This window comes from Balaenoptera acutorostrata, chromosome 19, assembly GCF_949987535.1.
Source record: "Balaenoptera acutorostrata chromosome 19, mBalAcu1.1, whole genome shotgun sequence".
In the NCBI taxonomy this organism is placed as follows: domain Eukaryota; kingdom Metazoa; phylum Chordata; class Mammalia; order Artiodactyla; family Balaenopteridae; genus Balaenoptera; species Balaenoptera acutorostrata.
The window spans coordinates 15585167-15657255 of NC_080082.1; the positions used below are offsets into that span (position 1 = coordinate 15585167).

The 72089-nt window shown below is 37.0% G+C and overlaps 1 long non-coding RNA gene across 1 annotated transcript; it reads right to left on the reverse strand.

The window, feature by feature from the left end:
• Window positions 1–9208: 9208 nt before the first annotated feature.
• Window positions 9209–59980, reverse strand: LOC103007562 (uncharacterized). The gene is made up of 4 exons (XR_452551.2): window positions 59821–59980; window positions 58986–59038; window positions 28977–29065; window positions 9209–9709 (listed from the first exon to the last, which is right to left on the reverse strand). It is a non-coding gene; the product is annotated as an uncharacterized LOC103007562 (long non-coding RNA).
• Window positions 59981–72089: the final 12109 nt, after the last annotated feature.

Consider the following 72089-nt stretch of genomic DNA (forward strand, 5'->3'; position numbering starts at 1 on the left):
TAGAAAGAGTTAACCCTCTTGGGGAAAAAATCAAATGGAACAGAACAAAATATACTTCAGTCTCTATCCTTTTTCTATGCACAATGTCTGGCATATAAAAAAATATTATGAGACATGTAAAGAAGCAGGAAAATATGATGCACAATCAAGAGAAAAAACAATAAGAAGGGAAAAAACCAATAAGAAGTAGATCCACAGATGCTTCAGACAGTGTAATTAGCAGACCAGGACTTTAAAAACTGATATAAACATGTTCAAACATTTAGAGAAATGATCCAAACAGAGACAAAAAGAAAAAAAGATTAAAAAAAAAAACTGAACAGAGTGTCAGTGATTTATGCAATAAGGTTAAGCAGTCTAATACATATGTAATTGAAGTCCCAGAAGGAAAACAATGATAAGAATTATGGCTGACTTTTCATAAGAAACAATGGAAACTAAGAAAAATGAAGTGACTCTTTTAAGTGCTGAAAAAAGAAAATTATCAATCTAGACTTCTACAGCCAGTGAAAACATCCTTCAAAATGCAGGCAAAATAAAGATATTTTCTGATTTAAAAAACCCAAAAACTGAGAATCTGTCAATAGCAAACCTACACTATAAGAAATACTAAAGAAAGTTCTTCAGGTCAAAAGAAAATGATAGTGTGGAGTCCTAACCACTGGACCACTAACCACTGGACCACCAGGGAATTTCTTTTAAATTAAAAAAATTTTTTTTGGTTCAATATTTTAAAATCCATTAATGACATACACCATATTAATAAATCTAAGGAAAAGGTCATATGATTACCTGTATAGATGCTGATGAAGTCTTTCACAAAATTCAACACCAATTCCTGATGAAAATGCTCAAGAAAACAGGAACAGTAGAATACTTTGTTACCGTGATAAAATTTATATACCTCATTTTAAAGTTAGTATCATATAATGGGGAAACACTAAAGACATTTCCACTAAGATCAGGAACAAAGTAAGAGGCCACTACCTTCAATACTATTCAATACTGTACTAGAGAGGAGCTTCAAGATGGCGGAAGAGTAAGACGCGGAGATCACCTTCCTCCCCACAAATACATCAGAAATACATCTACGTGTGGAACAACTCCTACAGAACACCTACTGAAGGCTGGCAGAAGACCTCAGACCTCCCAAAAGGCAAGAAACTCTTCACGTACCTGGGTAGGGCAAAAGAAAAAACAGAGACAAAAGAATAGGGATGGGACCTGCACCAGTGGGAGGGAGCTGTGAAGGAGGAAAAGTTTCCACACACTCTCCACTCGACAACCAGAAAGCTACAGTGCTGGACACCCTACGCCAAACAACTACCAAGACAAGAACACAGCCCCATCCACTAGCAGAGAGGCTGCCTAAAATCAAAACAACGCCACAGGCACCTCAAAACACACCACCAGACGTGGACCTGCCCACCAGAAAGACAAGATCCAGCCTCATCCACCAGAACACAGGCACCAGTCCCCTCCACCAGGAAGCCTACACAAGGCACTGAACCAACCTTAGCCACTGGAGACAGACACCAAAAACAATGGAAACTCTGAACCTGCAGCCTGTGAAAAGGAGACCCCAAACACAGTAAGTAAAGCAAAATGAGAAGACAGAGAAACACACAGCATATGAAGGAGCAAGGCAAAAACCCACCAGACCTAACAAATGAAGAGGAAATAGGCAGTCTACCTGAAAAAGAATTCAGAATAATGATAGTAAAGATGATAAAAAATCTTGGAAATAGAATGGAGAAAATACAAGAAACGTTTAACAAGGACTTAGAAGAACTAAAGAGCAAACAAACAGTGAAAACAGCACAATAAATGAAATTTAAAATTCTCTAGAAGGGATCAATAGCAGAATAACTGAGGCAGAAGAACGGATAAGTGACCTGGAAGATAAAATAGTGGAAATAATTACTGCACCTGCAGAGCAGAATAAAGAAAAAAGAATGAAAAGAATTGAGGACAGTCTCAGAGAACTCTGGGACAACATTAAACGCACCAACATTCGAATTACAGGGGTCCCAGAAGAAGAAGAGAAAAAGAAAGGGACTGACAAAATATTGGAAGAGATTATAGTTGAAAACTTCCCTAATATGGGAAAGGAAATAGTTAATCAAGTCCAGGAAGAACACAGAGTCCCATACAGGATAAATCCAAGGATAAACAGGCGTAGACACATATTAATCAAACTAACAAAAATTAAATACAAAGAACAAATATTAAAAGCAGCAAGGGAAAAACAACAAATGACACATAAGGGAATCCCCATAAGGTAAACAGCTGATCTTTCAGCAGAAACTCTGCAAGCCAGAAGGGAGTGGCAGGACATATTTAAAGTGATGAGGGAGAAAAACCTACAACCAAGATTACTCTACCCAGCGAGGATCTCATTCAGATTTGACAGAGAAATTAAAACCTTTACAGACAAGCAAAAGCTAAGAGAATTCAGCCTCACCAAACCAGCTTTACAAAAATGCTAAAGGAATTTTTCTAGGCAGGAAACACAAGAGAAGGAAGAGACCTACAACAATAATCCCAAAACAATTAAGAAAATGGTAATAGGAACATACATATCGATAATTACCTTAAATGTAAATGGATTAAATGCTCCAACCAAAAGACATAGATTGGCTGAATGGATACAAAAACAAGACCTGTATATATGCTGTCTACAACAGACCCACTTCAGACCTAGGGACACATACAGACAGACTGAAAGTGAGGGGATGGAAAAAGATATTCCATGCAAATGGAAATCAAAAGAAAGCTGGAGTAGCAATTCTCATATCAGACAAAATAGACTTTAAAGAAAAGACTATTACAAGAGACAAAGAAGGACACTACATAATGATCAAGGGATCAATCCAAGGAGAAGATATAACAATTTTAAATATTTATGCAGCCAACATAGGAGCACCTCAATACATAAGGCAAATACTAACAGCCATAAAAGGGGAAATCAACAGTAACACAATCATAGTAGGGGACTTTAACACCCCACTTTCACCAATGAACAGATCATCCAAAATGAAAATAAATAAGGAAACACAAGCTTTAAATGATACATTAAACAAGATGGACTTAATTGATATTTATAGGACATTCCATACAAAAACAACAGAATACACATTATTCTCAAATACTCATGGAACATTCTCCAGGATAGATCATATTTTGGGTCACAAATGAAGCCTTGATAAATTTAAGAAAATTGAAATCATATCAAGTATCTTTTCCGACCACAACGCCATGAGACTAGATACCAATTACAGGAAAACATCTGTAAGAAATACAAACACATGGAGGCTAAACAACACACTACTTAATAACCAAGAGATCACTGAAGAAATCAAAGAGGAAATCAAAAAATACCTAGAAACAAATGACAATGAAAACACAATGACCCAAAACCTATGGGATGCAGCAAAAGCCGTTCTAAGAGGGAAGTTTATAGCAATACAATCCTACCTCAAGAAACAAGAAACATCTCAAATAAACAACCTAACCTTACACCTAAAGCAATTAGAGAAAGAAGAACATAAAAACCCCAAAGTTAGCAGAAGGAAAGAAATCATAAAGATCAGATCAGAAATAAATGAAAAAAATATGAAGGAAATGATAGCAAAGATCAATAAAACTAAAAGCTGGTTCTTTGAGAAGATAAACAAAATTGATAAACCATTAGCCAGACTCATGAAGAAAAAAAGGGGGAAGATTCAAATCAATAGAACTAGAAATGAAAGAGGAGAAGTAACAACTGACACTGCAGAAATACAAAGGATCATGAGAGATTACTACAAGCAACTCTATGCCAATAAAATGGACAACCTGGAAGAAATGGACCAATTCTTAGAAATGCACAACCTTTTGAGACTGAACCAGGAAGAAATAGAAAATATGAACAGACCAATCACAAGCACTGAAATTGAAACTGTGATTAAAAATCTTCCAACACACAAAAGCCCAGGACCAGATGGCTTCACAGGCGAATTCTATCAAACATTTAGAGAAGCGCTAACACCTATCCTTCTCAAACTCTTCCAAAATATAGCAGAGGGAGGAACACTCCCAAACTCATTCTACGAGGCCACCATCACTCTGATACCAAAACCAGACAATGATGTCACAAAGAAAGAAAACTACAGGCTAATATCACTGATGAACATAGATGCACAAATCCTCAACAAAATACTAGCAAACAGAATCCAACAGCACATTAAAAGGATCATACACCATGATCAAGTGGGGTTTATCCCAGGAATGCAAGGCTTCTTCAATATACGCAAATCAATCAACGTGATACACCATATTAACAAATTGAAGGAGAAAAACCATATGATCATCTCAATAGATGCAGAGAAAGCTTTTGACAAAATTCAACACCCATTTATGATAAAAACCCTCCAGAAAGTAGGCATAGAGGGAACTTTCCTCAACATAATAAAGGCCATATATGACAAACCCACAGCCAACATCGTCCTCAATGGTGAAAAACTGAAACCATTTCCACTAAGGTCAGGAACAAGACAACGTTGCCCACTCTCACTGCTATTATTCAACATAGTTTTGGAAGTTTTAGCCACAGCAATCAGAGAAGAAAAAGAAATAAAAGGAATCCAAATCAGAAAAGAAGAAGTAAAGCTGTCACTGTTTGCAGATGACATGATACTATACGTAGAGAATCCTAAAGATGCTACCAGAAAACTACTAGAGCTAATCAATGAATGTGGTAAAGAAGCAGGGTACAAAATTAATGCACAGAAATGTCTTGCACTACTATACAGTAATGATGAAAAATCTGAAAGTGAAATTAAGAAAACACTCCCATTTACCATTGCAACAAAAAGAATAAAATACCTAGGAATAAACCTACCTAAGGAGACAAAAGAACTGTATGCAGAAAATTATGACACTGATGAAAGAAATTAAAGATGATACAAATAGATGGAGAGATATACCATGTTCTTGGATGGGAAGAATCAACATTGTGAAAATGACCCTACTACCCAAAGCAATCTACAGATTCAATGCAATTCCTATCAAACTACCACTGGCATTTTTCACAGAACTAGAACAACAAATTTCACAATTTGTATGGAAACACAAAAGACCCCGAATAGCCAAAGCAATCTTGAGAGAGAAAAGCGGAGCTGGAGGAATCAGGCTCCCTGACTTCAGACTATACTACAAAGCTACAGTAATCATGACAGTATGTTACTGGCACAGAAACAGAAATATAGATCAATGGAACAGGATAGAAAGCCCAGAGGTAAACCCACGCACATATGGTCACCTTATCATTGATAAAGGAGGCAAGAATATATAGTGGAGAAAAGACAGCCTCTTCAATAAGTGGTGCTGGGAAAACTGGACAGCTACATGTAAAAGAATGGAATTAGAACACCCTAACACCATACACAAAAATAAACTCAAATGGATGAAAGACCCAAATGTAAGGCCAGATACCATCAAAGTCTTAGAGGAAAACATAGGCAGAACACTGTATGACATAAATCACAGCAAGATCCTTTTTGACCCACCTCCTAGAGGAATGGTAATAAAAACCAAAATTAACAAATGGGACCTAATGAAACTTAAAAGCTTTTGCACAGCAAAGGAAACCATAAACAAGATGAAAAGACAACCCTCAGAATGGGAGAAAATATCTGCAAATGAAGCAACGGACAAAGGATTAATCTCCAAAATTTACAAGCAGCTTATGCAGCTCAATATCAAAAAAACAAACAACCCAATCCAAAAATGGGCAGAAGACCTAAATAGACATTTCTCCAAAGAAGATATACAGATTGCAAACAGACACATGAAAGAATGCTCAACATCATTAATCATTAGAGAAATGCAAATCAAAACTACAATGAGACAGCATCTCACACTGGTCAGAATGGTCATCATCAAAAAATCTACAAACAATAAATGCTGGAGAGGGTGTGGAGAAAAGGGAACCCTCTTGCACTATTGGTGGGAATGTAAATTGATACAGCCACTATGGAGAACAGTATGGAGGTTCCTTAAAAAACTAAAAATAGAACTACCATATGACCCAGCAATCCCACTACTGGGCATATACCCTGAGCAAACCATAATTCAAAATGTGTCATGTACCACAATGTTCATTGCAGCTCTATTTACAATAGCCTGGACATGGAAGCAACCTAAGTGTCCATCAACAGATGAATGGATAAAGAAGATGTGGCACATATATACAATGGAATGTTACTCAGCCATAAAAAGGAATGAAACTGAGTTATTTGTAGTGAGGTGGATGGACCTAGAGACTCTCATACAGAGTGAAGTAAGTCAGAAAGAGAAAAACAAATACTGTATGCTAACACATACATATGGAATCTAAAAAAAAAAAAAAAAAAGGTCATGAAGAACCTAGGGGCAAGACGGGAATAAAGATGCAGACCTACCTGAGAATGGACTTGAGGATACGGGGAGGGGGAAGGGTAAGCTGGGACAAAGTCAGAGAGTGGCATGGACATATATACACTACCAAACGTAAAATAGATAGCTAGTGGGAAGCAGCCGCATAGCACAGGGAGATCAGGTCGGTGCTTTGTGACCCCCTAGAGGGGTGGGATAGGGAGGGTGAGAGGGAGGGAGATGCAAGAGGGAAGAGATATGGGGATATATGTATATGTATAACTGATTCACTTTGTTATAAAGCAGAAACTAACACACCATTGTAAAGCAATTATAGTCCAATAAATATGTTAAAAAATATTCTAAAAACATTCAAATATCTAAATATTAATATATTAAAATATTTATAAAATTATTCTAAAATATGAAAAAAAAACTGTACTAGAGGTATTAGCCAATACAGTTAGATAAGAAAAATCAGTTAGAGGCATAGGTATAGACAAAGAAGTAAAACTATGTTTATTTGCAAATGATATGATAGCATACTTGGACAATCCCAGAAAAATAAATGTAAAACTAACTAAAACAATAATTCAGCAAGATAGCAAGATTTTAAATTAGCATACAAAAATCATAAGCCCGTTATGCATAGACAGTAAGTAGAGGACATAATAGTAGAGAAACCCCACTTATAGTATCAATAAAGAATATAAGCACTCATAAATAAGTTTAACAATAAATGTGTAAAAGTTTATGGGAAAAATGTTACAAACATTCAGAAGACCCCAAAATAGACTTTATTAATGGGAAGACCTCACCTGTTCTTGGACAGCACAACTCAACATTACAGAGCTGTTAGTTCTCCTGAAATTGATTTATAAATTATATACAATTATAGTAAAGTATCAAGAAGGTATTTTATGGAGTTAGACAAGTTGATACTAAATTTCATATAGAGAAACAAACTTGCAACGATAGCTCTGAAAACGGTGAAAGTAAAAAATTATGAGGGAGCACTAAGCTTACAGGTATTAAAACCTGCTACAATGATGTTTCTCAACTTTCATATTTTGGGTTTTTATTTGAATTGCATTGAATTTATAGGTTAATTTGTGGAGAATTTAAATCTTTACAATATTAAGCCTTTCTAATACACAAACGTGGTGTATATTTATGCATTATCTTATTAAAATTGTTTTTTTCAGTAAGGTTTTATAATATTCTCCCTGAAGTTTCTCTAAATATTTTGTTAGACTTATTCCTAGGTGACTGTAATTTCTGTTATTGTAAATTGATATTTTTTTCCTAAAATTACATTTTATAATGCTTTGTTGCTGATACATGGAAATGTGATTGACATTTTGCTTATAGTAATATTACTTTTTATGGTAATATTATAAGCCTTTCAGAGGAAAGTCTACATAACTTTATAGGTAGAAATTACAGACTTTCACCTTTTTTTAAAATTGTGGAACCAATAAAAACATCTGAGAAAGAGAAAAGCTAAATAAAAATGCAATGTAAAGTTATGTTGTGATGTGATGTCTCCTTAGATTACTGATATGCTAGCAATTTTACATTATGTAGAGATCCCTTCTAAGAGTTTTTCATCCTTGTAAAACTTAAAACCTGTAAATTACCAATCACTGCATTTATTTTATTGGAAATTTCTTACATTTTTTATAAGATTTGCCATAGATGGTAACATTCTTGATAGGTGAACTAATTTAATCTTCTAAAATGAGGATTCTTGAATTCAAAGAAAAGTTGTGTTGTCCCCATAGCACTAGAACATTCCCACTTTTGTGTAATCCACACTGAGATCTGCAGGTGGACTCATTCCTAGGGGATTAATCAGCTTTGGAACAGCCAGTGCTCGTGCCAGATACAGACTGGCAGGAAACTGATGAGGCAGCACAATGAATGATCTACCATAAAGGCCATGGGCAAGAGGTGGCCATTAGTCTAGATCTCAGTAATGCACTCTTCAAGTACATTACTCACCAATCCATCAGGCAACCTGCTATAGGACTGAGAGATTCCAGCACTTTTAAATCTGTAATGCAATGGTTGCCAGCCTGCTCTACATGCCCTAGGTTACAAGGGCACAGTAGTGTGGGAGGAAGGCAATTCATTTGGTGTCATAGCCAGTATTTTTTCTATTCTTTCTTCTGTGTGTACGTAAGAAATGGGCCTTCCATTATCCACAGATTAATAGTGGAGAGAATGCTCTGGTGTCTCTATTAGCATTAACTACTGACAGATACTTTGCCACTGCATAATCGGCAGAATTTTCATTAGCTAAAATGAGAGAAAATTGTATAGGAAAATATATGTTATTTTTCATTCAAAAGTACAGCTACATAAATTTTCTACTGAAATAGACTATCAAAACAAATCCAACTTAGAGTCTGTCATACAGAGTGAAGTACGTCAGAAAGAGAAAAACAAATACCATATGCTAACAAATATATATGGACTCTTAAAAAAAAATGGTTCTGAAGAACCTAGGGGCAGGACAGGAATAAAGACACAGACGTAGAGAATGGACTTGAGGACACGGGGAGGGGGAAGGGTGACCTGGGATGAAGTGAGAGAGTGGCATGGACATATACACCCTATGAAATGTAAAATAGATTGCTAGTGGGAAGCAGCCGCATAGCACAGGGAGATCAGCTCGGTGCTTTGTGACCACCTAGAGGGGTGGGATAGGGAGGGTGGGAGGGAGGCTCAAGAGGGAGGGGATATGGGGATATATGTATATGTATAGCTGATTCACTTTGTTATAAAGCAGAAACATAAATATGCCAAAACTTAGCCGTAAATCAAGAGTAGCATTTTTTTAAAATTCAGGCATTTTTAGAGTCTCTCTATGCATATGCTATAATTATGATTGCAAGTGAGGATTCAAAGAAAGTGATGTTTACTAATGATAAAATTTCCCCATTTGTAACTAACAGAAATATGCAATTAAACAATCTACAGTCACAGACAGAGAGATCATAGATTTAACTTAATTATGGTAGCTTTATTATTTATCCTAATATTACAACTTTCTACTCTTTAGTGTTTCAATGTTTTTTCTTTTATGATGATAGCAGATGTGATTTAATTTTTGAATGCTCTTGCTTGGTAATGTGAAAGCTTGGCAAATCTATGTTCCCACTTTTTAAAGTAGCTCATAAGATATAAAGGTGTGAGAAGCATTGATCCAGAGAATTCAGGGGGAAGGGAGAGGTGATGTCTCAGTAGCAGTTGTGTCCTGATGACTACCTAAGAACTGAAGTCTCTGTGGGGTCACCATGGTGATAACCTGATGGGAAAGGAGAGAATTAGAAATTAAGAATTCTTGCTTGAGAAAGGCAGAAGGATCATCTGCTATCTGCCCCTCCTGACAGAGAGGACTATCATGTCAGACCATGTCCTGTACCAGTGCTTTCTCAACCTGTGCATGAAAACCAGCAGCAGAGATTTAAATACACCTAGATCATAACAACAGACAATATTCACTTAGCACATAGTCAGTAGGAATAACTGTTCTATGTTCTTTACTTATAGTAACTCATTTAATCCTCACAACAGCCCTTTGAGGTCATTATACCTTTATAGAGGTGAGAAAGTAGAGATTTAAGCAATTACAAAATTACGAGTCTGGATTTCAATCTAGGCAGTCTTGCTCCAGAGATGCCTTCTTGACCACATACTGCCTCTTATATCCTTTTCAAAGGTCCCACATCTAGGTTGTTATATTCAGTAGGTCTGGAATGGAGCTCAGGCATCTTTGTTTTTATACACCTCTGCAGGCATTTCTGATGCACAGCCAGGGTTAAGAACCACAGGACTAGTTTGGTTATCTATCCTGTCCTTCCTATAGTATGGGTCCCTAGGACTGGGCTTTTACTCTTGTTTTATACCACAGGAAATGCATTGTGTATTACACTGTCATATGCATCCTGCTGTCAAATTTTGTCCTAAATGGGGTTGAAGGATGGGATAGTCCTGCTCTCTTCTGTTCTGGTCATATCCCACTCAGAATGCAGGGCTCAGTTCTGGGCATCATCGGTAGACAAAAATAGTAAAAACAAACAAACAAACAAACAAACAAACCGCCTCAAACCAAAAAAACCCTACAATTATGGGGGAATATGAACCATGTAAAATGCAACTGGTTTAAGAAACCAAGGATACTTTACCTTTAGAAGAAACAACTTGAGGGCAGATACGATGCCCATATTCAAATATCTGAAGAGCTGTCATCTAGGAGAGGAATAAGCCTTTAAGGATATAATTAGGCTCTATGGATGGAAATTAAAGGAAGATAGACTGTAGTGTCTAATGAAGAAAGAATTTTCTAGGGATGAGAAGTGCTCAAAGATTGAACTGGTGACCACAGAAAGTTCTTAGTTCCCTGTCACAAATTGAAGTGATATTTCGTGGCACTGTTATAGAGAAGGTTTAAGCATTGAATATGGTTGGCTAGAACCCCATTTTGGGGTTCACTACAACCCAAAAGTCTTATTCTTGTATGTATCCTTGGTATAGGCTGGGCTGATATGCAGCTGATAGAATGGGTGCAGTTTTAGCAGTTGTTTAAGGCCAGTATATGTTCTGACTAGTTGATGTCCATGCAGTAGATGTCAATGATTAATATTTTTTTAATATTGCCTGGCATATGGACACTCATTTAATCCAACAGTCATATTTTGAGCATATGCCCAGGCACTAAACTAAAGAAACAAAAGTAAATAACTCATGGTTTCTACCCCTAAGTCTAGTGGGGTATACATATACCCCACTAAAAAAATTAGGTTGAACCATATGATCTTGCTGACATTCAACCATTCTTGACCTATGAAAATAATTTAATATGGTTCAGGGACTTCCCTAGTGGCACAATGGTTAAGAATCTGCCTGCCAATGCAGGGGACATGGGTTTGAGCTCTGGTCCGGGAAGATCCCACATGCTGTGGAGCAACTAAGCCAATGCGCCACAACTACTGAGCCTGTGAGCCACGACTACTGAGCCCACATGCCACAACTACTGAAGCCCATGTGCATAGAGCCCATGCTCCGCAACAAAAGAAGTGACCACAATGAGAAGCCCGCACACCGCAACAAAGAGTAGCCCCTGCTCGCTGCAACTAGAGGAAGCCCGTGCGCAGCAGTGAAGACCCAATGCAGACAAAAATGAATAAGTGAATGAATGAATAAATAAAACAGAAATAAAACACAAAAATAATACAGTTAATAAGTGTTATTATAAAGGTATGTAAAAATACTATGATAGCACAGATGAATGAATCATTAATTCTGTCTGACCAAGGCGGTGGGGAGGATGGGATTCATGGGAGATTGTTTTTTAATGGAGATAATATTTGAGTTGCATTCAAAAGATAAGCAAGAAATGTTCACATAACAAACAGGAAAGAGCCTTCCAGGGAGATAGAACAGAATAAGAAAAGGGATGAAGATATGGGAAGCATTTATGATTTAGGTTTAAAAGGCTGGTATTTCCCCGTAGTACTTATAATCTATAACAAGACTGGCATTCTTTTTCTTTTTTCCTATCCTTTTGTATCCTTTATATCTCGAGTGGAGTTTGGATATTTTTCAGCTCCCAAAATACAAGGAAGCTATAACAGGTATCAATGTAGCAGTACTTTCCCCCATGAGCATTCATTTTATGATGATGAGATAGAAGAAAGCATGATTGTGCAAAGGAGCATAAGAGGTAGTGGCTAAGGTCATAAGTATTACAGACAGACTAACTGCGGCTTCCAATATCAGCTCCATCACTTACTAATAGTGGGCCATGGATAAGTTACTTAGCCTCTCTTTGCCTCGTGTTCTTCATCTATAAGATGCAAATAATATTATCTTCTATCTTCCATGCTAGAACTTGTCTGTTTCCTTTGTTAGAAAAACAAAAGTGATTTTATCCTCTCAGTTCGTATCTGTAGAATATAAAACATTAAGAGATACATTTTTTTGGGACATTTTTTTCCTTCAAGTAAAATGTCCTCCTATTTTCAACAGAGTGGGACAAGTTAGAGCTCTCAAATAGGAAACCTGCTCTTTGAAACTTCTGGGCTACCTCAACACTAGAAAAATTGGCTCTTCCAATACCACATGCAGTTAAGTCAGTATTTATGATGAGCCCAGGGATTTTGTTCTAGGGGAAAAAAAATGTCCTGCAACCAAACAACTAAATATTCTGGATAAAAGATTTACAACATCTTTTTAAATATATAGCTGAGCTCACAATAAAGTAAGAAACATCCTTAGAAGCAAAGAACTAAGCAAAAGCATGAATCCAAAGAGGTAAACATGCTAAAGCCAGCGGCTGCCCTGAGGGCATGTGCCAATCCCCAGAAACCTAGAGCTTTTTATTTGATAAGTTGGAATGGAAACCCCAAAGTGTAAAATCAGGATTCTGGGAGATACACCTTCAGTGAAAGAGTGAACTAGAAATTCTTCTATGCAAAGGAGAAATAATAAAACCTCTGTTTTGCCTTGGCTATGGTTGGAAGGGGTAAAAATTCTCTCCTCTTAGTATTCTTAGTAGAGTGACATATAATTTATAATCCAAACAGGGAATCTTCTGGGAGTAGAAGAAAGTATTGTTAATAATTACATCAAGACAAAGGACATTTTAACTGGGACTGTTTTGGGCAAACCAGAATGTATGAGCACCCTAATTATAACCACAGGTTAGTTGTCACGTCGGTATGGGGATTGAAATCACACTATCTATATGGGGTGAAAAATAACCAAACTGATCAGTTAAAGTAATTCTTGGTTGATAGGTCTTTCCAGGCACCCAGCAGGAAAAAATGCATATCCATTCTAGGAAAATGTATCCTCGACCCTGGCCTCATAGAATTTGCTCAAAGTCCCAGTTTACATGATCTCATTATGGAAAAGAAAAAGAAAAATTACAAAACCCATGAGGAAACAAGACACTTTGAGCAAGAGGCAACATAAATAACAAAGAGGGAAATCTGACGAACAAACACTGTATTTCAAATACTGAAATTATATAATTCAGAATATAAAATAAATATATATAATATTTGTAAAGAAATAAAGGAGGGAATAGAAATATAAGCCAGATATAAGAGAATACAAACTATGACCAGAGTTTTTAAAGATTCAACTAGATTGTTTATGGAAAAAAATAACTAAAATTTAAAATGCAATGAACAAGTAAACCATCAGATTTGACACAGATAAAGGGAGAATTAGTGAACTAGAAGATAAAACTAAAGAAATTAGCCAGAATAAAGTATAGAGAGACACAGAGATGGAAAATATGAAAAAGAAATTATGATATGTGGAGGAGAATAAGAAGGCCTAATAACCATCAATTCACAGTTTTAAGTGTGATAATAAATAAAATAAGAAAGGTAGTCAAACAGATAATTACTGAGAATTTTCCAGGAATGATGAAATACACAAATCTTTAGAATAAGGAAGTACAGTGATCCTGAGAAGAATAAATATAAAGAAATCCATACATACATTTTACCTCACCAGAGCGAATCTGCAAGGCACCAAATTTGAAGAGAAGATCTTAAGAGCAAACAAAGAGAATGACAATTTATGATGAAAGAGTCAACACTGATATCTGACTTTTCAACTGCAACTATGGAAACTAGAAACCAGGGACAGAAGATGTTTAAATTACTCAGAGAAAATAATTTGTAACCCAAAATTGTATTGAGGAAATTACCTTTAAAGGATGAAGCTAAAATGAAGAGATTTCAGACAAAAATGGAGGGCTTATAAGCTGACACTCACAGGGCTATACCTGAAGAAGAAAATAAAATGATCCCAGAAAGAAAGTATATGGTGCAATAGGAAATGGCAAGTAAAAACAGATGAACAATCAAAAAAGGGATATATTAGATACAGGTATGTCTAAATCAACACTGCTGTATAAAATGATAAAATTAGGTCTCTACTTCAGGCAGTAGTGGAATAAATGATATCAGGCAAACCTCTCTACAGATAACAATTATAAATTCTGGAAGACAGATAGATAGAAAGGTAGATAGATAGGCAGACAGACGGATTGATTTATAGAAATAAATCTAAAAGTGAAATTTATCAAGTGGAAAAAAACTCATCAAATTGTATACATAAGACATGCACATTTCACTGTATGTGAATTTTAGCTTAAAAAAAAAGAGCTATAAAATATTAAATTCCAGTTAGTGGGCTTTCTTTTTGCAATGAGTTAGCAATTTGAAACTAACTTCTGTGAATTCTAGGCTAGAGCAAATAAGTAAACATAATGAGGATAACACAAGCCAGATTTCTCACTGTTAAAGAAGGGAGCTACAAATACGGAAAGGTGGAAGACTAAAATATACCATATAGTATTAAATTGGAATTAAAGATATCAGGATAAATACATTTTTGATAGTTAGAAAAATAAATATAGATATAGGTGTATACATATATGTATATAAAATATATGTGTTTTAGAAATATTAAAATATATTGGATTGACCAAAAGGTTCGTTCGTTTTTTTCTGTAAGATGGAGCTAGTAGCACTTAGTTCTCTTTAACTTCATTCGAAAAAATTTTGTTAGATTGTATGTGACAGCTGTCATATCAGTGTGCGTTTTAAGAAAGACTTATCAAAATCGGTGAATTTTTGTGTAGCCATTTTAATATTGAAGATGGAAGAAAAAAAGCAACATTTTTGGCATATTATGCTTTATTATTTCAAGAAAGGTAAAAACACAACTGAAATGCAAAGAAAGATTTGTGCAGTGTATGGAGAAGGTGCTGTGACTGACTGAGCATGTCAAAAGTGATTTGCTAAATTTCATGCTGGAGATTTCTTGCTGGACAATGCTCCACGGTCAGGTAGACCAGTTGAAGTTGATAGCGATCAATCGAGACATTAATTGAGAACAATCAACGTTATACCACATAGGAGACAGCCGACATACTCAAAATATCCGAATCAAGCGTTGAAAATCATTTGCACCAGCTTGGTTATGTTCATCGCTTTGATGTTTGGGCTCCATATAAGTAAGGCAAAAAAACCTTCTTGACCGTATTTCCACACATGATTCTCTACTGAAGCGTAATGAAAACGTAATTAAAACAAATTGTGACGGGTGATGAAAAGTGGATGCTGTACAATAATGTGGAATGGAAGAGATCATGGGGCAAGCAAAATGCACCACCACCAACCACACCAAAGGCTGGTCTTCAACCAAAGAAGGCGATATTGTGTATATGGTGGGATTGGAAGGGACTCCTTTATTATGAGCTCCTTCTGGAAAACCAAACGATTAATTCTAACAAGTACTGTTCCCAATTAGACCAACTGAAAGCAGCACTCGATGAAAAGGGTCCAGAATTAGCCAACAGAAAACACATAATTTTCCATCAGGATACGGCAAGACCGCATGTTTCTTTGATGACCAGGCAAAAACTGTTACAGCTTGGTTGGGAAGTTCTGATTTATCTGCTGTATTCACCAGATATTGCACCTTCGAATTCCCATTTACTTTGGTCTTTACAAAATTCTCTTAATGGAAAAAATTTCAATTCCCTGGAAGACTGTAAAAGGCACCTGGAACAGCTCTTTGCTTAAAAAGATAAAAAGTTTTGGGACGATGGAATTATGAAGTTGCCTAAAAAATGGCAGAAGGTAGTGTAACAAAATGGTGAATACATTGTTCAATAAAGTTCTTGGTGAAAATGAAAAATGTGTCCTTTATTTTTACTTAAAAACCGAAGGCACTTTTTGGCCAACCCAATACTTCCTAGCTCTATCAGTTGAGAGAGCCTAGGTGCAATGATAGACCAGTATCAGTGAACACACGTAGTGTACAGATCTTGGTTTCCAAATTATACTGTCCACTGAAAGTAATTAGGATCCATGGGGACAAGGCTAATATTAGACTGGAGTAGGCAAGTACAAGATAAGCCTGGAACATTTTGCTCCAGCAAGTAAGGAAATGTTCATAGAATAGTGGGAACATATCAAAGATACAGGAATATTTAAAAGGCTCCTGCTTGACAAATCTGGGAAAATTTATATATCAAAATAAATAATGGAGAGACCTTCAAAATGGCAGAGAAGTAAGACGTGGAGATCACCTTCCTCCCTACAGACATATCAGAAATACATCTACATGTGGAACAACTCCTACAGGACACCTACTGAACGCTGGCAGAAGACCTCAGACTTCCCAAAAGCCGAGTGGCTGACAGGGTCTTGGTGCCCGGGCCGGGTTTCAGGCCTGTGCCTCTGAAGTGTGAGAGCCAAGTTCAGGACATTGGTACACCAGAGACCTCCTGGCTCCACGTATTATCAAATGGCAAAAGCTCTCCCAGAGATCTCCATCTCAACGCTAAGACCCAGCTCCACTCAACGACCAGCAAGCTACAGTGCTGGATACCCTATGCCAAACAACTACCAAGACAGGAACACAACCCCAACCATTAGCAGAGAGGCTGCCTAAAGTCATAATAAGGTCACAGGCACCCCAAAAAACATCACCGGAAGCGGTCCTGCCCACAAGAAAGACAAGATGCAGCCTTATCCAGCAGAACACAGGCAACAGTCCCCTCCACAAGGAAGCCTACACAACCACCGAACCAACCTTAGCCACTGGGGGCAGACACCAAAAACAATGGGAACTATGAACCTGCAGCCTGTGAAAAGGAGACTCCAAACACAGTAAGTTAAGCAGAAAGAGAAGACAGAGAAACACACAGCAGATGAAGGAGCAACGTAAAAACCCACCAGACCAAACAAGTGAAGATGAAATAGGCAATGGACCTGAAAAAGAATTCAGAGAAATGATAGTAAAGATATCCAAAATCATGGAAATAGAATGGAGAAAATATAAGAAACATTTAACAAGGACCTAGAAGAACTAAAGAGCAAACAAACAATGATGAACAGCACAATAAATGAAATTAAAAATTCTCTAGAAGGAATCAATAGCAGAATAACTGAGGCATAACTGACCTGGAAGATAAAACAGTGGAAATAACTACTGCAGAGCCAAATAAATTAAAAGAATGAAAAGAATTGAGGACAGTCTCAGAGACCTCTGGGACAACATTAAACGCACCAACATTCGAATTACAGGGGTCCCAGAAGAAGAAGAGAAAAGAAAGGGACTGAGAAAATATTTGAAGATAATAGTTGAAAACTTCCCTAATATGGGAAAGGAAATAGTCAATCAAGTCCAGGAAGCACAGAAGAGTCCCATACAGGATAAATCCAAGGATAAACATGCCAAGACACATATTAATCAAACTATCAAAAATTAAATACAAAGAACAAATATTAAAAGCAGCAAGGGAAAAGCAACAAATAACATACAAGGGAATCTCCATAGGTTAACAGCTGATCTTTCAGGAGAAACTCTGCAAGCCAGAAGGGAGCGGCAGGACATATTTAAAGTGATGAAAGAGAAAAACGTACCACCAAGATTACTGTACCCAGTGAGGATCTCATTCAGATTTGACAGAGAAATTAAAACCTTTACAGACAAGCAAAAACTAAGAGAATTCAGCACCACCAAACCAGCTTTACAACAAATACTAAAGGAACTTCTCTAGGCAGGAAACACAAGAGAAAGAAAAGACCTACAATAACAAACCCCAAACAATTAAGAAAATGGAAAGAGGAACACACATATCGATAATGTCCTTAAACGTGAATGGATTAAATGCTCCAACAAAAAGACATAGATTGGCTGAATGGATATAAAAACAACACCTGTATATATGCTGTGTACAAGAGACCCACTTCAGACCTAGGGACACATATAGACTGAAAGTGAGGGGATGGAAAACGATATTCCATGCAAATGGAAATCAAAAGAAAGCTGGTGCAGCAATTCTCATATCAGACAAAATAGACTTTAAAATAAAGACTATTACAAGAGACAAAGAAGGACACTACATGATGATCAAGGGATCAATCCAAGAAGAAGATATAACAATTGTAAATATTTATGCACGCAACATAGGAGCACCTCAGTACATAAGGCAAACACTAACAGCCATAAAAGGGGAAATCAACAGTAACATAATCATAGTAGGGGACTTTAACTCCCCACTTTCACCAATGGACAGATCATCCAAAATGAAAATAAATAAGGAAACACAAGCTTTAAATGATACATTAAACAAGATGGACTTAATTGATATTTATAGGATATTCCATCCAAAAACAACAGAATACACTTTCTTCTCCAGTGCTCATGGGATATTCTCCAGGATAGATCATATCTTGGGACACAAATCAAGCCTTGGTAAGTTTAAGAAAACGGAAATTGTATCAAGTATCTTTTCTGACCACAACTTTATGAGACTAAGTATCAATTACAGGAAAAAATCTATAAAATATACAAACACATGGAGGCTAAACAATACACAACTCAATAACCAAGAGATCACTGAAGAAATCAAAGAGGAAATCAAAAAATACCTAGAAACAAATGACAATGAAAACACGATGACCCTAAACCTATGGGATGCAGCAAAAGCAGTTCTAAGAGGGAAGTTTATAGCAATACAATCCTACCTCAAGAAACAAGAAACATCTCAAATAAACAACCTAACCTTACACTTAAAGCAATTAGAGAAAGAAGAACAAAAAAACCCCCACAATTAGCAGAAGGAAAGAAATCATAAAGATCAGATCAGAAATAAATGAAAAAGAAATGAAGGACACAGTAGCAAAGATCAATAAAACTAAAAGCTGGTTCTTTGAGAAGATAAACAAAATTGATAAACCATTAGCCAGACTCATGAAGAAAAAAAGGGAGAAGACTCAAATCAATAAAATTGGAAATGAAAAAGAAGTAACAACTGACAGTGCAGAAACACAAAGGACCATGAGAGATTATTACAAGCAACTATATGCCAATAAAATGGATAACCTGGAAGAAATGGACAAATTCTTAGAAAAGCACAACCTTCCAAGACTGAAACAGGAAGAAATAGAAAATACAAACAGACCAGCCACAAGCACTGATATTGAAACTGTGATTAAAAATCTTCCAACCAAAGTTGGAAATTAAAGATGATACAAACAGATGGAGAGATATACCATGATCTTGGATTGGAAGAATCAACATTGTGAAAATGACTATATTACCTAAAGCAATCTACAGATTCAACGCAATCCCTATCAAACTACCAATGGCATTTTTCTCAGAACTAGAACAAAAAATTTCACAATTTGTATGGAAACACCAAAGACCCCAAAAAGCCAAAGCAATCTTGAGAAAGAAAAACGGAGCTGGAGGAATCAGGATCCCAGACTTTAGACTGTACTAGAAAGCTACAGTAATCCAGATAGTACGGTACTGTCACAAAAACAGAAATATAGATCAATGGAACAGGATAGAAAGACCAGAGATAAACCCACGCATGTATGGTCACCTTATTTTTGATAAAGGAGGCAAGAATATACAATGGAGGAAAGACAGTCTCTTCAAGAAGTGGTGATGGGAAAACTGGACAGCTACATGCAAAAGAATGAAATTAGAACACTCCCTAACACCATACACAAAAATAAACTCAAAATGGATTAAAGACCTAAATGTAAAGCCAGACACTATTAAATTCTTAGAGGAAACCATAGGCACAACACTCCATGACATAAATCCTAGCAAGATCCTTTTTGACCCACTTCCTAGAGAAATGGAAATAAAAACAAAAATAAACAAATGGGACCTAATGAAACTTAAAAGCTTTTGCACAGCAAAGGAAACCATAAACAAGATGAAAAGACAACCCTCAGAATGGGAGAAAATATTTGCAAATGAAGCAACTGACAAAGGATTAATCTCCAAAATTTACAAGCAGTTCATGCAGCTCAATATCAAAAAAACAAACAACCCATCCAAAAATGGGCAGAAGACATAAATAGAAATTTCTCTAAAGAAGATATACAGATTGTCAACAAACACATGAAAGGATGCTCAACATCACTAATCATTAGAGAAATGCAAATCAAAACTAACAATGAGGAATCACCTCACACCAGTCAGAATGACCATCATCAAAAAATCTAGAAACAATAGGGCTTCCCTGGTGGTGCAGTGGTTAAGAATCCACCTGCTAATGCAGGGGACACGGGTTCGAGCCCTGGTCCAGGAAGATCCCACATGCCATGGAGCAACTAAGTCTGTGCGCCACAACTACTGAGCCTGCGCTCTAGAGCCCGTGAGCCACAACCACTGAGCCTGAGTGCCACAACCACTGAAGCCCGTGTGCCTAGAGCCTGTGCTCTACAAGAAAAGACACTACAATGAGTAGCCCGTGCACTACAACGAAGCATAGCCCCTGCTCGCTGAACCTAGAGAAAGCCTGTGTGCAGCAACAAAGACCCAACACAGCCAAAAATAAAAATAATAATAAAATAAATTTTAAAAAAATCTACAAACAATAAATGCTGGAGAGGGTGTGGAGAAAAGGGAACCCTCTTGCACTGTTAGTGGGAATGTAAATTGATAAAGCCACTATGGAGAACAGTATGGAGGTTCCTTACAAAACTAAAAATAGAACTACCATATGACCCAGCATCCCACTACTGGGCATATACCCTGAGAAAACCATAATTCAAAAAGAGTCATGTACCACAATGTTCATTGTGGCTCTATTTACAATAGCCAGGACATGGAAGCAACCTAAGTGTCCATTGACAGATGATTGGATAAAGAAGATGTGACACATATATACAATGGAATATTACTCAGCCATGAAAAGAAACGAAATTGAGTTATTTGTAGTGAGGTGGATGGACCTAGGTCTGTCATACAGAGTGAAGTAAGTCAGAAAGAGATAAACAAATACTGTATGCTAACACATATATATGTAATCTAAAAAAAAAAAAACGTTCTGAAGAACCTAGGGGCAGGACAGGAATAAAGTTGCAGATGTACATAATGGACTTGAGGACACGGGGAGGGGGAAGGGTAAGCTGGGATGAAGTGAGAAAGTGGCATGGACATATATACACTACCAAATGTAAAATAGGTAGCTAGTGGGAAGCAGCCTCATAGCACAGGGAGATCAGCTCGGTGCTTTGTGACCACCTAGAGGGGTGGGATAGGGAGGGTGGGAGGGAGATGCAAGAGGGAGGAGATATGGGGATATATGTATATGTATAGCTGATTCACTTTGTTATAAAGCAGAAACTAACACACCATTGTAAAGCAGTTATACTCCAATAAAGATGTTAATAAATAAATAAATAATGATAGTACTGGATTATAACCTATAGAATAAAGTAAGTGCCCCTGAATCCATGTTTGTCTTATTTATTTTGTGCTGCTATAATAAATTATCATAGACCTCATTTTCTAGTCACTCCTGTAGCTTGGTGTGACTATAGGATTAAGGTCTGGCTAATAGGGTATAAGATATAGATGGCCCAAATTAGAGGAGATGTTTTTATAAATGACAGGGATGGGAGGCATGAAGTTTTTCCCCTCTTCCTTCTCTGAGGGCTTGAATTCAAACGTGCTGGCAAGAGATCAAGGAGTCCCCTTGTACCATGAGGTGAGAACCACAGGTTGAGAACGGTGGCGCAACAAGTTGGGAGAGTGAACCCTAATGATCCTGGAGCCACCACACTGCACTGAAGTGCTTATCCCTGAACCTTATCTACATGAAGAGAAATAAACTTTTGTTTGTTTAATCCACTATTATTCATATTTGTTTGTTTTCATCAATCACAACTAAACCTAATTTGATATAATACATGAAGAAGTGAGAATTGCTAATGGGAGTGTGCATTAGTATAGCCACTTTGGAAAACAATTTGACATTATCCAGTAAAATTGAAGATGGAAATATCCTATGACTCGGGAATTATACTCCTGTGTATAAATTCTAGAGAAATTTGCACCTGAACCATAGGAGACACAAACGAGAATTTCAGAGCAGCACTGGTTTTAATGACAAAGAAACTGGAAAAAACTATCCATGCATGTGAAAGTTGATAAAGCATATTCATACTATGAAATATCCAACAGTAAAACAAATGACCAAAAGCTACATAAATCAATGACTGAATTTTAAAAACATAACATTGAATAAAAAAGGCCTATCACTCATGACCTGGGAGAAGCCCTGGCCCACAGCAAACTCTGGCTCTTGCCTTTCTGGCTCCACCCTGTCCCCTCCACGGTGGCAGGTTCCAACTCTCCCCAGGAGAAGCCCTGACTTCTTCCCACCATGATCAAGTGAGATTTATTCCAGGGGTGCAAGGATAGTTGAATATTTGCAAATCAATCAACATGATGCACCACATTAACAAAATGAGGATAAAAACCACATGATCATCTCAATAGATGCAGAAAAGCTTTTGATAAAATTCAACATCCATTCATGATAAACTTAACTAAGTAGGTACAGAGGGAACATACCGCAACATGATAATGGCCATTTATGACAAACTCACATTTTGAGTGAGTGAAGAAAAGAAAAAAGCTTTTCTTTCAGTGGAGAAAAGATAAAAGCTTTTCCTCTAAGATCAGGAACAAGACAGAAATGTTCACTCTCATCACTTTTATTCAACATAGTATTGGAAGTCCTAGCTACAGCAATCAGACAAGAGAAAGAAATAAAAGGCATGTAAACTGGAAGGGAAAAGTAACACTGTCTCTATTTGCAGATGACATGACACTATACATAGAAAACCCAAAAGATTCCACAAAAAGACTGTTAGAACTAATAAATGAATTCAGTAAAGTTGCAGGATACAGAATCAATATACAGAAAATGGTTGCATTTCTATACACTAATAATGAATTATCAAAAACAGAAATCAAAAAAATAATCCCATTTACAACTGCATCAAAAAGATTACTTAGGAATAAATTTAACCAAGGAGGTGAAAGACCTGTACTCTGATGACAATGATGAAAGAAATTGAAGATGAAAGAAAATTATGCAAAGATAGCCCATGTTCATGGATTGGAAGAATTAATAAAGTTAAAATGTCCATACTAGCCAAAGTAATCCCTATCAAAATACTCATGGCATTTTTCACATAACTAGGACAATAATCCTAAAATTCATATGGAACAATAAAAGACCCCAAATAGCCGAACGATCTTAAGAAAGAACAAAGTCGGAGGTAGCATGCTTCCTGACTTCAAACTATACTACAGTATGGTACTGGCACAAAAACAGATATTTAGGTCAATGGAACAGAATAGAGGGCCCAGAAATAAACCCACACACTTATGGTCAATTAATCTATGACAAAGGAGGCAAGATTATACAATGGGGGAAAAGACAGTCTCTTTAGTAAGTGGTGCTGGGAAAAACTGGGTATGTAATAGAATGAAACTAGACCATTTTTTCACACTATATACAAAAATAAACTCAAAATGGATTAAAGGCTTAAATCTAAGACCTGAAAGCATAAAACTCCTACAAGACATAGGCAGTATGCTCTTTGACATAGGTCTTAGCAATATGTTTTTGCATATGTCTCCACAGTCAAGGAAAACAAAAAAATAAACAAATGAGACCTAAGCAAACTTAAGAACTTTTGCACAGTGAAGGAAACCAACAACAAAATGAAAAGGCAGCTTACCAAATGGGAGAAGATATTTATTTTTAAATGATATGTCTGATAAGGGGTTAATGTGCAAAACATATAAAGTAGTCTTATGACTCAATATTAAAAAATCTAATTAAATAAGGGCAGAGAAACCGAATAAGCATTTTTCCAAAGAAGACATACAGATGGCCATGACCAACAGACATAAGAAGATGTTCAACATTGCTAATCATCAGGGAAATGTAAATCAAAACCATGAGATATCACCTCACACCTGTCAGAATGGCTATCATCAAAAAGGCAAGAAATGACAAGTGTTGGTGAGGATGTGGAGAAAAAGGAACCTTTGTGCACTGTTGGTGGGAATGTAAACTGGTACAGCCACTGTGGAAAACAGTATGGAGGTTCCTCAAAAAATTAAAAATAGAAGTTCCATATGATCCAGCAATTCCACTCCTGGGTATTTTATCTGAAGAAAACAAAAACACTAATTCAAAAAGATATATGCAGCCAATGTTCATTGCAGCATTATTCACAAAAGCAAAGATATGGAAACAACCCAAGTGTCCACTGACAGATAAAGAAGATGTGGTATATATACACAAAGGAATATTATTCAGCCATAAAAAGAATGACATTTTGCCATTTGTAACAACATGGATGGACTTGGAGGGTATTATGCTAAGTGAAATAAGTCAGACAGAGAAAGACACACACGGTATATTTTCACTTAATGTGGAATCTACAAAACGTAACAAACGAACAAATATGACAGACTAACAGATACAGAGAACAAACTAGTGGTTGCCCGAGTTGGGGTGCGGTTGCAGGATGGGCGAAATAGGTGAAGGGGATTAAGAGGTACAAACTACCAGTTATAAAATAAATAAGTCACAAGGATGTAATGTATAGCACAGGAAACACAGCCAATAATATTACAATAACTTTTTATGGTGTGTAATCTATAAAAATATTGATCACTATATTGTACACCTGAAACTAATATAATATTGTAAGTCAACTGAAGTAATATTGTGCTTCGATTTTTAAGATAAGGATTTCATTTAAGATTAAATGTGATGTGTATAATGTATACACAGGTATTGATACATAATAAACATTTGATATGCATTAAAAAGGAGACAAATTAATAAAAATACATTAGTATGATAACATGTATATTAAAATAAATATCTATGCTGCATTTACCCTGGGGTGGAAAAACCTCTGGGGTACCAAAAACAGAAATTATTTAAAATATTGGTGTAAGTGTTGAGAAAGAGGATGGCTTAAATGTCTGGACCAGCACTATCCCACAGAAATTTCTGCAATGATGGAAATGTTCTATAGGACAGTGCTGGTCTAGACATCTGCACTGCCTAATACAGTAGCCACTAGTTACATGGCTTTTGAGCACGTGAAATATAGTTAGTACAACTGAGGAACTGAAATTTAAATTTCATTTAATTTTAATTAATTGAAATTTAAATAGCCATGTGGCTAATGCCTACTGGTCAATACAGGTCTAGACAACAAATTTTTCTACAAGTCTGGTAGTTTTCCAATTCCTTGCTTACATATTTGGTATATAACTCAAAAGGAGTTCAAAGCATAAGGACATTGCTATAATAAATCTCCTCCTATTTCCATCTATTTACTTATGTAAACAAGTTTTCTCAGGGCTTACAACAAAACAAAAATATAAATAAAAATTGATTCAGTAAAGTCAGTAAAATTCATATATAGACACATGAAAAATTGGGGGGAAAATGTCCCATGCATCTTATTAACAGATGGGTTTTGATAAAAATGTACTTTTTTGTTTAATAACTATAAAAATTTGGGTAATGTATTTAAGTTGTTTTGATCAACTGTATACAAAAATAATTGTAATCCTAATTTAATACAAAAGAAATCTTAATGCCTAGAGAAGAGATTGCCAAACTTTCTCAGTTTATGGGGCCCTTAGTGTTGGAATTGTTTTTTTCATGATTGGTGTAGGCTAGAAAACAAGTCCCAACAATTTAACAGTGGTAGTTCAGGTCATGCCCAACAGATGTCGCTGTGTTTCTCTCAAAAATTCAAAATATCCTGCAGTGCACCTGTGAGTTGTCTGCAGTGCCCAGGGGTGCCTTGGTGCACAGTTTGTGATCCATGGATCTAGAGCTTTTGGGGTATAAAAACTAAACAACTGGCCAATCTGCATAAAGGATATATGGGAGTATTTTATATTCCCAATGTTAGCAGTAGTTTTCAAGAGTCACTTAACTAATGGAAAACATAGAGGACACCAAGAAAAAGGCAGATTTTAAGAATTTACAAAGATTACAGATAATTTTGGGTCAGGCTAGTAGTGAATAGTATGACTGTATAGAAGTCCACAAATATATTTTGAAGCTTAGATTAAATATACCACAATAGAAATAGGTGAATATGCACATATTTAAATATGTCAGTACATATAACACGGAAAATATTTTTAATTGTTAGGTTTGTAAAAAGCTGTGTTTAACTTAGAAAGTAAGCCTCTCTCAGCTCACATCCCATCTTCCAATTTTGAAGGCTGCTTGTGCTTACATACTGGGGTGATTGTCTGAGTAGTCATTCCTTGTAGATTGAGTAGACCATGGTAAGAAAACATCCACCCTGAGGAAGGTTTAAATGAGTGAGAGAGAGAGAGAGAGAGAGAGAGAGAGAGAGAGAGAGAGGGAGGGAAGGAGAGAGAGGGAACAGAAAAATACTACAAAGTGGGAAAGAGAAGTACAATGAATTGAAGACAGTGTTAAGGAGAGTTTAGAAGGAAGAGGAGGGGTTAAGGGTTGCATGTGCTTCTTTGAATCCACAATAAATGAGGGTAGTTGTATTTTCCCTATTATACTTATAAATTTTCTCTCTGGCATTTTCTATAAACAGTCCCTATCTATAGTTAAAATCAGTAGTTTGTGGAAAAACAGAGACATTCCTCAAGAATAGAAGGCATAGAAATAGGAAGTCGTATCAAAATGAAATATCTCTAACTAAACAGATACATTTATTTTTAATAAAATATTAAGACAGTTTATTCACCACTTTGAATGGAGTAGATGCCTTGATTTGCTTATTACTCTGCTGCATTATGAGAGATTGTTCCATGACAAACTAAAGAAAGTTTTCCAACATCAGCAAGGATTTTTAAAAGAGCAAAAGTTCCCATCTTTAAAAGGCCTATGTGGAAATAATTTTTTCCAATCACGAAAATTTGAAAAACTCAATGTTCTCTCAAATGACTTCCTTGTCCAAATTCATTTTTTCCCCCACTCTGTTTTCATTTTTAAAGAAATTTATACAATTAGCCCTTCTTTCAGTTTCTCATCAGCACACGGCGGACAATAACAGTCATTTCAGTGAGTTGTTGCAGAAATAAAGATACTGTCTAGGCAAGCCCTGTACAATCTGCAATGTCATAAAATGTAAACTATCAAAGTTATTATTTCTCCACTCTCTCTCTCTCTTGCTTTCGCTTAAATGAAACAATGTGTCTTTAGGTTCTTAACAGCAGACTGGAGGTCTACTTTTGTAGATTTTTAGAGGTGAATTCATGGCATTATGGATTATGTGAGTCTTTGGAGGTTAAACAATTCCTTCCAGCACTCTCTGATGTGTCCATCACTAGTTCATTTCCTATAATTCTGGGCATTTCCCAAGGTTAAATTCTAAATTTTTCACTCCTTTGACACTCACCTTCTGAAGGTTCTAGATGAGTCTTATGGCTTCAGATATTACCAAGTTTGGGCTACCATACACCCATTTACAAATACACTTACCTTCTTTCTAGTTCTCTATACACCACTGTCCATCAAACATTTTAATTTAAATGCCACAACTCCTGAAACATATTGAAAAACAAGTCCATCTCCCTCCAAGAGCTGTCTTTACAAATTTTCCCATAATTATCAACAACCCCTTCAGTGTTTCAAGGCTTATAACCTTGGTATCATGACTTTTTTCTTTCTTCCTTTTTTTTTTTTAGTTCTATTTTGACCTACAGTTACAAATTCTGCTAATGCTTTCTTTGTAATAACTTTGAGATTCACTTTTCCATCAACATCATTGACCCACCACACCCCCACTCCCCAATTTTGCCACTTCCTAGCTCTTGGGCCTAAACTATCTCATGTGTAGATGACTACAATGGCCTGTTAGGAATTCTCCTCATCATTTAACTTTTCCCATACTAACCAAACTTTGAGAATATTTGTACAATATTTATGCTTCAGCCCAAGTATTCATAGTGGCTGCCTATTCCTTATTTTATAAAATCTTAATTAGTAAGTCCATCACTCAAGGTTCTTCATCCTTGGAACTACGATTTTGCTAACCACAATTTTACTTCCATAAAAATATTTCACTTCAACTGCTCTACTACACTTGCTATTCTCAAGTTTGACTTTTCTTGCCTTCCATGCTTTCGGGTCCGCCATAAGCATAACGTTGCCGAAAGGACACCTTAATTACCATAGTAAGAGTGGGATATCAAAAAGAAGGGAAAAACCGCAGAGGATCATTTGTTCTGTAATCAAAAAAGGAAATTCTCCTGGATTTTTTTTGGGAGGGTGCTTGGTAGCCTAGAATTTAACTTTATACCACTGCCCTCTTTTACTTTAAAGATTCATAAGCTTCATCCTCTTCAACATCTAGTTCAGAATGTAACTTCAGGAATATTTCCTATACTGACTGCCGACGGTTAAAATATGCCCTCTAATCCATATCTGTGCTCCTTATTTAGATTTTTTTTGTACACAATTGTTGATACTGTATTGTATCAAGTACTTTTCAGTACATATGTTTCAGTACATACATGTTTGTTATATGTGTCTATACACATTTCTTATCATCAGACTAGAATACAAAATAATGTCACATTCCTTTTAATTTTCAAATTAAATGCCTCTATCCCTTTCTTCTCTCCTCAGGATGCTCACTTTGTTAAAAACTCTAAGAACTCTAGGGGTGCTTATTCAGACTTACAGGTCAGTTCTGGTAACCATCCTCTGCTTCGTCAACCAAGGAGATGAATTCTTTTCAGCTGTTACTAATGTCACTGGCACAAGATACACCTGTTGAAACAAAGACAACTAGGCAGCCCCGGCACAGTCTTTGTTGTTAACTATTAAAATATTCTAGCGCCATACCCCTTGATCAGTACTGGATGAGGCACAATAAATTGGACATGACTCTGGTGAAAACCTGGCCACTCTGCCCAGTGCAAGCCTGCCTAACTTATGACCCTATGAGTACTCCCAGTGTGTGGAAAGAGCTCAAGCTGCACTTACCCACCTCGCTTCTGTGACTTTGGCTCACAGCCAGGTCTTCATGTATTAATAGACTAGGCTTCAGATCTTTGAGGTCAGTACTCAAATATAGACAGAAATATTTTCTTTAAGGCTGCCAGCAGTATCAGAGTAGATAAATTTGAAGAGATTTCCAGATTCAGCTACTACTGGACTAATATAAATTTATCTTCTGTTGGTTTTTGCATATCTGCTCCAAGAACAAAAGATATGTCCCCTCTTGGTTCCAAAGATCACTTCCATTTTCTATTCCAGGATAAATAACAATGCTTTCAAGGGAAAAATGTTGCCTTGTTACATATATACCCAGCTAGTGTTAGGGACCAGGCAATCAATTTCTTCTCTCTTTTTTGCAGTTTTTACCATGATAGGTACGCATAGAGACACTGTTGTTTGGTTGACCAAGTCTTTAATCTCAACATCGTTACCCAGCTCCACTAAAAGGGCTAGAAGAAACAAATACTGGCATTTCTAGCCTTTCATTAGTTCTGACTACTTACACCTATGTGGAAATATGCTAGAGAAAAGTATGTGGCAATTAAAAGAAGATGTGCATCAAATCTCAGACAAATAAAACTTCTTTTCTAGTTTAATAGTAGTCTCTAAAGCTATAATTTGAAAACAGTATTATTAACAAATCCATTCCTGTTCGGCTTGCCTTTAAAGATCATTAATTATTCAGCCCCATCACACTTTGCCTTATTTTACCAGATCCCCTATGTATAATAGAACTAGTTACTTGCTGTTCCTAGAACATAGCTTACACTTTCTGACTCTAAGCATTTTTTCAGTTCATGTCATTCTTTGCATCTGGAATTCTGCACCTCATTACAGATGACAAAGTATTTTTTTCCAGCTTTATTGAGGTATAATTGACAAATAAAACTATATATATTTAAGGTGTATAACATGATGGTTTGATATAAATATACATTGTGAAATAATTACCACAATCAAATTATTAACACATCTATCATCTCATATAGTTATCATTTTTTTGTTGCAGTGAGATTGCTTAACATCTATTCTCTAGCATATTTCAAATATAGAATACAGTATTATTAACTATAGTCACCATACTATACATTAGAACCCCAGAACCTATTTATCTTATAACTGAAAGTTTGTACCCCATGACCAATATCTCCCCATTTCTCCCACTCCCCAGTCCCTGGCAATCACCACAGTACTCTTTGTTTCTATGAGCTCAACTTTTTTGTTCTTGTATATTCCACATATGAGGGAGACAAAAGGTATTTTTCTTTCTCTGCCTGGTTTATTTCACTTAATATACTGTCCTTCGTGTTCACCCCTGTTGTTATAAATGGCAGCATTTCCTTCTTTTATATGGGTGAATAATATTCAATTTTGTGTGTTTTCTTGACACAAGTTATTTCCATATCTTGGCTATTGTGAATAATGCTGCAATGAAACAGGAGCATAGATATCTCTTAAAGATAATGATTTTGTTTCCTTTGGATTTATATATATGTAAGTGGGACTGCTGGATCATGTGAAAGTTCGACTTTTAATTTTTCGAGGAAACTCCATACTGTTTTCCATAATGGCTATATGAATTTACATTCCCACCAACAGTGTACAAGTGTTCCCTTTCCTCCACATCCTCATCAACACTTAACCCTAACCTTAACCCTTTTTGATAACTGTCATTCTAATAGGTTGTGAGGTGACATTTCATTGTGGTGTTGATTTGCATTTCTTTGGTGATTAGCAATGTTGAGCATCTTTTCCTGTACCCGTTGGCCATTTGTATGTCTTCTTTTCTTGTACCTGTTAGCCATTTTTATGTCTTCTTCGGAAATTAGACCTAATGTCTCATTAGGTCATTTACCTATTATTTAATTAGGTAATTTGTTTGCTATTGAGTTGTATGAGTTTGTTATAAATTTTAGATATTAACCCCTTATCAGATATACACAAATATTTTCTCCATTTTCACAGGTTGCCTTTTCCTTTTGTTAACTGTTTTCTTTGCTGTGAAGCTTTTTAGTTTGATGTAGTCCCATTTGCTTATTTTTGCTTCTGTTGCCTGTGCTTTTGGTATTATAGCCAAAAGAATCATTGTCAAAACCAATGTCAAGGAGCCTTTTCTCTATGTTTTATGCTTTCAGGTCTTAAGTTGAAGTCTTTAATCTATCTCCAGTTAATTTCTGTGTATGGTGTAAGTAAGGGTTAAATTTCCTTCTTTTGCATGGGGATATCTAGTTTTCCCAACACCATTTATTGAAGAGACTATGCTTTCCCCTGTGTGTTCTTTGCATTCTAGTCAGAGATTAGTTGACCATATATGTGTGGGTTTATTTTTGGGTTCTCTATTCTGTTCCATTGATTCATGTGTCTGTTTTTAAGCCAGTGCCATACTTTTAATATTACTATAGTTTTGTAACATATTTTGAAATCAGGAAGTGTGATGCCTCCAGCTTTATTCTTTCTCAAGATTTCTTTGGCTATTTGGGATCCTCTGTGGTTCCACACAAACTTTAGGATTGTTTTTTATACTTCTGTGAAAAATGTCATTGGAATTTTGATAGGGATTGCACTGAATCTGCAGATCACTTTGGGTAGTGTGGGCATCCTAACAAAATTAATTCTTCCAATCCATGAACATGGGTTATCTTTCCATTTATTTGCATCTTCTTCAATTTCTTTTATCAATGTCTTATAGTTTTCACTGTATAGGTCTTTCTCCTCCTTGGTTAAATTAATCCCTAAGTGTTTTATTCTTTTTGATGCTATTTTAAGCAACTTCTTTTTTTTTTTTTTTTTAAGATTTCTTTATTGATTGATTGATTGCTATGTTGGGTCTTCGTTTTTGTGCTATGGCTTTCTCCAGTTGTGGCAAGTGGGGGCCACTCTTCATCGCGGTGCGCGGGCCTCTCACTATTGTGGCCTCTCTTGTTGCGGAGCACAGGCTCCAGACGCGCAGGCTCAGTAGTTGTAGCTCACGGGCCTAGTTGCTCCGCGGCATGTGGGATCTTCCCAGACCAGGGCTCGAACCCGTGTTTCCTGCATTAGCAGGCAGATTCTCAACCACTGCGCCACCAGGGAAGCCCTGATGCTATTTTAAATGGGACTGTTTTCTTATTTTTTTTTCAGTTTTCTTTCACACTTGCTAGTGTAGAGAAACACAGCTGATTTTTTATGCTGATTTTGCATCCTGCAACGTTACTGAATTTGTTTATTAGTTTTAACAGTTTTTGTTGTTGTTGTTATCTTTAGGGTTTTCTATTTCTAAGATCATTTAAGATGCAAACAGAGACAATTTTACTTCCTCCTTTCCAATTTGGAAGACTTTTATTTCTTCTTCTTACCTAATTGCTCTGGCTAGGACTTCCACTGCTGTGCTGGATAGAAGAAGTAAGAGTGGGTATCCTTGTCTTGTTCCTAATCATACAGGAAAACTCTCAGCTTTTCACTTTTAAGTATAATGTTAGCTGTGGGCTTGTCATATATGGCCTTTATTATGTTGAGGTACATTCCTTATATAATTTGTTGAGTTTTTATCATGAAAGGATGTTGAATTTTTTAAAATGCTTTTTCTGCATCTATTGAGATGATCATATGACTTTTATAGTTCATTCTGTTAAGTGCTGTATCATATTTACTGATTTGTGTATGCAGAAGCATCCTTATATCCCAGAGATAAATCCCACTTGAACATGGTATATGATTATTTTAATGTGCTCTTGAATTGAGTTTGCTAGTATTTTGCTGAGGATGTTTACATCTATGTTCATCAGGGATATTGGTCTGTAATTTTCTTTTCTTGTAGTGTCCTTGTCTAGCTTTAGTATTAGAGTAATGCTGGCCTCATAAAATGAGTTTGGAAGTATTCCCTCCTCTTCACTTTTTCTAAAGAGTTTGAGAAGGATTGCCATAAATTCTTCTTTAAAATGTATGGTAGAATTCTCCAGTGAAGCCATCTGGTCCTAGGCTTTTCTTTTTGGGGGAGGTTTTTGATTACTAATTCAATTGCCTAAACCAGTCCGTTTAGATTTCCTACTGCTTCATGTTTCAGTCTTGGACAGTTGTAGGTTTCTAGGAATTTATCCACTTCTTCTAGGTTATTCAGTTTGTTGACATATCGTTCTTAGCAGTTTCTTATGATACTTTTTATTTATGTGGCATCAGTTTAATGTCTCCTCTTTCATTTTGTTTCATTTCATGTCATTTATGACTTCATTTATTTGAGCCTTCTCTCTTTTCTCGTGGTTTAGCTAAAGGTTTTTCAATTTTGTTTATCTTTTCAAAAAGCCAGCTCTTAGTTTTATTGATCTTTTCTATTGTTTTCCTCTTCTCTATTTCATTTATTTATGCTCTGAGCTTTATTTCCTTCCTTCTGCTAACTTTGGGCTAGGTTTTGTTTTCTTTCTCTAGTTCCTTGAGGTGTAAAGGGGTTTTTTTTTTTTTTTTGAGATATTTCTTTTTTCTTAATGTAGGCATTTATTGCTATAAACCTGCCTTGTAGAACTGGTTTGCTGTATCCCCTTGGTTTGTGTATGTTGTTTTTCTATTTTCATTGTTTTAAGATATTTTAACTTCCCTTTTATTTTCTCACTTAACTCATTGATTGTTTAGAAGAGTGTTGTTTATTTCCACATATTTATGAATTTTCCAGCTTTCCTCCTGTTATTCACTTCTAGTTTCATACTATTGTAGGCAGAAAAGATACTTGGTATGATTTCAATCTTCCTAAATTTATTAAGACTTGTTTTGTAACCTAATAATCTCCCTAAATTTCTTAAGATTTGTTTTGTGGAAGAAACTGTTGGCTAAGGGGGTGTCTCTTGGCACTGAGCTGTGTTGCCTTGGGGGGTCAGGTGTCACATAAAGGGAAACTATTCTTACCCTCTTCAATGCATCTATCCTCTGACTTTTTTGCTTCAACGGTGGGCTGAAACTTCCCCACTGGACTCCTGGACTCCCACAAAGGTACTCTCATTTGTGGATTACTGTCAAAATTGATGACCTGTCGGGGGATGACAGTATAAAACACTTATTCTCCAATGCTGCTGACTAATGACAAAGAATTTATAGTTACAGACCACAAAAACTACAGTAAGCCAAGGAGAACTATTTATACCTAATAAGGGCAGTGCCCTTTCCAAAATGAATTAAGATTTTTTAAGTCTGGGTCTTTGCCCACTAGAAATTTAAAATAAAACTAGAAGAAGTTGGGGGAAGGTAAATATCAAAATGAATTGGAGGAAGGAGAATAATGACAAGTAGATTAGATAGTTATCATAATAGTCCCAAGCAACAGATGAAGACCAACTTACAGTTAAAAATAGTGGCTTGAACGTAAAAACTTACACCTTTCCCTTTGAAAACTGCACAAAAATGACAGTAGAATGATCAAAAAGGAATAGACCCACAGGCCAAAGATAACAGAAAAGGAGAAAAAAATATTAAAATTTTAGAAGCCAGAAAGCAGATGGATTAAGTCAAAACTGATTCAACAAATGTCTGAAAACAGAAAGATAAGCCAGGAAGGGGAGACAGCTCAGAAGCAAGTCAATTCACACTCCAGAATCTCATAAAGACACATAAATTGTAGGTCCTAGATACTTCTGAATGTGGGGTTATAGCTAAGGTAGGAAGCAATGAGGACTGGGTAAAAGTCTGTATTAGAAAGACTTAAACCTACATATAGCCTTTGCCAATCATGTAGCTGAGCAAACTGTCTTTCATTTGTCCATGGAGAAGACTAGAGATTTACTCTTTGAAGAAGCACAACCAGTGAGACTGTGAAGTGGAACACCAGATTGGGCTGAAGACTGTATCTTCATCTTGAAAACAGGTGAATTATTTGAAACTCTGTGCATTAAATGCTGACAATACTAGTTTCTTTCCCAAACTTGGTCCCAACAATGCTGGAAGCCAAGCTCATACTCACAAAAGAGGAGCTTAGAAAAACCTTCTCTGAAAAATCCATCATAAGATAAAATATTTAGAAATACTAACATTTGGAGGTTCGTAATAAAATGACCAGTTATTTTGCCTAACCTGACACCAACAGATAACAATCCACATTCATGCAGAGAGAGTTTTCAAAGATCTTTTTAGTACCTCACACTCAAATACAAATTGAAAGTCAAGGAATAGATACTTGAGTAAAGGTCTTCTCTTGATACATCGAAAAGCCAATTAAGAAAAAAAAGGAGCTTTGAGGAAATAAAAGAACAAGAAGGAGAAAATAACCTCATAAGACCTATAATGAATATTCTCAGAGAATTAAGAAAACATCTTGATTGCATTTATGAGATAAGAACAAGAGACTATAAAAAAAGGAATGTTCTCTAGGTAGTTATTCTTCCAGTTAAAAAATATAATACATAAGTTATATTTTTGGTGTTGGGGGAGTGGCTTTTATTAGGTTAACCATCATAAAGGTAACAATAAACCTTATAGATAACAATAAACCTTGGGGAAAAATATACAAACAATTGTTTGAAGGTACTTGAGAGAAACTTAAAGTGGCTGTTGGGAGTTGACACTTGAAAGAAGGAAACTGCACTAATTCTGCATTAACGTGGCTTTTCACCTAAAGGCACCTCCCAGTCTGCACTGCATGAAGTAGCTGGAACTCAAGCAGAAAAATGCAGTTTTGACTGATTTGAAGGTTCAGAGGGAAGAGTTCTGGACTGCTGGAATGGCTAGAAAATAAAGGAAAATCTCAGAAAGGAGGAAGCTAAGGAACTGGGGGGAGCAAAATCTACATATATACTCCTTCAAATTCTTGGCTGACCTTGATTAATGTATGTGCCGAGGACCTGGAAGAAAGCAACAACTGGAAGGCTGAAAAAAATAAGTGACAATTTTAGCTCAGGGGAGAGTTTGGAGTTTGAGCTCAGCTACTTGAATTGCTTGGTAGAACAAAATAAATCGTACACAGATGAAGCTATCTATAGTCTCTACAAGGGTACAACTAAAAATTACTAAATATGTGAAGAAACAGAAAAATGTGACCCATATTCAAGAGAAAAAACACTCAACAGAAACCAATCCTAAAATTAGCCAGATGTTAGAATTTGAAGATAAAAATTTTTAAACAGCTTACACAAATATGTTCAAGGAATTAAAAATGTGGTCAAAATTCACAAACAGTTGGCAAATTTCAGAAGGAAAATACATACTATCAAAAAGAAGAACCAAATAAAAATTTTAGAAATGAAATATACAACTTCTGAAATGAAAAATTTACTGGATGGGAACAACAGTAGGTTAGAGATAGCCAAATAAAGGAAACAGTGAACCTGAGGCAGATTAATAGAAAATTTTAAATCTGAAGACAAGAAAGAAAAAATTCTGAAAAAAATAGAACAAAGACTCAGTCACGTGTGGGACCATATTTAAATGATCTAAGTTATATTTAACTGTATTCTCAGAGAGGAGACAGAAAATTGGGCAGAAAAAATATTTGTGGAAATAATGGCCAAATTTTTCTGAAGCTGATGAAAAAACAAACTTACAGATCCAAGAAGATCAATGAATCCCAATTTACATAAATATAAAGAAAACCACACTTAGGCAAATTCTCATTAATTGGCTGAAAACATAGATAAAGAGAAAAGCAGCCAGTGGGAAAAAGCCCCATTACAAATGGGAAAAATGATACAAATGACAACTGATTTCTCATTAGAAACTATGGAGGGCAGGAGAGAATAGGACAACATCTTTAAAATACTGGGGGAGTGGGAAATGTTAAATTAAAATTCTATATCCAGCTACAGAACAACTACTGAACGCTGGCAGAAAACCTCAGACTTCCCAAAAGACAAGAAACTCCCCACATACCTGGGTAGGGCAAAAGAAAAAAGAAAAAACAGAGACAAAAGAATAGGGACGGGACCTGCACCACTGGGACGGAGCTGTGGAGGAGGAAAAGTTTCCACACACTAAGAAGCCCCTTCACTGGCAGAGACGGGGGGTGGCAGGGAGGGGAAGCTTTGGAGCCATGGAGGAGAGCGCAGCAACAGAGGTGCAGAGGGCAAAGCGGAGAGATTCCGCACAGAGCATCGGTGCCTACCAGCACTCACGAGCCCGAGAAGCTTGTCTGCTCAGCCGCCAGGGCGGGTGGGGGCTGGGAACTGAGGCTCAGGCTTCGGAGGTCAGATCCCAGGGAGAAGACTGGGGTTGGCTGCGTGAACAAAGGCTGAAGGGGACTAGTGCGCCACAGCTAGTTGGGAGGGAGTCCAGGAAAAAGCCTGGAACTGTCTAAGAGGCAAGAGACCATTGTTTCAGGGTGCGCGAGGAGAGGGGATTCAGAGCACTGCCTAAATGAGCTCCAGAGACGGGTGCGAGCCACGGCTATCAGCACGGACACCAGAGACAGGCATGAGACGCTAAGGCTGCTGCTGCAGTCACCAAGAAGCCTGTGTGCAAGCACAGGTCACTACCCATACGCTGCCTCCCGGGAGCCTGTGCAGCCCGCCACTGCCAGGGTCCTGTGATCCAGGGACAACTTCCCCAGGAGAATACACGGTGTGCCTCAGGCAGTTGCAATGTCACATTGGCCTCCGCCGCCGTAGGCTCGCCCCGCATTCTGTACTCCTCCCTCCCCCCGGCCTGAGTGAGCCAGAGCCCCCGAATCAGCTGCTACTTTAACCCCATCCTGTCTGGGTGGGAACAGACGCCCTCAGGCGACCTACACACTGAGGCAGGGCCAAATCCAAAGCGGAATCCCAGGAGCTGTGGGAACAAAGAAGAGAAAGGGAAATCTCTCCCAGCAGCCTCAGGAGCAGTGGATTAAATCTCCACAATCAACTTGATGTACCCTGCATCTGTGGAATACCTGAATAGACAACAAATCATCCCAAAATTCAGGTGGTGGACTTTGGGAGCAATGATATCTATATATATTTTTCCTTTTTCTTTTTGTGAGTGTGTATGTGTATGCTTCTTTGTGTGATTTTTGTCTGTATAGCTTTGCTTTATCATTTGTCCTAGGGTTCTGTCTGTCCTTTTTTTTTTTTTTTAATATAGTTTTTAGCGCTTGTTATTGTTGGTGGATTTGCTTTTTTGGTTTGGTTGCTTCCTTCTTTCTTTTTTTTAAATTACTTTTTAATTTTTATTTATTTTTAATAACTTTATTTTTTATTTTATATATTCATTCATCTTTCTTTCTTCCTTCCTTTCTTCCTTTCTACCTATCTTTCTCCCTTTTCTTCAGAGCTGTGTGGCTGACAGGGTCTTGGTGCTCTGGCCACGTATCAGGCCTGTGCCTCTGAGGTGGAGGAGCCGAGTTCAGGACATTGGTCCACCAGAGACCTCTCAGCTCCACATAATATCAAACGGCAAAAGCTCTCCCAGAGATCTCCATCTCAATGCTAAGACCTAGATCCACTCAATGACCAGCAAGCTACAGTGCTGGACACCCTATGCCAAACAACTAGCAAGACAGGAATGCAACCCCACCCATCAGCAGAGAGGCTGCCTAAAATCATAATAAGGTCACAGACACCCCAAAACACACCACTGGATGCGGACATTCCCACCAGAAAGACAAGATCCAGCCTCATCCACCAGAACATAGGCACTAGTCCCCTCTACCAGTAAGCCTACACAACCCACTGAACCAACCTTAGCCACTGGGGGCAGACACCAAAAACAACGGGAACTATGAACATGCAGCCTGTGAAAAGGAGATCGCAAACACAGTAAGTTAAGCAAAATGAGAAGACAGAGAAACACGCAGCAGTTGAAGGAGCAAGGTCAAAACCCACCAGACCAAACAAATGAAGAGGAAATAGGCAGTCTACCTGAAAAAGAATTCAGAGTAATGATAGTAAACATGGTCCAAAATCTTGGAAATAGAATGGAGACAAGAAACATTTAACAAGGACCTATAAGAACTAAAAAGCAAAGAAACAACGATGAACAACACAATAAATGAAATTAGAAATTCTCTAGAAGGAATCAATAGCAGAATAACTGAGGCAGAAGAAAGGATAAGTGACCTGGAAGATAAAAGGGTGGAAATAACTACTGCAGAGCAGACTAAAGAAAAAAGAATGAAAATAATTGAGGAAAGTCTCAGAGACCTCTGGGACAACATTAAATGCACCAACATTCGAATTATAGGGGTCCCAGAAAAAGAAGAGATAAAACAAGGGACTGAGAAAATATTTGAAGAGATTATAGTTGAAAACTTCCTTAATATGGGAAAGGAAATAGTTAATCAAGTCCAGGAAGTGCAGAGAGTCCCATACAGGATAAATCCAAGAAGAAACATGCCAAGACATATATTAATCACACTATCAAAAATTAAATACAAAGAAAAAATATTAAAAGCACGAAGGGAAAAACAACAAACAACATAGAAGGGAATCCCCATAAGGTTAACAGCTGATCTTTCAGCAGAAACTCTGCAAGCCAGAAGGGAGTGGCAGGACATATTTAAAGTGATGAAACGGAAAAAGCTACAATCAAGATTACTCTACCCAGCAAGGATCTCATTCAGATTTGACAGAGAAATTAAAACCTTTACAGACAAGCAAAAGCTAAGAAAGTTCAGCACCACCAAACCAGCTTTACAACAAATACTAAAGGAACTTCTCTAGGCAGGAAACACAAGAGAAGGAAAAGACCTACAATAACAAACCAAAAACAATTAAGAAAATGGTAATAGGAACATACATATTGATAATTACCTTAAACATAAATGGATTAAGTGCTCCCACCAAAAGACATAGATTGGCTGAATGGATACCAAAACAAGACCTGTATATATGTTGTCTACAAAAGACCCACTTCAGACCTAGGGACACATAGAGACTGAAAGTGAGGGGATGGAAAACGATATTCCATGCAAATGGAAATCAAAAGAAAGCTGGAGTAGCAATTCTCATATCAGACAAAATAGACTTTAAAATAAAGACTATTACAAGAGACAAAGAAGGACAACACATAATGATCAAGGGATCAATCCAAGAAGAAGATATAACAATTGTAAATACTTATGCACCCAACATAGGAGCACCTCGATAAGGCAAATGCTAACAGCCATGACAGGGTAAATAGACAGTAACACAATCATAGTAGGGGACTTTAACAGCCCACTTTCACCAATGAACAGATCATCCAAATGAAAATAAATGAGGAAACACAAGCTTTAAATGATACATTAAACAAGATGGACTTAATTGATATTTATAGGACATTCCATCCAAAAAACACACAATACACTTTCTTCTCAAGTACTCATGGAACATTCTCCAGGATAGATCATATCTTGGGTCACAAATCAAGCCTTGGTAAATTTAGGAAAACTGAAATTGTATCAAGTATCTTTTCCGACCACAATGCTATAAGACTAGATATCAATTACAGGAAAAAAACTGTAAAAAATACAAACACATGGAGGCTAAACAATACACTACTTAATAACCAAGAGATCACTGAAGAAATCAAAGAGGAAATCAAAAAGTACCTAGAAACAAATGACAACAAAAAAGGACGACCTTAAACCTATGGGATGAAGCAAAAGCAGTCCTAAGAGGGAAGTTTATAGCAATACAATCCCACCTCAAGAAACAAGAAACATCTCAAATAAACAACCTAACCTTACACTTAAAGCAATTAGAGAAAGAAGAACAAAAAAACCCCCACAATTAGCAGAAGGAAAGAAATCATAAAGATCAGATCAGAAATAAATGAAAAAGAAATGAAGGACACAATAGCAAAGATCAATAAAACTAAAAGCTGGTTCTTTGAGAAGATAAACAAAATTGATAAACCATTAGCCAGACTCATCAAGAAAAAAAGGGAGAAGACTCAAATCAACAGAATTAGAAATGAAAAAGGAGAAGTAACAACTGACACTGCAGAAATACAAAGGATCATAAGAGATTACTACAAGCAACTATATACCAATAAATGGACAACCTGGAAGAAATGGACTAATTCTTAGAAAAGCACAACCTTCCGAGACTGAGCCAGGAAGAAATAGAAAATATAAGCAGACGAATCACAAGCAATGAAATTGAAACTGTGATTAAAAATCTTCCAACAAACAAAAGCCCAGGACCAGATGGCTTCACAGGCGAATTCAATCAAACATTTAGAGAAGAGATAACACCTATCCTTCTCAAACTCTTCCAAAATATTGCAGAGGGAGGAACACTCCCAAACTCATTCTACGAGACCACCATCATCTTGATACCAAAACCAAAGATGTCACAAAGAAAGAAAACTACAGGCCAATATCTCTGATGAACATAGATGCAAAAATCCTCAACAAAATAGTAGCAAACAGAATCCAACAGCACATTAAAAATATCATACACCATGATCAAGTGGGTTTTACTCCAGGAATACAAGAATTCTTCAGTATACGCAAATAAATCAATATAATAAACCATATTAACAAATTGAAGGATAAAAACCATATGATCATCTCAATAGATGCAGAAAAAGCTTTCAACAAAATTCAACACCCATTTATGATAAAAACTCTCTAGAAAGTAGCTGTAGAGGGAACTTACCTCAACATAATGAAGGTCATATATGACAAACCCACAACCAACATCGTTCTCAATGGTGAAAAACTGAAACCATTTCCACTAAGATCAGGAAGAAGACAAGGTTGCCCACTCTCACCACTATTATTCAGCATAGTTTTGGAAGTTTTAGCCACAGCAATCAGAGAAGAAAAAGAAATAAAAGGAATCCAAATTGGAAAAGAAGTAAAACTGTCACTGTTTGCAGGTGACATGATACTATACATAGAGAATCCTAAAGATGCTACCAGAGAACTACTAGAGCTAATCAATGAATTTGGTAAAGTAGCAGGATACAAAATTAATGCAAGAAATCTCTTGCATTCCTATACACTAATGATGAAAAATCTGAAAGAGAAATTAAGGAAACACTCCCATTTACCATTGCAACAGAAAGAATAAAATACCTAGGAATGAACCTACCTAACGAGACAAAAGGCCTGTATGCAGAAAACTAAGACACTGATGAAAGAAATTAAAGATGATACAAACAAATGGAGAGATATACCATGTTCTTGGATTGGAAGAATCAACATTGTGAAAATGACTATATTACCCAAAGCAATCTACAGATTCAATGCAATCGCTATCAAACTACCAGTGGCATTTTTCACAGAACTAGAACAAAAAACTTCACAATTAGTATGGAGACACAAAATACCCCGAATAGCCAAAGCAATCTTGAGGGGGGAGGGTAAGCTGGGACGAAGTGAGAGAGTGGCATGGACTTATATATACTACCAGATGTAAAATAGATAGCTAGTGGGAAGCAGCCGCACAGCATAGGGAGATCAGCTCTGTGCTTTGTTACCACCTAGAGGGATGGGATAGGGAGGGTGGGAGGGAGACGCAAGAGGGAGGAGATATGCGGATATATGTATATGTATAGCTGATTCACTTTGTTATAAAGCAGAAGCTAACACACCAGTGTAAAGGAATTATACTCCAGTAAAGACGTTAAAAAAATAAAAAATAAAAAATAAAAAAAATTCTATAACCAAAAAAATTAGCTTAAAAAATGAAAGTAAAATAAATACATTTTAAGAAAAACTGAAATTGAGAGAACGTATTATCAGCAGAGCTGTATTACAAGTAACTGTAAAGGAAATTCTACAGGCTGAGGAAATTTAGATGGAAACCTAGATATATAGCAAGAAATGATGAGAAAAAGAAATAGAAAATATTTGGGTAAACTTAAAGGAGTATATTTTTACATCAATATGACTACCTGATGGAAATATAACATTGAACTATGAATTAATGTATACAGATGTACTATATATGAAATTGGTATCACAAAGGAAAAGATGGTAAATGAAAATCAACTGTTGCATGGCTCTACTTTTAAACAACAGCTTCACTGAGATATAATTCAGATTATATTCACCCATTTCACCCATTTAAAGCATACAATTCCATGGCTTTAATTATATTCACAGTAGGTGGCAAAGACATTTTAAACAACATGCTGTTGTTTTCATTGCCATGATGTAAACAGATGCTCCACTTTACCTCTCCAAATCTTCCCCCAAACTGGCTTGGGAAACATGGATTATTTATTGGATATAATTTATGTTTAAAAATTTAATTCTACTTCAATCCAGTCTCTTAAACCTAAATTCAAAAATTTAGAAATTTAGAATTGTAAAAATGTTAACATGAAAACACAGTAAAGGATAGAATGAATAAAGTTTCTATAATAAGGACCTATACAGGAAGAATTAATATGTGTAAGAAATTCCCAACTAAATGGAATTTTTGAAATGATAATAGTTTGAATCTCATCACCAACCTGAATGACTACTACTTGCTGAGAGCATTACAAATGGGAACTAGATAGATATAGATCCTAGTTTCTATAGAAGACAATATTCTACTAGATGGTAACTTGGCAATCAAAGAAGAGATATGGGTGGTGCATTAAAGGTGCTCAAATATAATTATTGTTTATCAAATAAAATTTTATTTAGAAGGAGACAGCAATGCATAGTGCAGTGTTTCTGAAATGTCAGAAATATACGGACTTTTAGCAATGAAATCTCACAGAATCTCAATGCTCTATTAAGTATGTACAAACATAAAATCATAAATTAGGTATAATGCATTTTCTTAAGCTCCTATAACAATAAAACTAAAGCAAATTTACAAATTAAAACAATGAAAAACCAGTAAGGTATAAATAAAAGTAATTGAATGGTAAGTTATTTTGTTTTACTAAAACTAAATTGCTATCATTGGATTTAATATAAGGTGATTTTTCTTCGGTCTGGTTCTACATTTAATGTGTTTCTGTAGTTTAAAATTTTAATGTTACTAATGTGGACCCTGTCTCTTTACAGAAGTAAAAATTTATGCTGTATAAAACAGCCTTAATGCTTGCTGAGTTGCATACTAAAGTGTTCTGTACTTTAATATACGTAAGTTAAACCTTAATATTTTTTCACAATTTAAAGGCTTTGTTTGACAGTATACTATGATCAGATTTATATTTAACCAACACCTGGCCATAAACAATCTCTGAGTGCCTATTTTAACAAGGTATCATTGTTAACATTGTAGAGCTATCTTTTACTTGAAGATATGTTTAAATATTCTTGTGATTTAAGTGTGCACTAAGCAATCTGATTAATGGGATTTAGAACAGGGTTTTAAACACTGTAGAATTATTTAAAGGAGCTACATACAAAGATATGGTCTGTGCGATACAATGGCGATTTCAAATTCAGTATAAAACCAACTTCTGCAATGTATGTTCTTTAGGGTTCATGGCATCTTTACATTCATGCTGTTATGAATCAATCCTCTTTGAACCAGTATGACTCCTTCATTTTTAGATTGTACCATAACATTTTTTGTTTTGCATTCACTAGCCATTATGTGAGAGAAAACACAAATATAAATAATTGCTCTGAAATCACAAGTCAGTACTTTGTTATAGGAGGTCATTAAGATTATTTACAATATCATTATATTAAATATTTATAATCAAGACAATGAAAGCACAATACAAAACTGTCAGAGAATATTCTTTTCTGTAGCACTTGCCACCTTCTAACATATTATATACATTATGTCTTTGTTTATTGTCTATATCCCCCATTCTCACAAGAATGTAAACTCTTAGAGGAGCAACATTTTGTTTTCTTTCCTCCATAATGTACATCAAGTGCCTAGAATAACATCCAACACATAATTAGCACTCAGTAAATACTTGGAAGAATAAAAAACTTGTCAAAAGATGACATCTGGGACACCCCAACCTTTTAGGATTCCCAGACTGAGAAATATTGGCATGGAGGAAAAAGCATTGGCTTAGGAGCCAGACAGATCTGAGTTTGAATCTATTTCTTAGCTATTAACTCTCATTCTGCTACTTACTAGCTGCATAACTTTGGGTAAGTTACTTAAATTCAGGGGATCTGTGTTTTCTTCCCCGTGGTAAAATGTAAAGTCTATTAAGATATTAATAAATGGCTAATACATAAAGTAAATAAAATATCAGCATATATGGAGATCATCATTATTACTATTAGAGATGTCATAGAAAAAAGATTTAATCAAATAAAACTAAACTTTTCCATATTATCATGATTTTCCCTTCCTTAGTTCATCTTATTTATAAAAAGGTAAAATACGAAACTGGCTTGGAATAAATGAAAAGGTAAAAAGGAACAAGATGCAAAACTTCCACTAAAACAACTGCATGAAAATACAAGATGTTTTCATAGCAATCATTTGTCAGATGTTGAAAGAGCTTGGCTATAATAGGGCTGTAAAATAAGCCAAAAACAACAAATCAACATGAAAACAGATAGATAAAACACAAAAAATAGAATAAAGATCATGTTGTGACTTCAGCTGCACATGAGTAGTTTTTGTCCCCCAGCATTCATATACAATTAATCCACCCACCTTCTTCCTACATGCAAGATCTACTTGGCTCATCAGGAACTTTAACCCTCAGGGCAACCCTGAAGGAAGAATTAACCTACTGATTGAACCCTTAGGCAGTGTGCATGGCCAGAAAGCCATGGGTATTTTGAGGAACACACTGAGGTGATCTCAGCATTTTACTGCAGTATCCCACAACCACTGAAGGAAGAGGTTAAAAGTGATGTATTATATTAAGAAAAAGCAGTGTAAATTTATTTCTTGGTTTAAGTTTTGCTGCCAAACGGAATTCTCAAAATACTTTGGACGTGCAAATGGATTTAAGATCTGTTTCAGGAAAAAATTATTTATGTATAAAGGGAGGATACATATCACTTAGTTTTAGGCAAGGGACATATCATTAGTATTCATAGTTCAGCACACAAAAAAGCAATTTTGAATGCTAATTTCAGTCTTAACCCAAACCATGTTACAACAATGCAAAGAGAAACTGGTAGGTTAAAATGGGTTTGCACTCCAACATCCTTAATAACACTAAAAAATAGCTGAATGTGAAATACACCCCTGAGAATAACTTGGGTGTTAACAGCCAGGGTGTAGTTGAACAGGTCACTGTTGGCCCTTCCTCAAGCAGCACCTCAGAAACAGCCTTGATCTCTGATGGCAGCTGTTCCACCACAGCTCAACAACACCCCCATACACGCCAAGAAGCCATGTGGGTCCCACCTGGGCTGTAGAGAGATTCCACCACAGGGCAGGGATGGCAGAGGCTGGGGGCAGAGTGATCTGCTGTGAAGGATAAAGTGGACTTGCACCTGAGGCTGTGTCTGAGTGGAGCTATGGGTAACTGCACAGGCAACACATCAGATTTCTATCTGTGGCCAACACAAGGTGAGAGCCCACATTGGACCTCCTTGTTTCAGCACTACCCTCCTCTGGCGCAAGGGTCTTGGTGCAGGGAGAGGGAAAAACACACACTTAAAGGGAAGAGAGCCAGCTTGGCCCAACCCGTAGGGATTCTGCTTCAGCAATTTGGGATTAGACCTCACCCTTGATGGGGCGGTGATGGCCACTGAGCAGAGAGGAAGTCCTGTCTTACACCTGGCTTCAGCTCTAGCCCTTCCATCTCTAGCTCCACCCCCGACCAAGGTGAGAGCTGTCAGCACACCCTGAGGAAAGATGTGACTTGCATCCACGTCAGATCCAGCTTTCCCACCATAGGCATTAGGCACACACAGTCTGTATAGGGATACTCTCACACAAGATCACCCCTTCAAGACCACAATAGATAGCTGTTTCGCCTAAATTCACAGAAGCAGAGAAAGTTAGGCAAAATAAAAGGGCAGAGGAACTACTTTCAATTGAAAAAGCAAGAGAAAATACCTGAATAAATAATGAAACAGAATAAACAATTTACCAGTTAAAGAATTCAAAGCATTGGTAATAAAAATGTTAACTGAATAGGGAAAAAAATTGATGTACATGGTAAACACTTAACAAGGAACAGAAAATATTAAAAAGATCTAATCAGAAATGAAGAATTCAATAGCTGAAATAAACAACACGCTAGAAGGAATGAATAGCAGACTAAGTGATAGAGAAGAATGTGTAAGTGATCTGGAAGATAGAATAATGGAAACCACCCAATCAGAACAGCAAAAAGAAACACAAACTTAAAAAAATGAAAACAATTTCAGAGATCTCTGGGATAATATTAAGCATACCAACATTTGCATTATAGGGGCCTCAGAAAGAGAAGAGAGAGAGAAGTGGAACAAAAAACGTATTTGAGAAAATTATGGCTGAAACGTTCTCAAAACTGCAGAAAGAAACAGATATCCAGATATGGAAGCACAGAAGGTCCAAAAAAAGATAAACCCAAACAGATCCATACCAAGGCATATCATAATTAAAATGGCAAAGTTAAAGATAAAGAGAGAATTCCAAAGGCAGCAAGAGAAAAAGAGTCATGAACAAAGGAATCCACATAAGTCTATCAGCTGATTTCTCTGCAGAAACTTTGCAGGACAGAAAGGAGTGGCAAGATATATTCAAAGTGCTGAAAGGGAAAAACCTGCAGCCTAGGATTCTCTACCCAGCAAGATTATCATTTAGAAAAGAAGAAAAGATAAACAACTTCCCTGAGAAGCAAAAACTAAGAGTTCATCAATGCTAAACCTACACTAAAAGGAATGTTAAAGGGTCTTCTCTACGTGGAAAAGAAGTAAGAATCCATAAGGGATATTCCCACTAGGAAAGGCAAATATATAGTAAGCACTGAGATACAACCACTTAAATAACCCAGTATGAAGATTAAAAGACAAAAAATAGTAAAAGCAAGTATAACTATGATAAATAGTTAAGGGATAGCATGAAGATGTAATATATGACACAGAAAACACAAAATGGGGGGGTAGTAAAAAATATAGATCTTTTAGGGCTTCCCTGGTGGCGCAGTGGTTGAGAGTCTGCCTGCTAATGCAGGGGACACGGGTTCGAGCCCTGGCCTGGGAAGATCCCACATGCCGCAGAGCGGCTGGGCCCGTGAGCCACAACTGCTGAGCCTGCGCGTCTGGAGCCTGTGCTCCGCAACAAGAGAGGCCCGCGCATCGCGATGAAGAGTGGCCCCCGCTTGCCACAACTGGAGAAAGCCCTCGCACAGAAACGAAGACCCAACACAGCCAAAATCAATCAATCAATCAATCAATCAAAAACATACGCATCTGATTCAAGATCCTCATTAAAAAAAAAAAAATATATAGATCTTTTAGAATGTGTTTGAACTACCAGTTTAAGACAACTAGATATAGGTCAACATATATGAACCCCATGGTAACCACAAATCAAAAACCTACAACAAATACACAAAAACTAAAAAGAAAGGAACACAAACATACTACTAAAGAAAATCATCAAACCACAAGGGAATAAACAAAAAGAAGAAGAAATAAACAGAGAACTACAAAAACAACTGGAAAACAAGTAATATAATGGCAAAGTATACACCTATCAATAATGACTTTATATTTTTTCCTCAACTTTGTTTTTTTTTTTTTAACATCTTTATTGGAGTATAATTGCTTTACAATGTTGTGTTAGTTTCTGCTTTATAACAAAGTGAATCAGCTGTATGTATACATATATCCCCATAACCCCTCCCTCTTGTGTCTCCCTCCCACCCTCCCTATCCCACCCCTCTAGGCGGTCACAAAGCACAGAGCTGATCTCCCTGTGCTATGTGGTTGCTTCCCACTAGCTATCTATTTTATATTTGGTAGTGTGTATATGTCCATGCCACTCTCTCACTTTGTCCCAGCTTACCCTTCCCCCTCCCTGTGTCCTCAAGCCCATTCTCTACATCTGCATCTTTTTTACTGTCCTGCACCTAGGTTCTTCAGAACCATTTTTTTTTTTTAGATTCCATATATATGTGTTAGCATATGGTATTTGTTTTTCTCTTTCTGACTTACTTCACTCTGTATGGAAGACTCTAGGTCCATCATCCACCTCACTACAAAAAACTCAATTTAATTTCTTTTTATGGTTGAGTAATATTACATTGTATATATGTGCCACATCTTCTTTATCCATTCATCTGTCGATGGACACTTAGGTGGCTTCCACGTCCTGGCTATTGTAAATAGAGCTGCAATGAACATTGTGGTACATGACTTTTTTGAATTATGGTTTTCTCAGGGTATATGCCCAATAGTGGAACTGCTTGGTCATATGGTAGTTCTATTTGTAGTTTTCTAAGGAACCTCCATACTGTTCTCCATAGTGACTGTATCAATCTACATTCCCACCAACAGTGCAGGAGGGTTCCCTTTTCTCCACACCCTCTCCAGCATCTGCTGTTTGTAGATTTTCTGATGATGTGCATCCTAACTGGTGTGAGGTGATACCTCATTGTAGTTTTGATTTGCATTTCTCTAATAATTAGTGATATTGAGCATTCTTTCATGTGTTTGTTGGCAATCTGTATATCTTCTTTGGAGAAATGTCTATTTAGGTCTTCTGCCCATGTTTGGATTGGGTTGTTTGTTTTTTTGATATTGAGCTGCAAGAGCTGCTTGTATAATTTTGGACATTAATCCTTTGTCAGTTGCTTCATTGGCAAATATTTTCTCCCATTCTGAGGGTTGTCTTTTCATCTTGTTTATTTTTGTTTTTATTTCCATTTCTCTAGGAGGTGGGTCAAAAAGGATCTTGCTGTCATTTATGTCACAGAGTGTTCTGCCTATGTTTTCCTCGAAGAGTTTTATAGTGTCTGGCCTTACATTTAGGTCTTAAATCCATTTTGAGTTTATTTTTGTGTATGGTGTTAGGGAGTGTTCTAATTGCATTCTTTTACATGTAGCTGTGCAGTTTTCCCAGCACCACTTATTGAAGAGGCTGTCTTTTCTCCATTGCATATTCTTGCCTCCTTTATCAAAAATAAGGTGACCATATGTGCGTGGGTTTACCTCTGGGCTTTCTATCCTGTTCCATTGATCTATATTTCTGTTTTTGTGCCAGTACCATACTGTCATGATTACTGTAGCTTTGTAGTATACTCTGAAGTCAGGGAGTCTGATTCCTCCAGTTCCATTTTTCTTACTCAAGATTGCTTTGGCTATTCGGGGTCTTTTGTGTTTCCATACTAATTGTGAAGTTTTTTGTTCTAGTTCTCTGAAATATGCCATTGGTAGTTTGACAGGGATTGCATTGAATCTGTGGATTGCTTTGGGTAATATAGTCATTTTCACAATGTTGATCCTCCCAATCCAAGAACATGGTATATCTCTCCATCTGTTTGTATCATCTTTAATTTCTTTCATCAGTGTCTTATAGTTTTCTGCATACAGGCCTTTTGTCTCATTAGGTAGGTTTATTCCTAGGTATTTTATTCTTTTGTTGCAGTGGTAAATGGGAGTGTTTCCTTAATTTCTCTTTCAGATTTTTCATCATTAGTGTATAGGAATGCAAGAGATTTCTTGCATTAATTTTGTATCCTGCTACTTTACCAAATTCATTGGTTAGCTCTAGTATTTTTCTGGTAGCATCTTTAGGATTCTCTATGTATAGTATCATGTCATCTGCAAACAGTGACAGTTTTACTTCTCCTTTTCCGATTTGGATTTCTTTTATTTCTTTTTGTTCTCTGATTGCTGTGGGCAAAACTCCCAAAACTATGTTGAATAATAGTGGTGAGAGTGGGCAACCTTGTCTTGTTCCTGATCTTAGTGGAAATGGTTTCAGTTTTTCACCATTGAGAACGATGTTTCCTGTGGGTTTGTCATGTATGGCCTTTATTATGTGGAGGTGAGTTCCCTCTATGCCTTTTCTGGAGGGTTTTTATCATAAGTGGGTGTTGAATTTTGTCGAAAGCTTTTTCTGCATCTATTGAGATGATCATATGGTTTTTCTCCTTCAATTTGTTAATATGGTGTATCACATTGATTGATTTGCATATACTGAAGAATCCTTGCATTCGTGGGAGAAACCCCACTTGATCAAGGTGTATGATATTTTTAATGTGTTGTTGGATTCTGTTTGCTAGTATTTTGTTGAGGATTTTTGCATCTATGTTCATCAGAGATATTGGCCTGTAGTTTTCTTTTTTTTGTGACATCTTTGTCTGGTTTTGGTATCAGGGTGATGGTGGCCTCGTAGAATGAGTTTGGGAGTGTTCCTCTCTCTGTTATATTTTGAAGAGTTTGAGAAGGACAGGTGTTAGCTCTTCTCTAAATGTTTGATAGAATTCACCTGTGAAGCCATCTGGTCCTGGGCTTTTGTTTGCTGGAAGATTTTTAATCACAGTTTCATTTTCAGTGCTTGTGATTGGTCTGTTCATATTTTCTATTTCTTCCTAGTTCAGTCTTGGAAGGTTGTGCTTTTCTAAGAATTTGTCCATTTTCTTCCAGGTTTTCCATTTTATTGGCATATAGTTGCTTGTAGTAATCTCTCATGATCCTTTGTATTTCTGCAGTGTCATTTGTTACTTCTCCTTATTCATTTCTAATCCTGTTGATTTGAGTCTTTTCTTTTTCTTCATGAGTCTGGCTAATGGTTTATCAATTTTGTTTATCTTCTCAAAGAACCAGCTTTTAGTTTTATTGATCTTTGCTATTGTGTCCTTCATTTCTTTTTCAAGTATTTCTGATCTCATTTTTATGAGCAATCAGACAAGAAAAAGAAATGAAAGACATCTAAATTGAGGGGAAAAAGTAAAACTCTCACTATTTGCAGATAACATGATACTTTATATAGAAAACCCTAAATTCTCTACCCCAAAACTATTAGAACTAATAAATGAATTCAGCAAAGTTGCAGGATATAAGATTAATATACAAAAATCTGTTGCTTTTCTATATACGAATAATGAACTATCAGAAAGAGAAAGTTAAAAAAAAGTTCCATTTAAAATCATATCAAAAAGAATAAAATGCCTAGGAAGAATATTTTTTAAAAAAATTAATTAATTTATTTTTGGCTGCATTGGGTCTTCATTGCTGCGCATGGGCTTTCTCTAGTTGCGATTCGCAGGGGCTACTCTTTGTTGCGGTGCGCGGGCTTCTCATTGTGGTGGCTTCTCTTTTGTGGAGCATGGGCTCTAGGCACGCAGGCTTCAGTAGTTGTGGCACGCAGGCTCAACAGTTGTGGCTCTTGGGCTCTAGAGCACAGGCTCAGTAGTTGTGGCACACAGGCTTAGTTGTTCCGCGGCATGTGGGATCTTCCCAGACCAGGGCTGAAACCCATGTACCCTGCATTGGCAGGTGGATTCTTAACCACTGTGCCACCAGGGAAGTCCCACCTAGCAAGAAACTTAATCAAGGAGGTGAAAGACCTTTATGCTGAAAACTATAGAACACTGATGAAGGAAATTGAAAATGATACAAAGAAATGGAAAGATATTCCATGCTCTTGGATTGGAAGAATTGATATTGTTAAAATAGCCATACTAACCAAAGCAACAGACTTAATGCAATCCTTATCAAAACACCCATGACATATTTCACAGAACTAGAAAAAATAACACCAAAATTCATGTGGAACCAAGGAAAAGACCCTGAATTGCCAAAGCAATCATGAAATAAAAGAACAAAGCTGGAGGTATCATGCTCCCTGTCTTCAAACTACTCTACAAAGCTACAGTAATCAAAAACAGCAAAGTACTGGCACAAAAACAGACACAAAGATCAATGGAACAGAACAGAAGGCCCATAAATAAGCTCACACACCTATGGTCAATTAATCTATGATAAACAGGCAAGACTATAAAAATGGAGAAAAGATAGTCTCTTCAATAAGCGGTGCTGGGAAAACTGGAAAGCTATACGTAAAACAATGCAATTAGAACATTTCCTCACACCCTATAAAAGAAAACTCAAATGGATTAAAGGCCTTAATGTAAGACCTGTAACCATGAAACTCCTAGAAGAGAACAAAGGCAGAATATTCCTTGACATAAATGACATAAATCGTAGCAATATTTTTTGGGATCTGTCTGTGAAAGCAAACGAAATAAAAGGAAAAATAAACAAATGGGACCTAATTAAACTTAAAAGCTTTTGCACAGCAAAGGAAACCACAGACAAAATGAAAAGACAACCTATGGACTGGGAGAAAATATTTTCAAATGATGCAGCTGACAAGGGCTTAATTTCCAAAATATACAAACAGCTCATACAACTCAATAACAAAAAAAAAGAGAAATAACCCAATCAAAAAATATGCAGAAGATCTAAACAGACATTTCTCCAGAGAAGACATACAGATGGCCAACAAGCACGTGAAAAGATGCTCAACAGCACTAATTATTAGAGAAATGTAAATCACATCACTAATTATTAGAGAAATGCAAATCAAAACCACAATGAGGTATCACCATATCAGAATGGCTATCATCAAAAAGTCTACAAATGGGCTTCCCTGGTGGCGCAGTGGTTAAGAATCCGCCTGCCAACGCAGGGGACACGGGTTCGAGCCCTGGTCTGGGAAGATCCCACATGCCACGGAGCAACTAAGCCCGTGTGCCACGTCTACTGAGCCTGTGCTCTAGAGCCAGCAATGAGGACCCAACACAGCCAAAAATAAATTAATTAAAAAAAAAAAAAAAAAAAAAAGTCTACAAATAACAAACGTTAGTGAGGATGTGGAGAAAAGGGAACCCTTGTGCATTTAGGTGGGAGTGTAAATCAGTGCAGCCACTATGGAAAACAGTATTGAGGTTCCTCAAAAAACTAAAAGTAGAACTACCATATGACCCAGCAATTCCACTCCTGGGTATATATCCAGAAAATATGAAAACACTGATTCAAAAAGATACATGCACCCAATGTTCATAGAAGCACTATTTACAGTAGTAAAGATATGGAAGCAACTCATGCATCTATCAACAGAAGAATGGATAAAGAAGACGTGGTATATATACACAATGGAATATTACTCGGCCATAAAAAAGAATGAAATTCTGCCATTTGTAGCAATGTGAATAGACCTAGAGAATATTCTGCTTAGTGAAATAAATCAGAGAAAGAAAAATACTGTATGATATCACTTATATGTGGAACTAAAAAATAATACAAATGATGGTATACAGCAAAACAGGAACAGACTCGCTGATATAGAAAACAAATTAGTGGTTACCAGTGGGGAGAGGGAAGCAGGGAGGGGCACACTAAGGGTACGGGATTAAGAGAAACAAACTACTATAAATAAAATCCTTAGGGACTTCCCTGGTGGCGCAGTGGTTAAGAATCCGCCTGCCAATGCAGGGGACATGGGTTCGAGCCCTGGTTCGGGAAGATCCCACATGCCACGGAACAACTAAGCCAGTGTGACACAACTACTGAGCCTGCGCTCTAGAGCCCGCAAGCCACAACTATGGAAGCCTGCATGCCTAGAGCCCGTGCTCTGCAACAAGAGAAGCCACACTATGAGAAGCCCGCGCACCACAACGAAGAGTAGCCCCTGTTCGCCGCAACTAGAGAAAGCCCGCACACATCAATGGAGAACCAATGCAGCCAAAAAAATATATAAATAAATAAAAATAAAATAAAATACATAAGCAACAAGAATATATTCTATAACATAGGGAATTATAGCCATTATCTTGTAATAACCTTTAATGGAGTATAAACTATAAAAATACTGAATCTCTATGCTGTACACTTGAAACTAATATAATATTGTAAATCAACTATACTTCAATTAAAAAAGAGAAATAGGACTTCCCCCGTGGCACAGTGGTTAAGAATCCGCCTGCCAATGCAGGGGACACGGGTTTGAGCCCTGGTATGGGAAGATCCCACATGCCATGGAGCAACAAAGCCTGTGTGCCACAACTACTGAGCCTGCACTCTAGAGCCCACGAGCCACAACTACTGAGCCCACGTGCCACAACTACTGAAGCCTGCACGCCTAGAGCCCATGCTCCGCATGGCTCTGAACTACTACTGAAGCCTGCGCACCTAGAGCCCATGCTTCGCAACAAGAAAGGCTACCGCAGTGAGAAGCCCACGCACCACAACAAAGAGTAGCCTCCTCTCACCGCAACTAGAGAAGAAGCCCATGCACAGCAAGGAAGACCCAATGCAGCCGAAAAAAAAAATTAATTAATAAAAATAAAGAAATAAAGAAATAATAAAAAATCTTTTATGTATTCCTAGTGCTGAATTCTATGTAGTTGTTAAAAATGAAACAGATATGTAGACATAAACAAGAAAATAATCCAATGATTTGTTATTGCATAAAAAACGCAAGATGCTGAAAAATAAGTAGGATCCCATTTTTGTTCAACATTTTGCTTATGTAGTTGTAGATACATAGAAAACTTGAATATTCAGAAAGTTGTCAACAATGGTTACCTCTCAGAGAGTGGCAATGAGGATAGTAGGGATGGGGTATACTTTACCTTTTCACATATGTATAAGCCTCATTGTCTTACAACAATAATTTGTTAATTTCTAAGTAAATAATAAACATTCAGTTTTGGAAAAAGGCAATGCGAACAATGTAAATACATAGACTTGGTGGCTATAGAAAAGCTACTTTATACGTCAGTTTAAACATTTTGAATATTTTTTATGTTTATAAGTTTGTGACTTCTGGGTTCACAGTGGAAAAACAGTATGAGATGCCTTTTCCAAATTGAAATGACTAAAAGGAATACTCTAAAATAAAGGAAACTAACAATGAGATAAACATTGATACTACATCTCAACGCTTCTCTGTTTATATGTCTTTTGCTCTATGTTATGGGAGGTTTCCTTTCACATTACTAATTCAGTCAGTGTCATGTCATTTAATCAATTCTATCGAATTTTCTGTTTTGAGTGTCATGCTTTTTAACCTTTAAGAATTCTTTCCTGTATACAGCAGAAACTAACACACCATTGTAAAGCAATTATACTCCAATTAAGATGTTAAAAAAAAAAAAAAGAATTCTTTCCTGCTCTGATTTCTCCTTTGCATGAAAGCTTCTCTCAGTGAATTTAAAAAGTCAAACTACAGTTTGTTTTTTAAAAAATTTTTATTGGGGTATAGTTGCTAACACAATATTGTGTTAGTTTCTACTGTACAGCAAAGTGAATCAGCTGTATGTATACATATATCCCCTCTTTTTTGTATTTCCTTGCCATTTAGGCCACCACAGAGCACTGAGTAGAGTTCCCTGTGCTATACAGTAGGTTCTCATTAGTTATCTATTTTATACACAGTATCAGTAGTGTATATATGTCAATCCCAATCTCCCAGTTCATCCCATCCACTCCCCCTTCCCCCTCGGTATCCATATGTTTGTTTGTTCTCTATATCTGTGTCTCTATTTCTGCTTTGTAAATAAGATCGTCTATACCAATTTTTTCAGACTCTACACATATGTGTTAATATATGATATTTGTTTTTCTCTTTCTGACTTACTTCACTCTGTATGACAGTCTCTAGGTCCATCCACATCTCTACAAATGACCCAATTTCATTCCTTTTTATGGCTGAGTAATATTGCATTGTATATATGCACCACATCTTCTTTATCTGTTCCTCTGCTGATGGACATTTAGGTTGCTTCAAACTACAGTTTTAAAAGTTTTTGTTTCTTGTATCATTTATTTCCTCTGGGGTCAGTAATTCTTTTTTCTTGTTTTATTCTTTCATATTCATTTTGCTGATTTTCCTCATATTATGGTGATCTTTGAGTATTACGGTTTATAAATGAAGAACAAAGTTGTCTGTGATGAGTGGTCATCATGAATTTCTTGTACCTCTGTGTCATATGTTTATCCAGCAGGATCTCCCCACCAATGAACTGGCTGACTACTACCTCTGATTAGTGGAAAAGGCATGCCATAAGGGCTTATGGTCCATGAACAGGCAGCAATAGATAAAGAAAGGAATATTTTCACAGTGTTGAAGGGCACTTGTGTATGTGTTAGTATATTTTATAGAGAATCTCCTACTAGATATGAAAGGTAGTTACGGTTTTAGTGTAGGGACAAATCCCTTGTTGAAGTGTCTGTATAGGAAGAAGAGGTTGCCTTAAGTTATCATGTCTCCTTAGTCTTCACCAATCTGTGACAGTTTATCAATCTTTCCTTGTTTTCCCATGATCTTGATACTTTAGAATACTGATTAGTTATCTTATAGAACATCTCCCAATTTGACATTGTCTGAAGTTTTCTCATGATTAGACTGAGATCATACATTTTTGCCAAGGTGATGCTAAACTCAAGAGCATACAGTGAGAGTGCATCATATCAGCAGGTACCCAAAGTCAAAATGTCCCAATACTTTTTAAAAAAAGATAATTTATTTATTTAATTTTGGCTGCATCAGGTCTCAGTTGCAGCATGTGGGATCTGCATTGAGGAATGTGGGATCTTTCGTTGCAGCACGCAGGCTTCTCTCTAGTTGTGGCATGTGGGTTTTCTCTTCTCTAGTTGTGGCATGCAGGCTCCAGGGTGCGTGGGCTCTGTAGTTGTGGCACGCGGGTTCCAGAGTGCGTGGGGTCCGTAGTTTGTGGCACACAGGCTCTCTAGTTGAGGCACGCAAACTCAGTAGTTCTGGTGCATGGGCTTAGTTGCTCCGTGGCTTGTGGGATCTTAGTTCCCTGACCAGGGATTGAACCTGCGTTCCCTGCATTGGAAGGCGGATTCTTTACCACTGGGCCACCAGGGAAGTTCCCCAATACTTTTAATAACTTTGAAAACTTATTAAGATGGTGTCTGCCAGGATTCCCCATAGTAAATTTATGATTTTTAGCTTTGCAATTAATTCATATCTTGAAGGGAATATCCTTTGAGATGGGATAAAATAAGCAAGGAAAGGATAAACAGTCTCTTTCTTGGCATACTTTGATCCAGCAATTTTAGCATCCATGGATGATTACTGCCTGCAGTAATTATTTCTGTAGTATTTGCTATGGTGATTTTCTATTTCCATTATTCTTCCTACATTACTTATTGAGATTTTACTAAAACAAAGAGCTATCCTTTTATCCCAATTTATTTAACTTTTTAAATATCAGTGTAGTATCATGGATATTTATTTAATACTATGGGTTATAACTCATTACTTGTATTATATATCCTAGCCACATGGGGTTTTTAAAATTACTTTTTATGGTTGATTTTGAATATGATTATGTATTGCTGAGAAACCAATCTGAATGATATCACATTTTTGACATCTATTGAGATTTTCTTTGTGACAAAGCATGTGGGTTTTTGTAAATATTCTTTGCATGCATGACATAATGAACATTCTTTTTTGTTTCTGAAGTTTTTTCATTGTGAACTATAAAACATGTAAAAGCGCACCAAATATAATTATATGCTTAGTGAGCTATTATAAAGCAGACCCCTGTGTTACCACTATCCAGGTGAAAAAATAAAATCTTGCTAGTGACAGAAAAATATCCCAAGTGCTATGTTCCAATCATGTCTTCCCTGCTCACATGCTCACCCCCACCTGAAGAAAACCAATGCCTTGATTTTTAGGTTCTCCAGTTACCTGCTTTTCCTAATAAAAATACCACCTAAGTATGCATTACTAAAAACTATACTTTAGTGAAACAAGATATATTATGGAAACACGATTAGTCAATTAACATCACACAAAGTAAACTTCAAAACAAGGAGTATTGCCAGAGACAAAGAAAACTATTTTCATAATGATAAAACATTCAATTCACTAGGAATGCATTGCAGTACTAAAAGTGTATGCATCAAAAAAATAAAACTTCAAAGTACATGAAACAAAAATGGCAGAAATAAAGAAATAAAAGTACCTACTCAAAACTGAAGACTTTAACACTCCTTCCTCAGTAATTGATGGAACAAGATGACTGAAAATCAGAAAAGATATAGATGAGAACAGCTACCAACTGGACCTATTAGAATGATGCATCTAACAATGGCAGAATATAATTTTTTTCCAGATACATATGGAACATGTGTTATCTCATTGGGTTTTAATTTCCATTTTCATAACTAATGAGCATAAACACACTTTCATATCTTTACTGGATACTTGGCTATTGTTGTAGATGCTTTTGGGGCTCTGCCCAATTAAGGCTCTGACTTTAGGGAACCCTACCTAGGACAGTTGCTACCAGGACTGATAATTAGAAGCATGGTCTAGGAAAGGTCCTAGAGTCTGGCAGGTTGCAGTAGTGCAAATATTAAGACTTTCACTTGTGGTAAATGGGGTGTGATACAGGTGGAAGGAAATGTACCAGCCTGTGTAATTTCTCTGGCATTTCAGATCAATGATGGAGAAAGTTAAGTATTAGGACTGTGGAACTGGGTGATTATTGCTGAGCACCACTGATTTATTGAAAAAGAGAATGACAGACTTAGGTCAACTGAGCACAAATTGAAAGGAGAAATAAAAATCAGAGGACAAGCATGATTTATGATTAGGAATGTGACTTAATTATGAGTGGCAGAGCCAAAGAGAAGGTTGATTTCTCATCCCAGACAAATCTTCTATGCCAAAGTCAGGACCCTGATAGAGAAGTGGAACCCTGAGCCTTGGGCTGGGGATATTAGGATTGATGCAGTTAAGAATTTGGAACACTCAGATTACCCTAAATCCTTTGGGCCTGTGGAAGGGACCCACTTCTACCTGTTAGGGGATGAGACTCCACCTTCCTTGATGACCACGCAGAGGGTTCAAATGAGGCAAGTGGCTTATAATGGTTTCCTTTCTCAGAACTTGACTTCACTTCACCTCCTGGGCACCAGAGTGATAGTAGTGTTAATTCTCAGCACGGCCCCACTGTGGGAATCTTGAGCCTGCAAAGGGAGAAGAGAGATTGAATGCCAACAGAGACTGTAGACCGTGGCTAATAAGTACTGTAGGAACTTATAGACTATTCCAGGGAGTAGATTCTGAGGCCACTGGACCAGGGAAGTGGAATACAAAGCTGTTTTTAATGGGCTAACTTTTCTATGACTCAGACTTAATGCTTTGATAAGGGCCCTAACACTCAGTTTTTAATACACTGATGGGGTAGTTCTTGGAAACCTGAAGAGTGGTAGCCCACATTAAACAAAGTAGAGATATGACAAGTGGTTATATAAATTATTCAGGAAGTAATAAAAACCTCAGAGAAGTGGGTATCTTGGAGTGGACATGTTATGTAAGACCAGACCCCTGCTTACTATGTACCCTGGAAGGATTTGGAAGATGACTCACTTAACCAGCATCATTGAGTAACTTAGTAGTGACTGTCCTCTGTAGGTGGGGACTTTGAAGGTGATGTGTTGCAGAAATGAAATCTCTTCTATAAATGTGAATAATACGTTCCAGAAATAGCAGAGATTATCTGGCAACAATAATTCAATTTTCTCTCTTCTGTTATCATATTAAATATATCTTTAGCATGTCATTTTATTTTTTAGGGTTTATAGTATACAACTTTAACTTATCATAGCCTACCTTCATGTAATGTTATGCCACTTCACATATAAGAACCTTTTATCATAATTCTTTCATTTCTCCATTTTCTTCGGTAGCTTTTGTGCTACTGTGTCATGGATTTTACTGTTACGTGTTATAAAAACAGTATCTTGTTACTACTTTTGCCTTAAATATCAATTACTTTTAAATACATTTAAGTTTAAAAAAATTTACCAACATGATTACCATTTCGAAGGATCTTCTTCATGTGGTATAATTTTCCATTTGTCTGAAAAATTTCCTTTAATTTTTTTTTTTCCTGTAGTGCATGCCTGCTAATGAGGCATTATTTCAGCTTTTGTACATCTGAAAAAGTTTGTATTTCACTTTTGCTTTTGGAAGATATTTATATTGTTCATAGAATTTCAGTGTAACTTTTTTTTCTTTGAATACTTTAAAGATATTACTCCACTGTCTTCTGGCTTGCATTAATTCCAACAAGAAATCTGCTGTCATTTTAATCTTTGTTCCTCTGTACATAATGTATCTTCTTTTCTCTAGCTACTCTTAAAATGTTCTACTTTTTACTCATTTTAAGCAATTTGATTATGATCTGCCTTAGTGTAGTTTTCTTCATGTTTCTTGTGCTTGGAGTTCATTGAGATAGTTGGAGCCATTGGCTTATAATTTTCACCAAATTTAGAAAATTTTCAGCTACTTCTTTGAATATAGTTTTTGTCCCCCTTCTATCTGTCCTTCAAGGGCTTCAGTTACACATATATCAGGCCACATGAAGTTGTCCCACAACTCGCTGTTGCTCTGTCCATTATTTTTGTGTTACTTTTCTGTGTGTCATTTTGGATAGTTTCTATTTATATGTCTTGAAGTTGACTAATCCTTTCTTCTGAAATATTTAATCTGTCAATCCCTTCCTGACACGGTATTCTTCATCTCAGACATGGTAGTTTTAGTCTCTACAAGTTCAATTAGAGTATTTTTTATTTTGTCTTTCATATCCACATTTAATATGTTCCTGATTTCTTCTAAGTTCTTGAATATATGGAATTCAGTTGTGGTGGCTGTTTTGTTTGTTTGTTTGCTTGTTTGTTTTTTTAAGTTTTGGCTGCATTGGGTCTTCGTTGCTGTGCGTGGGCTTTCTCTAGTTGTGTTGAGCGGGGGCTACTCCTCGCTGCGGTACATGGGCCTCCCATTGTGGTGGCCTCTCCTGTTGCAGAGCATGGGCTCTAGGCGCACGGGCTGCAGTAGTTGTAGCCCGTGGGCTCAGTAGTTGTGGCTCGTGGGCTCCAGAGCGCAGGCTCAGCAGCCGTGGTGCTCGGGCCTAGCTACTCCGTGGCATGTGGGATCCTCCCGGACCAGGGCTCGAACCCGTGTCCCCTACACTGGCAGGTGGACTCCTAACCACTGCGCCACGAGGGAAGCCCGTGGTGGCTGTTTTAATGTCTTCATCTACTAATTCTATCTTCTGTGTCATTTTTTGTTTGACTTAGATTAATTTATCTCATTATGGGTTGCAAATATTTGTCCATAGCTGATTTTTTCACTTATTTGACATTGTCATTCCAATAGCAAAAGTTTTCAACTTTTCTAAAGTCCAACTTATCTTTTTCATTTATGGTCCAGGTTTCTTTCCCCGCTATAAAACCTTCCCCCTCTATAAAATCTTTTGCCTAGCCCAATGTTACAAATATTTATTTTATACTTTCTTCAAAAACTTTTACAGTATTAGATTTTTATTTTGTTTCAATACCCATTTAAAATTAACGTTTATATTATAGTAAAGCATGGGTAAAGGTATTTATTTATTTGGTTCCAGCATCATGTATTGAGAAGACTATTGTCTCTCCACTGGATTATCTTTGACCCTTTTTCAAAAAGTTGTGTCTATTTCTGGGCTTTCTCTTCTCCTCCACTAATCTTTATGTCCATCCTTACCTCATTATCACACTGTTTTGATTACTGTGGCTCATTTTTTTCTACATCCATTAAATTGATGATTTAACAAATCTGGTGATATGGTAAGTCAAACTGATTTTAGAAAGTTGACCCAACCTTTCATTTTTGGAATAAACCTGACTTGGTCATGCATTCTTTTTTCATATTATTCACCTCAATTTGCTAACATTTTGTTAAAGATTTTTGTGCTTGTGCTTATGAGAGTTATTGGTCTGTAGTTCTCTGCTCTTATATTGTATTTGTCTGGTCTTGGCATCAGAGTAATGTTGACTTCATAAAATCAGTTGGAAAGGGTTCCTTCCTTTTCTATTTCCTAAAAGAGGTTGTTTAGGACTGACATTATTTCTTCCTTAAATGTTGAAAGAACTTGCCAGTCAAACCATCTGGGCTGTGTTTTCTTTATAGGAAGGTATTTTTAGCTACAAATTCAATATCTTTAATAGACCTAAAACTATTCAGGTTATTTCTTCTTGAATTCTGGTAGTCTGTCTTTCAAGGAATTTTTCTATTTCAATTAGGTTATCAAATTTATTTACAAAGTTTTAATTTATTTATCCCTTATTATCCATTTACTATCTGTCAGATCTGTAGTGATGTCCCCTCTTCTATTCTAGGTCGTGATAATCTGTGTCTTCACACTTTTTTTCTTACTCAGTCTGGTTATATGTTAATCAATTTTTGTATTCTTCATGAAGAATCAGCTTTTGGGTATGTTGATTTTCCCTATTTTTCTCAGTTTCATTGGTTTATGTTCTTATCTTTATTATTTCCTTCCTTCCTCTTGTTTTGGGCCTAATTTGTTTCCTTAAGACACTTAGATTATCAGTTCAAAACTTTTTTGGTTTCTAAAGTAAGGCATTAAAGCTTATTTCTCTGTAAGTACTTCTTTAGCTGCAGCTTACAAATTCTGTAATGTGCTTTCATTGTCATTCAATTCCAAATTTTCTTAATTTCCCTGTGACTGCCTCTGTGACTCATGTGTTTAATTTCCCAAAATTTGGGTTTTTCCAGACATCTTTCTGCTATTGATTTTTAGTTTAGTTTGTTTGTGGTCAGAAAATATATTTTGCTTGACTTCAATAATTTTAATTTTTTCTAAACGAACCAGAAAGTGGTCTATGTTTGCCAATGTTCCAAGTAAACTTGAAAAAAAATCGTATTTTGCTCTTATTAGGTGGAGTGTTCTTATTTTTGTTTTCTTAAATGGCTATTAACTTTTTGAAAATAAAACTTCACAAAAAGAATATGTCACAAAAGGTTGGATTCAGAAATCTCATGGTTCAACGCATAAGTTGATTTTGAAAAATCTAAAAATTATTTTATAAAAAGTATTATAATGGTAAGTAGCTCTCAGTATGAACTTAATGATGTATATGTACATACAATTAATAGTGACATTAAGAGACCAAGCACCAGAAAATAGACACAAATAATGAATAAGTTACCTCTTACTCACATGCTTACCTCCTGATCTGTTCCTAGTATGATCCAATGACCCATAATCTATACTCTAACCACACTGGTTTTATTTTAGTTCTTCCAAGCAACCATGATCTTTTCTTGTCTCAGGATTTACTGAACATATTCTTTGCATGGAGAATACTTTCTCCCTTTTTTCGTCTAACTTCTCTTCAACTTTCAGAAGTGATCTTGAATTCACTTTCCTCAGGAAGCCTTTCCTGACATGCTCCCCAAAGTTTAGATCCTCCTGGTATACATTCTCATGGCAACCGGTACCTCTCTTTCACACACCTTGCTATGACTGAAACGAAAAATATAAGGTCAGATTAGTCAGGTTATCAAAGATGTTACAACTTCTCAAAAGGTACAGAATCATCTTCTCAAAAAAGTTACCAAAATGAGACATGGAGTAACCAACTAAGCTGACTTAACTAAAATGTAGTCTTTATTGAATAGAATTTCTATTTTGAAGACTTCTATGAAAGCAGAATTATGCCATCAGAAGAATAATGAATGTATCAGTCTTCCATATTACATATCTAATACGTCCAAGAGACTATAACTTATAAAATGTGTACACAGCAGGGCACACACAAAACCAACCAAAATGAAATATCCCATTTCTCTGCCTACACAGATCCAGACAAATGGATAAAGTGTCTGTTTCTCTAAGACATTCCTTGCTGTAGAAAGGAAAATCCATATACAAATGGCACGTTTGGCTCAAATAACTTTTCTTTTCCAAATTGAATCTAAAAATTAATGTTTCAGAGTCTAATACTTTCTTGTAAACTTTTAGGCAAAGAATTTGGGTGAAGGGAGTGAAAGGAAAATCTTCATCTTTCATAAACATTTGGAACCTTAATTTCTTTTAAATAGCATTTAATATTACTAGGGAACACTTGTAGGAAAATATATAGAGCTTTCCTGGCAATGGAGTTGGAAGAGCTGCCTTCCCCATGTCTCTCAGGCTCACTTGGTAAATTGTGTGCAACACTTCTAGACAGACACTGGCACTCATAAATTATACAGCTCATCTGCATCTTCCAGTCATGAGACATTATGCAAAGTGACATGATTTGCATAATGGATTCCTTTTGTCGCTTCACTTGCCGCATGCTTTTAAAAAACAAAATGAAATAAAATGAAAGCATGAAAAGGTGAAAGCATCAAGTTTCCAGCCTTGCATGTCTCCTTCCCAACTACAGTATCAATTGCTTTCATTTTCTACAGGGGATTGGGGTGAAGGGGACAGAAAACAAAAATCTACACTTAGAAACAAAAAAGCAAGCAGCTTTCATATGAATTTCGTTTTTAATTACAATGTACCTACTTTCTTAGTGAAATTCTTCATCATAAATAACGAATCTGAGTCATGAGGAACAGCAACAAAACAAAACACTGATAGAGAGAAAGGAACTTTATGGAACTTTCTCCTTAAAAAAAAAAATCTCCTTTGCCTGTGATATTTAGGGAAGAGGTAGCCTTCCTCCTTATGACTTAAAAAAAAAAAAAGCACCAGGTATTTGCTTATTATTGGAAAAAAGCATATCATGGATGAAATAAATGGTCTGGGGGAGGGTCTATTCCCCCCATAAGAACTTCTGAAGGGTTTTCCTGTTTTGAAAGACGAATGGAGAAGAAGATAGAGTTGTGCTTTGATTATTTAAGAAAATATAGAATGGATATATACTGTAAGGATGAGGCAGCACCACGTCGACTTCTATCGGCTCTACTCCAATAAGCAGGCAACGTTCCTCAGCAGTTGCTAGTTTTGCTGCGGGCTTTCCCGGCCCCCCTGCACCAGTGCGAAAAGCAGAGTGTGCCAAGCGGCTGGCGTCTGTACCCTGTGGGAAAAGTTAACTGTAATTCTTCGGCTTTTAAAATCAATTAACCCGTGTGTTAATTAACGTCAAGTCGACGGGAGGAGGAGGAGGAGAAGGGGAGGGAGGGAGGAAAGAAAAAAGCTGCAAGGGCGGATGGCAGAAGAGTTGGCACAGTGCCATCCATTCAGGGGCAACGCCACAGTTTCGTGTGATAGGAGCAGCGGGTATATGTTACGGGGGCCCTGTACGCGGGCCAGACAGTGCGGTAAAGCCAAGGGAGATTATCCAGACCCCCAGGAGCGAACAGCAAGCAGCAACCGAAGGCGCAAGTGCCAGGATTACAGCCTAGGCTGGCTCCAACTATGAGCTCTTCCTCGGATCCAGGGACTCGGCTACTTGGGGTTTGGGGGTCTTCCACACCAAAGAGGCACAAAGCTGACTTTAATCACTTTTTTCCTTTAAACTTGATTCTGCCGCATTGGAGCCAGCACAGCGAATGCTTTCACACCCAGCAAGACAAAGGCCGTCATCTCCGCCATGACACTGTTCCGTTCCAAGCAGAGGCCGGGATCCTGGACTCCTTGAAAAATCAGAAAGAAACAAGGAAAACATACAACAAATACAGCAACAAACAAAAAAATTAACAACCACAAAAATTGTGTGCCCATTTGCCCATGCCAGGGGTGATCTGGGCATCTGTTGCAGCAGAAGGCACTTCTGTTGGGCTTTTTTTTTTTTTTTTTTTTTTGGGTGGGGGCAAGCTGTTGGCTTGTTTGCTATTCAACTTCGTTTATAATTAACTTAAAAAAAACACCATTCAGCCTAGTCAACAACAAACAAAGAGAAAAAGCAGACATCGGAAGAGAAATGCCATAGGAAGCGGCACGAATGCATGCCACAGCCGGTGCCACTTGCCATTCGGAAAACCTCAGGGAAAGATGCCAATTCTACGGCTTGGAAGAAGGCAGAAAAGGGAGCAGAGAGGTCTACAAACAGAAACCATAAGGAAAGAATACCGCTTCTACAATCCTGGATTGCAATTGCATGCAGCTTCTGCTGGGAGGAGAGAGGGAATATTCAAATGGAGATATAGATGGGTATAAATTAAAGGATAGGCACTTATCGATTGCATATAGACACGTGTGTAAGGTTGTATGTGTATATAAATACACATTTTCAGGCAATTTAAACGTTTAGATATGTATATATTTTTGTGTTGTAGGTATGGGTATGTATATTGGTGTATATGTTTATGCATATACACACATATGTGGGATGTATGCATGTGTGAGAAAAAGGAGAGGAAGGCAGAGAAAGAGAGAAGGAAATGTGTGTATGTGCATGTATGTGTGTGCATACATCCCACTTTTTGACCCAGGTATACACAGAAAGCAAAATAAAAATCATACTCCAGCAGCAGGCAGGCAGTCAGAGATTTATCTACATTCACTGCTATCACCAGGGAGATGAATGGGGCCGATCTGAAGCCCTTTTACAAGATCCACTATGGGAGTGAAGGAGGAGGAGGGATGCCACACAGACATGCACAAACTTGAAGGCAGAGGGATTTGGAAGGTGCTACTTAGGAAACCCTGGTGGCATAACGCAGGGGAGAAGAAGGGGAAAGAGGCTTGTCTCTCTCTGTTTTAGGTGGTTGTTTTTTAAAAAAATCTGAAAAAGGGTTTCTCGAAACGACTGGTACTTACGTTGTCTGCGTTGCTGTGGATCCTGAAAGGTGTTCTGTTGGCACCGGGCGCTGAGCCAGGGGCAGGTGCTGGAAACAAAAGGGAGAGACAAAAAAATAAATAAATAAAGTCATTCAATGGGAATATTAATTGCTGCTCTTGTGGATTTTACAAAACACACTGTTTTTTCTTTCTTTCTTTTTTTAAAAAAATGTGGATTGGCGCGTGTCCCTTTCGCATGGAATATACAAGTAGTATGGGATTTACAGCCCAGAATGGGACTCAGGATTAACCGTGCTGGCATTTTTTGGGCATATTCTTCCTTTTAATGAATGAGCTTTCGCTGTTAATGAGGAATAATCGTTTGGCTAATGAGCTTTGAAACATTAAGAGAAAAGAGGTTTTTTTCCGTTAATCGCTGTGGTGCGACTGCATGGATGGATTACAAAAGACAGCAATAGGAACGCAGTACAAAGGGGGGGAACCTCTCCTGGAGTGGGAGAAGCACCGAGATGGGTGATGTGTCCCTGCATCTTTCCTTCCTTCTCTCTCTTTCACTCTCTGCCAACTGCTATGGGTTTCCATAACTCCGCAATCAAAGTGGATGGTCGGGAAGGATTATTACAAAGAGTGAAGCCTCCGCTGCTAATGTCTCCAGTGTTTAATCATCATACAGTAGAATGGTTTTATGCATATTTCATTTGCATATCATTAAACTGTGTTAGCGAGTGGCATTCAGAGCCAGGAGAAGTACAAAGTTGGGGAGAGAGGGAAGAAAAAAAGGTCCCTATGATGCTTATCTTCAAACGGGGAACTTGTTCCATGATCTGTCTTCTACTTTTGCTAAAATCATTATGACTTGGAAACCTTTGAAGTTGGATACAACCTTGGATTCTTCTAATTCCTGCAGAGCGGTATATTTTTAAAAACAGCAGAAATGTTCCTGCACTAGACAATTAAAGGAATATAAACTCCAGTGGGTTGAAACTAGTAGCTCTTTGGGGAATGCAGTGGCAGAGGCTTCTACAAATACCAACACTTAAAAAAAATAATAAAGAGCATCATATTAAAGCAAAGAAAATGAAGACTCCAATATTAACATGTGGATTATATTTGTTTCTTTTGGGGGGTAATGAACTAAACAGAATGAAGAAGCCATCGGTAATTTATCCCTTCATTAATGAACAGTCACCTTTTGTGCGTGTTTGTTTTTGTCCTTTCTTTTTGAAGAGGGATGTTGTCACTTTTGAAGTGATTAGTCAATTATTCTGTAGCTCTGATTTTTTCCCCTGCACCCGACAGGAAAGAAAGGTGGTGGTTAGGGAATATGCGTGTATTGGGGGGATTTGTGGGGAGAGAAGGAATACAGTGAGTTCTTTGTAGATCCAATACATGCACAACATATTAATTGGGAGCTTTTAAAGCTCCCTCAATAGGCTATTTCATTCCTGGTAAAACAGCAGCTGGTTAGCCACTGTTGGTGACTCTTCAAATATCACTTTAAGTATTTTTATTCTGTCGCTGTTGTTATTGTTGCTTTGTTTTGTTTTTCCTCAGTCAAGATGAGAATATAATGTCACCCCTTCTTTATCGAGTGTCTTCTCTCCTCCATCTTTTTCACTTCCAATTTCCAAACTGTAAAACAATGTTGCTTAATACTGAATTCTGGTGCACAGTCTAACTGGCACAAGTTGATTTGGAAATGAGATGCTGTTTTATATTCAAATTATCCCCGCTCCTCCCTTATCCTCTAAAGCTTTGTCTCTGCTATGAATATTCAGATGAGGCATGATGTGATTACACTGTACAATTACTCCTATCCATGGTGGTGGCAGGGGCTGCTGGGGAGGCAGAGAGCCAGACAGCCTCCAAGCCAATACGGAGTTTGTTTTCGGTATTTTTCCTATCTCCTTAGCGCTGCAGCACATGCAGATGTCGCTGTTGTTCTTTATAAAGCTCTAATGATATGCAAAAGCATAACTACTTGGTTTGGATGCAAAGCATCAACGAAATATTATGGATGTCTTTAAGAAGGGGAGAGAAAATCCTGACTGAAGGAATGTCCACATAAATTATTTTTATTTAAATCAATTCAAAGGATGGGGTGAGAGCAAGTCAGAAGGAGTCACATGGAAAACATGCATAATATTAATATGCATAAAGAGTTCGCACCGTGGAGAAGAAGCTCCTCACTACAGCTCATGGGACAAACTGGTTCATTAGGAGATAGCTCAGAGCGACTACAGCATTTTGCTATTTCAATTTCTTCCTTATTTTAAATGAAGAGTCAGACAGATGTGTTTTCTTTGCATGGCAGAATCGAGATGGATCCAATCTGTGAAATTTGCTGCCCAAATAGCATTTTAATGGAAACTGGAACTAAACAAGGGCATGGATATGGAAGGGAGGGGAGAAGAGAGAATATACGAAGAGGAGTATATTCAGAGCCACAGCATAATATTTTGTAGTACAGGAGGTTTTCAGAAACCATCTTTGCTTCTTCATTAGTCTCAGATGGGGCTCTCATTACAGGGAGCTATCAGGGTTTGCCAAGATGAGCACAGAGACAGGCCCTTCTAGGTCTGAGCCTGAGGAAAGCAGCGGCAACTTGGTGCCTGCCCCCCGCAGCTGTCTACAGCTCGGAAGCCAAAAGCACAGCTACTCCTAATTTGGGGATGAAGTAGAGTGCCTCCTGGTCCAGGTATTTGTGACAGAGGGAATTCTTGGTGCTATCATAGTATATGTTGCTAAAGAGCAGGTGGAATCATCTGGGTGCTTAAGCAGGCCTGATAATGTTGGTGCTGGTTAATTCTCAGGGTAAAGATTACTGTGGTTTTCTAACATTTTCAGGATGTGAAAATTACCAGTGTGGATTAATGCATGTTTATGATGAACAGAGATGAACAAATAGTGAATGAACCTATTGGGTGGATTCAGAACTGATATAATATTTGGAATATTACTAATGGCCTCAAAGAATTCATAAAGAAAAACAAAGCAAGAAGCAGCAGTCAGAAAAAAAGAGATTTCATTACTTCCCTTAGTCAGGTGGACATAGTTCAAATTACTTTAATAATTCAGGTTAAGACAACTTTATACCTCTGTTTAAATTACCTAGAGACAGAGACAGTTTCGCTCTGGTTTGTATACCAGCACAGATTTCTATTTGATGGCATAATGTTGACCTGAAACTGTTCTCTGTTTATATACGAGCATGTAAGCATGTTCTAAATTCTGTTGCTCTTCCCCCAAACTTCCATTTATGAGTGTCCTTTATAACACACACACACACACACACCCTCAATTATTACACGCTTCTTAACTGGTACAGTGTACCAAACTACAGAGTACAATGAATTAATGTGGAGAATGGCTATTTAATCTGAATCAGGCCTGTAACTTCTTATCTTTTCTATCTCTGTTGACAGAATTATGGGTATTAAATATTGAAACAATGCATGTAAAGAATTTAGCACATATTTCCATATAATAAGCACTAATAATGTTAGATTTTATTGTTGCTATATTATTATTATTTCAGTGTATTGGTTAGTATTAGAGAGAAATAAGGTAAAGGAAATAACATTCAGTCTTTACTGCTACTACCAAAGAGCAATGCAGGTAAAAGATTTAGTGAGAAAGCATTAAATAAGGTATCTATGGTAGATAGATTATGAATTATCAATAATCAAAAGTCAAACTACAGCTCATATTAATGCAGGTCATGATATACCCATGAAAGTGTTCCTTTAAAAATGTATGTGTAATTCTGAAATGATGATCATGTCGCATAATATCTAAGTCTAATAAGAGAGTCCTATCCTGTTTGCGGTGGAGGGCTATGGGAACTAAGAGGAGAGCTGTAGAACTGAGAGGTGCTCATTATTTACCAAATTGATAGGGCAATGCCAACTTTCAGTCTTTTTTATTAAAAAAATTTTTTTAGCATATATATTTTTAAATTAATTAATTAATTTTATTTTTGGCCGCATTGGGTGTTCATTGCTGCGTGCGGGCTTTCTCTAGTTGCGGCGAGCGGGGGCTACTCTTCGTTGCGGTGCGTGGGCTTCTCATTGCAGTGGCTTCTCTTGTTGCAGAGCACAGGCTCTAGGCGCGCCAGCTTCGGTAGTTGTGGCATGCAGGCTAGTGTGGCTCGCGGGCTCTAGGGCGCAGGCTCAGTCGTTGTGGCACACAGGATTAGTTGCTCCACGGCATATGGGATCTTCCCGGACCAGGGCTTGAATCCGTGTACCCTGCGTTGGCAGGTGGATTCTTAACCACTGCGCCACCAGGGAAGTCCCTCAGTCTTTTTAAAAAAAAAAGATATTTTTGAATAGGTAAAACATTAACTATTTTTAAGCATTGATAATTTAATGTAGAAAGCAAAAAGTCTCCCTCCTGCTCCTCTTCTGGCCATGATTTTCTAACCTCACCCCCAAATTGGTAATCAGTTACTGGTTTCTCGTTTATCCTTCCAGATATTGATATATTATACTCAGATATGTTTTCCCTCCCATTTTTTTACACAAATGGTAGTTTTTAAAAG